At 42.5% G+C, this 72,089-nt stretch overlaps 2 protein-coding genes across 2 annotated transcripts; both read left to right on the forward strand.

Annotated features, from left to right (window-relative positions):
- The first annotated feature begins 34,627 nt into the window (after positions 1-34,627).
- On the forward strand, positions 34,628-48,299 carry LOC140718552 (guanylin-like). The gene is made up of 3 exons (XM_073032510.1): positions 34,628-34,741; positions 38,448-38,634; positions 44,898-48,299. Exons 1-3 carry the CDS (start codon positions 34,670-34,672, stop codon positions 44,990-44,992), a joined length of 354 nt encoding a protein of 117 aa, XP_072888611.1. The 5' UTR covers positions 34,628-34,669; the 3' UTR covers positions 44,993-48,299.
- Positions 48,300-56,656: 8,357 nt separating this feature from the next.
- LOC140718553 (guanylin-like) lies at positions 56,657-64,935 on the forward strand. The gene is made up of 3 exons (XM_073032511.1): positions 56,657-56,786; positions 57,913-58,099; positions 64,203-64,935. The coding sequence occupies exons 1-3, from the start codon at positions 56,715-56,717 to the stop codon at positions 64,292-64,294; spliced, it is 351 nt and encodes a 116-aa protein (XP_072888612.1). The 5' UTR covers positions 56,657-56,714; the 3' UTR covers positions 64,295-64,935.
- Positions 64,936-72,089: the final 7,154 nt, after the last annotated feature.

The following is a 72,089-nucleotide window of genomic DNA, read 5'->3' on the forward strand; positions in this document are numbered from 1 at the left end:
AAACTAGATTTATCTCATTATCAATAAACCCTTAACATTCAATAACAGAAAGTAATTGTGTAATGTCTCCAAAACACAATAGAGTTGGTGTATAGTAACAGGGTAATTCCTCTGTAAAAGTTTAAACATTTAAGTAAAGATTGCTTCAGAATCTCGTCAGCAAGACTCAATGATGTAAGTAATGTTCCTTATGTAAAGAACAAAATATTTACTCATAACAAAAATCCTGCAGGTCGTGAGAGCGGTGATCAGTTGGTTTTAAATTTCCAAAAGTCCCCAGTTTTGGAAAAGATGCCATTAAATTGAAAAATAGTAAATCTATCTCCTTTATTCAAAACAGAAGGGAAAGAGAAAACAGGAGACTGCGAGCCTATTAGCTTTACACTGTCCATAGGGAAAATGTTAGGAACCATTCTAAAATACATTGCAGGAAGGTACTCAGAAAAAATTAAACATACCAGGAAGTGTTGAGGAAATCAATTCATTGAAGATTTCTGAAGAAGTAACATGTGGATAAAGAAAAGCTCAAGGTCCCTCATGATAGGCTCGTCCAGAAGATTCACTTACATTGAATCTTCAGTGAGATGGTAAATCACAGCCAAAATTGGCTTGGTCGTGGAAGGCAGAGGGTGTAGATTACTATTCTGACTGTAGGTCTATGATCAGTGCTGGGATCTCTGTTATGTTATCAGATGTAACTTTTTTACGCAGAGATTGGTGAGTACGTGGAATGGACTGCCAGTGACAGTGGTGGAGGCGGATGTGATAGGGTCTTTTAAGAGACTCCTGGACAGGTATATGGATCTGAGAAAAATAGAGGGTTATGGGTAACCCTAGGTGATTTCTCAGGTAAGGATATGTTTGGCATAGCTTTGTGGGCCGTAGGGCCTATATCATGCTGTAGAGTAATGGAAGATGGAGCTAAATCTGGACAAGTATGAGGTAAATCATTTTTGGAAGATCAAAGCCAAGAGGAAAGTATAAATGGGAACATTGGTATATAGGGGGAATCATTGGACACAAGCTCATAGATCCCTGAATGTGATGATATATGTAGTTAGAGAAACCTTATGGCATGCTTGCCTTTATCAGTTGAAGAATTGTATAAAAGTCAGGGTGTGATGTTCCATCTGTATAACAATTTGGTTAGGCTGTACTTGGTTAGGTTGTGTGCTGTCCTGGTGCCTGTTTGATAGGAAAAAGGTGGAGGTTTTGGACAGGGTGCAGAAGAGTTGCACAAATCCAAACATTAATTAGAAAGGAAAGATGGACAAAACTTGGATTGTTTCCTCTAGAAGCTGAGCTGAAAGAGGTTTATAAAATTATGAGGGACATAAATAGGGTAGAAAGTCACAGTTATCCTCCTAGGGCAGAAATGACAAAAGCAGGAGGACATAACTTTAAGGAGAAAGATCAAAGGACATTCCTGAGGCAAGTCTTTTGCACACAGAGAATGGTAAGTGCCTGGAACATGCTGCATGGTAGAGGCAGGTACAATAGTGTCATGTGAAAGATATTTTACACAGATAGATGAACTGGCAGAATATTGTTGGGAGTGGGGGAATGACCGAGCAGAGAAACACCATAACAGTCACATCTCTGGCACTGAGTCTGGCTCTGTGGCTCAGAAGGAAAGGAGGATAATAGGAGAATGGTAGCTATAGGGGATTAGTTGGTTATGGGAACAGACAGGAGGTTCTATTTATGAAAACAAGATAGCTGGATGGTATATTACCTCCCAGGTGCAGGGCCATCTCGGATCCAGTTCATAACATTCTCAAGTGGGAGCTTGAGCAACCAGAGGTTATGGTCCATGTTGGTACCCAATGACGCCGGTATGAAGGGCGATGAGGTCTTGCAAAGTACGTTCAGGGAGTTTGGTGTTAAGGACAAGACCTCCAGGGTTGTGATCTTAGGACTGCTAACCATACTATGCACAAATGAGGTCAGAATAGGAAAATAATAGTTTAACAAGTAGCTAAACTTAACATGCAGGAGTGAGGGCTTCCAATTTTCCAATTTTTGGATCATTGGGTTCTCTCCAGGAGAAGCTGGGACCTGTACAGGTGGGACAGTTTGTATCTGAATTGAAGGGGGATAAATATCCTTGCAGGAACGTTTGCTAGTGCTGCTCCAGGTGGTTTAAACTAGAGTTGCAGGGGATGGGAACCAGAGCACCAGGGTAGATAGTGGAGTGGTTGTGGGGAACCATTATCACCCCTTCAAAACTAATACTTAGTTCCTACACCTAGATGTCAATACTTCCCTGTGCACCTGGATTCTTGATTTCCTCACTTACAGACCCCAGTTGGTATGAATTGGCAACAACATCTCCTTCACAATCACCACAAGGCTGCGTGCAGTACTTACTACTCGCTTTATACCTTTGATTGTAAGGTTAAGTACAAGCCTAATGCCATACTTAAGTTTGTTGATGATACCATGGTTAATGGATGAATCAAAAGTGATGACAAATTGGCTTATAGGAGGGAGGTTGAAAATCTGGCTGAATGGTGCCACAACAACAACCTCTCACTCAACATCAGCAAAGCCAAAGCGCTGGTTATTGAGTACAGGAAGGGGAAGCCGGAGGTCTATGAGCCAGTCCTCACTGGAGGATCAGAGGTGGAAAGGGCCCGTAATTTAAATTCCTCTGTGTTGTGATATTAGAGGATTTGCCCTGGGACCAGCACATAAGTGCTATTACAAAGAAGGCACAGCAGTGCCTCTACTTTCTTATAATTTAGCATAGAATCTGCATGTCATCTAAAACTTTGACAGACTTCTATAAATGCACAGTGGTAAGTATCCTAACCGCTTCAAAGGAAGTTCATGAGATAATTCAGAGATTGAATAGCTTATCATATGAAGAGTGTTCGATGGCTCTGAGCCTGTATTCACTGGAATTTAGAAGAATGAAGGGTGGCCTAATTGAAACCTATTGAATGGTGAAGGTCCATGATATAGTGGATGTGGAGAGGATGTTTCCTATGGTGTAAATGTTTAAGACCAGAAGACACAGCCTCAAAATAGAGGGGCATCCTTTTAAAATGGAAATGAGGAGGAATTTCTTTAGCCAAAGAGTGGTGAATCTGTGGAATTCTTCACCACCAGCAGCTGTGGAGGTCACGTCTTTATGTATATGTAAGGCAGAGGTTGATAGATCCTTGATTCGTCAGGGCATGAAGGTATACAGGCAGAAGATGAGATTGGAGCAGAGAGGAAAATTGGATCAACCATGATGAAATGGAAGAGCAGACTGATGGACCAAATGGCCTAATCCTGCTCTCATAGCTTATGGTCTGATGGTCCCTTGGTTGCATCGAGGTCTGGTATGGAAACATGTCTGACAAAGAAGGGAAAGGTCTACTAAACTTGTGGATGTAGCCCAGTTGTCACAACCACAGATCTGGCAGCACAGCAGATATGGCAACTGCGCCTGTGAATATGCTCATGTCAACTAATTATTATTTCATTGTGATAGTACTTAACTCCATTCTTTTTGTTGTAGTGCTTGTCAAGACTTGGTCACAGCACAGCAACACCTCACTACCTGTTTGCATTCAGTCTTGCCTGAGAAATTTGGACTGTCGAGTCAACTGACTCTGAAGACTAGTGATATTCATTTTATATTTAGCTATTCCTTTCAGCCGCAGTGTAGGCTTCATTTTCCATTTGAGAGCTTTAGTTAATGGCCCTGTTTGGCCTAGTGTTTATTGCTTTCTGTTCCCTCTAACTCTGTTTGCATTAAAGTCTGTGAACTATCGACCTGCTTCAGTGTCTCTTGCTCCACACTTGGGCCATATCCAAAACTGGTGACACCAGCCCACCAGCAAAACTCTCCCCATCACCTGGCATGTTTAAAAGGAGAGCTCCCATGAGAAAGCAGCATCCATCATCAAGGAGCACCTCCACCCAGGCCAGGCACAGTTTTCACTATCACTATTGAGTAGGAGGTACAGGAGCCTTAGGTTCCCCCACCACCAGGTACAGGAACAGTTATTATCCTACAACTATCATGCTTCTGAACCAAAGTAGATAACTTCACTCACCTCAACGCTGATCAGGCTCCACAACTTATAAGTTCAATTTCTAGTTTAAATCCCATGTTCTCTGTGCAATTTCAGGTAGGCAGAGGGGGTGGGTGGCTTTGTTGGTAAAAGTTACATCAAATCCTTAGAAATAGAACATGCTTGGATTGGAAGATGTACAATCCTTGTGGGTGGAGTTAAGAAATTTCAAGGATAAAAAGACCCTGATGGGAGTAATACACAGGCCACTGAACAGTAGCCAGAATATGGGATACACATTACAGCAGGAGTTAGAAAAAACAGCATGTAAAAAGGGTGATGTTATGATAGTCATGGGGGATTTCAATATGCAGGTAAATTGGGAAAATCAGGTTGGTGCCAAGAGAAAGACTTTGTGGAATGCCTATGAGATGGCTTTTTAGAGCAGGTCATGGTTAAGCCCACTAAAGGAAAAAGGAATTCTGGATTGAATATCGTGTAAAGAACCAGATTTGATTAAGGAGATTAAGATCAAGGAAACCTTAAGAGACAGTGATCATAATTTTTATTTAGTTATTATCAATGTGGCGCATTGTGCTAACTGCTCTGCTGACAAATGATAGCATTCACCCTGCAGCTTGAGAGCTCAAATCAGTTTCATCAGTAATACAGTGGAGGAAAGTGGGGTGAGATAGTTGCTGGCCAAACTTCAATGGAAGGGGACACTTGCAGGGATGACAGCAGAACAGAGATAGCTAGAGCTTCTGGAAGTACTTTGGAAGGTGCAGAACAGATTCATTCCACAGCAGAAGAAGTATTTTAAGGGAGGATAAAGCAACTGTGCCTGACAAGGGAAGTCAAAAACAGCACCAAAGCAAAAGAGAGCAAGATATAGCAAAAACTAATGGGAATCTAGAGCATTGGAAACCTATAAAAAAACAACGGAAGCCAATTAAAAAGACAGAACTCAGCAGGTCAGGCAGCATCAATGGAAAGCAATAAAAAGTGATATTTTAGGCTAAGACCCTTCATCAGGACTGGAAAGAAAGGAAGAAGAAGCCAAACTAAGAAGGTGGGGGAAGGGAAGGAGTACAAGCTAGAAGGTGATAGTGAAGCCAGGTGAAGGGCAAGGTAGGTGGGTCGGTCGGGGAGAAGGATAAAGTGAAAAGTTAGGCGGTGGTAGGTGGAAAAGGTAACAGGCTGAAGAAGGAATCCAATGAGAGGAGGGTGGACCATGGGAGAAATGGAAGGGGGATGGGTGCCAGGGGGGGGGTGATGGACAAGAGGTAGGGGAGGAGCCAGAGTGGGGAATGGAAGAAGAGGGAAGGGGAAAATAATGGAAGTTAGAGAAATTAATATTCATGCCATCAGGCCGGAGGCTATCCAGATGGAATATGAGGTGTTGTTCCTTCAAGCAAAGAGTGGCCTCAATGTGGCAGTAGAAGAGACCATAGACTGACACATCAGGATGGGAATGGGGACTGGAATTAAAATGATTGGCCATGGGGAAATCCTGTTTGTTGCAGATGGAGCAAAGGTGTTCGTCAAAGCAGTTCCCCAATCCTCTCTGATGTGGAGCAGGCCATGTCGGGAACACTAGGTACAGTAGATGACTTTGTGAGACTTGCAAGTGAAGTGTTGCTTTGCCTGGAAGGACTCTGAGAAACAATGAGAGAAAAGATGAATAGGAAGGTAAGCTAGCCAGTAATGTTAAAGAGGATACCAAGTTTTTTTCAGATACGTAAAGAGTAAAAAGGAGCCAAGAGTGGATAGCAGACTAATGGAAAATGATGCTAGAGAGACAAATGGGGGACAAAGAAATGGCAGATGATATTTTGTGTTTGTCTGCACTGTGGTAGACACCAGCAGTATGCCAAAAATTCAGGTGTGTTGGGGTCTGAATGAGTGTAGTTGCTATTACTAAGGGAAAGTTGCATTGGGAAACTGAAAGGTCTGGAGGTAGATAAGTCATCTGGACTAGATGGACTACACCCTAGGCTTCTGACAGAGGTAGCTGAAGACATTGTGCAGGCATTGGTAGTGATCATTCAGGAATCACTAGATTCTGGAATTGTTCCAGAGGACCTAAAGATGGCAAATGTTAGAAAGACAGGAGCCTGTAGGCTTTTTATTCTGACTTAAGTGGTTGGTAAAATGTTGGAGTCCATTATTTAGGATGAAGTTTCGGGAAATTTGGAGGACACAACAAAATAGGCCAAAGTCGGCATGGTAATGCAGGGGAAATCTTACCTGACAAATCTATTAGAATTCATTATGGAAATCACGGGCATGGTAGACAAAGGAGAGTCAATGGATGTTCTTTACTTGAATTTTCAGAAGGTCTTTAACAATGTGCCACCAGTGAGAGTCCATTGTACTACAGGAAAGGTAATAGCATGGATGGAAGATTGGCTGACTGGCAGGAGGCAAAGAAGGGGAACAAAAGAAGGGCTTTACTGGTTAGTTAGTGATGTTCCACAGGGATTAGCACTGGGACCACTTCTTTTCATGTTATATAAGGCAAATATAATGTTACTATTCATTTCGAGAGGTCTAGAATATAAAATTGAGGATGTAATACTGAAGCTTTATAAAGTGTTGGTCAGTTTGCATGGAATATTGTGAGCAGTTTTGGGCCCGTTATGGAAAAAAAGGATGTGCTGCTATTCAAGAGGGTCCAAAGGAGGTTCACGAGAATGATGCTGTGAATGAAAGGATTAATGTATGATGAGAATTTGATGGCTCAGGAACTGTATTCACTGGAGTTTAGAAGAATGAAAGGGATCTTCATTGAAATTTATTGAATATTGAAAATCGAGGACAAGAGGGCACAGCCTCATAATACAAGGATGTCCCTTTAGAACAAGGATAAGAAAAAATTTCTTTAGCCAGAGGGTAGTGAATCTGTGGAATTCATTGCCACAGATGGCTGCGGAGGTCAATTTACTGAGAGGTTAATAGGTTCTTAGTTAGTAAGGGCATCGAAGGTTATGGGGAGAAGACAGGAGAGTGATGTTGAGAGGGATAATCAGCCATGACAAGATTGTGGAAAAGACTCAATGGGCCAAGTAGCCTAAATCTGAATATTTGTCTTATGGTCTTATTAGTTAGTTATTTATTTGCTATTTTTACTTGCTCATCATTTAATGTGAGGTTATCCACTTTGGGAGTAAGAACAGGAAGGCAGATTATTATCTGAACGGTATAGAGTTGGGTAAGGAAGTAATACAAAGAGATCTCGGAGTCCTTGTTCATCAGTCACTGAAGCTGAATGAGCAGGCAGTGAAGAAGGCTAATGGAATGTTGGCCTTTATTACAAAGGGAATTGAGTACAAGAGCAAGGAAATCCTCTTGCATTTGTACAGAGCCCTGGTGAGTGCACACCTGGAGTATTGTGTACAGTTTTGGTCTCCAGGGTTAAGGAAGGACATCCTGGCTATACAGGAAGTGCAGCGTAGATTCACGAGGTTAATTCCTGGGATGTCTGGACTGTCTTACGCAGAGAGGTTAGAGAGACTGGGCTTGTACACGCTGGAATTAAGGAGATTGAGAGGGGATCTGATTGAAACATATAAGATTATTAAGGGATCGGACAAGATAGAGGCAGGAAATATGTTCCAGATGCTGGGAGAGTCCAGTACCAGAGGGCATGGTTTGAGAATAAGGGGTAGGTCATTTAGGACAGAGTTAAGGAAAAACTTCTTCTCCCCGAGAGTTGTGGGGGTCTGGAATGCACTGCCTCGGAAGGTAATGGAGGCCAATTCTCTGGATGCTTTCAAGAAGGAGCTAGATAGGTATCTTATGGATAGGGGAATCAAGGGATATGGGGACAAGGCAGGAACTGGGTAATGAAAGGAATTGATCAACCATGATCTCAAAATGGTGGTGCAGGCTCGAAGGGCCAAATGGTCTACTTCTGCACCTAGTGTCTATTGTCTATCAGTTGTTTGTCAGGTGCACAGGGAAGTATTGACATCTAGGTGTAGGAACTAAGTACTAGTTTTGAAGGGGTGATAATGGTTCCCCACAACCACTCCACTATCTACCCTGGTCAGTATTTGTTTTTTGTAATTTCTTACAAATTCTATGGCATTTCTTTATTTTCCTGTAAAAATGGATCTCAAGGTGACATATACAGTAGGTAACTTGTTAATAAATTTACTTTGAACTTTGAAATGTTGTTAAGCCCATGTACAGAGACAGGAATCAAAAGGTTGAGCTAGTTGGGAATAATGCTCTTGAGTTGCATCTATTTTAATGAAAGCAGTATTGTAAGTAAGGTGGTAGAGCTCATGGAATATTGAATTTAGAGCTATTAGTGAGACTTGACTGCAGGAGTGCCAGGATTGGCAGTTCAATGTTCCAGGATTCTGTTGTTTTAGACATGTTAGAGCAGGAGTGATCAAGTGGCAGGGGTGGTATTACTAGTCTGGGAAAATGTCATGGCAGTTCTCAGACAGAACATGATTAGGCTAGGATTAAATCGAGGTTGATGGGCAGTGTTTCTTGAAGGATTGAAAGTACCTAATTCACACTAAGTCTCTACGAGGGATGATTGATAAGTTCATGGCCTAAGGCAGAAGGAGTCAATTTTAGAAAACCTAGCACATTTATTTTTCAACATAGTACCCTCCTTCATGAGAAGAGGGCATGCTGTGGGACGACGGGGGTCCTTAATAATGGACATCGCCTTTCTAAGGCACCGCTCCTTGAAGATGACTTGGATACTATGGAGGCTAGTAGCTTCTTTCAGTTCCCTTCGCCCCCCATACCAGACAGTGATGCAGCCTGTCAGAATGCTCTCCGCTGTACATCTATAGAAGTTTTTGAGTGTTTTAGTTTCAAATCAAATCTCTTCAAACTCCTAATAAAATACAACCACTGTCTTGCCTTCTTTGTAGCTGCATTGATATTTTGGGACCATGTTAGATCTTCAGAGATCTTGACACCCAGGAACTTGAAATTGCTCACTCTCCCCACTTCTGACTCCTCTGTGAGGATTGGTTCATGTTCCCTCATCTTCCCCTTCCTAAAGGCCACAATCACCTTTTTCATCATTATGACATTGAGTGCCAGGTTGTTGCTACAGCACCACTCCACTAGTTGGCATATCTCACTCCTGTACGCCCTCTCATCTCCATCTGAGATTCTACCATCAATGGTTGTATCATCAGCAAATTTATAGATTGTATTTGAGCTTTGCCTAGCCACATAGTCATGTGTATATAGAAAGAGTAGAGCAGTGGGCTAAGCACGCACACCTGAGGTGCATCGTGTTGATTGTCAGCGAGGAGGAGAAATTATCCCCAATCCACACAGATTGTGGTTTTCCGGATAGGAAGTCAAGGATCCAATGGCTAACTGAACTAATCCCTTCTGCCTACACAATGTCCTTTTCCATCTATTTACCTCACATTCATGTGCCTATGTAAATATGTCTTCAAAGTCCCTAATATATTTGCCTCTACCAGCCCACCCCAGGTAGTGCATTCCAGGCACCCACCACTCTGTGTGTAAAAATCTTGCCCCTCACATCTCCTTTGAACTTACCCCCCTCATCTTCAATGCATGCCCTCTGCTATGAGACATTTCAGCCCTGAGGGTATGTATGTCTATTCTGTCTTTGCCAAAGAAGATGCAACAAATCCCAGGGAAGTTTGCAAATTATCAATAAATTCCAGAGGCATTGCATAAAGAACCCTTGAAAAGCTCACACACACAGCTTGTTTGATCTCTTCCTGTTAACTGGGTGTGAGTCTGGAAATGCTGGAATGGATTTTGTTACAAGATAAGAAGCACCAGAGCACACACATACCTCACCTGTTGTTATACCTTTTCACAAGGTCTGTCCATTTCAGAATGAGCTCAGCACACAGTAGTGATGATAATGGGGTGGATTAGAGTAAGTACTGGCCTACAAAATTGATTTGATTATATTGACACTATCTTAACCAGGATCATTAAAATTAGTGGAGTACACCTTAGTCACAGAAAGAGTCAACATAATCTTGTGTGTATTTACTAAACAAATATTTCTCATCACCTTGTCACCAAGAAACAATTCAAAACAGTTTCATACTCACACTTTTGTTGTGCCATTTTTATCAATGCACAGGTAAAACAATTACATTTCCAGTGTGGATTTGCCACCGTATAGCTGATGAAAAGCTATCTCTACCAGTGTCAGGAATCAGAAATGAATTAGTCACATCAGAACATCCAGGTTATCACACTGAAGAACACCAAACTCTACAAAATCAAGGTTCAATATAAAGTATTGACCGTGTTACACAAAGCCAGAAACACCTGGGCAGACTGGGCTACAGCAATGCTTGCTTTAACCTTGTTTACTGCGGTTAAGCACAGAGCAGACCACATAGTACTACTTCATTTTCTTCTTACTCCTCCTGCACCTCCACCCCTTAGTCCTCTTCCTTTTCATTGTCTAGTATTTTTGCCACATGAGGCCATATGGGACCTGCCAAGTCTGCTGCAGATGGAGCAGATAGTATTTGACAGAGCAAGTGTGTGATGCATTGCTACGTAGAGCCATGGTACCCTCCTGGTGTATGGCCTTCATTGCTAGCTTAGCAGCAGCAGTTCAATGCAACACATAACATAAGGTTCTCAACACTACTTACTATTCCCAGCTACTACTTCTGCAGTCGTAAGATCACATAACATTGAGGTAGAGGACTGCCATAAAAGCCTCTATCAACCTGCTCATCACTGCACCGGGTTGTATATGTACAGGTTATATGTACACCTCCCCCAAATCTCTGTAAAACTCTTGCACTGGATATCTCCTTTGAAACTTTCCCCTCCCACCTTAAATGCATTCTTCTGTTATTGGACGTTTCAACCTTGGGACAAAGACACTGGCTGTCTGCTATATAAATGCCACTCATGTTATAAATCTCTATCAGGCCCCCTCACTCCTCTGTTTGTCCAACCTCTTCTTTCAGTACAACATCCTGATAAACCTCTTGTTCAACCTCTCCAAAGACTACAGACCTTCCCTATATTGGACGAGCTGAACTGAATGCAATTCTCCAGATGCAAATTAACCAGAGTTTTATAAATCTGCAACATCAATTCCTGACACAAGCTCAATGCCTCCACTTACAAAGTGGCCATGTCATACACGTTTACCAGTATATCAACATGTGCAGCTGCTTTCAGGGAACTGTGGACTTGGACCCCAGGATCCCTTTGTCCATCATCACCTTTAAGGATTCTGCTATTTCTCCACCCATATCTGTAGTTGATCTATATCCTGCTGTATCCTTTAGCAACCTTTTACACTATCTGCAACGACACCAGTCTTTACATAGAACATACTGTAGAGTACAGAACAAAGGAACAGGCCCTTCAGCCCGCAATGTTGTGGCAGCCAATTAAATCAGTAATCAAATGGCCAACTAAACTAATCCCTTCTGCCAACAAAATGTCCATATCCTTCCATTTGCCTCATATTCATGTCCCTATCTAATTGATTCTTAGAAGTCCCTAATATAGCTGCCTCTGTCACCACTCCATCTGCAAACTTCTATGTTTTCATCCAGTCATTATATCACCAACAGCAAAGGTATCAGTGCAGATCCCTAAGAAATCATACTAGTCACAGATCTCCAGCCAGAGTAAGGCCTATCAACCACTGTCTTGTGTAGTCTACAAGCAAGCCAGTTCAGGAAGGAGGGAGAGACAGAGCAAGGCAGACAGACAGAGACAGAGAGAGAATGTAGAAAATGGAAACCAAGGTAACTATTCTGTATCATAAGCAACTGTACAAAGTCATTACTAAGAGGGGAGAGAGAGGAAGAGGGGAGGGAGAGAGGAAGGGGGAGGGAGAGAGGAAGGGGGAGAGAGAGGAAGAGGGGAGGGAGAGAAGAAGAGGGGAGAGAGTGGAAGAGGGGAGGGAGAGAGGAAGGGGGGAGGGAGAGAGGAAGGGGGAGGGAGAGAGGAAGGGGGAGAGAGAGGAAGAGGGGAGGGAGAGAGGAAGAGGGGAGGGAGAGAGGAAGAAAGGAGAGAGAGGAAGAAAGGAGAGAGAGGAAGAGGGGAGAGAGAGGAAGAGGGGAGAGGGGGAGATTATTGATCCTTTGTTAACAACACATTTTGAAGTTTAATCAAGGAAAAGAAGAGAGTGCGTGTCAGGTATAGGAAAATGATATCATATGAATCCTCTGAAGTTTATAGAAATTTGGGACAGAACCTAAGAAAGTTAGAAGGTCATAAAACCATCTGGAAATAGCCCTAGTCGGCAGGATTATGCAGAATCTCAAAATGCTTACATAAGTGTAACAGAAACAAAGGGGTAGCTGAGGAAGGAGTAGATGCCCTCAGGACCCAGATAAATAATCTATCTGTGGATCCAGGGAACGTGAGTTCAATAGGTTTCAACAGGTACAGTCAATCTCAGAGAAATGTATAAAATATACATCTGAAATTCTTTTTCTTCGCAATCATCCATGAAAACTGAGGAGTGTCCCAAAGAATGAATAGCAGTTAAATGTTAGAACCCCAAAGCCCCCCAGCAACCCCCCCCCCCACACATAAACAGCAGCAAAGCAACAATCCCCCACCCCACCAGCAAAAAAAGATTTGGCACCCACCACCGAGTACTCAAGCATGCAGCAAAGCATCAATAAAGACACAGACGTGCAGTACTCGTTCACCCGGTAATTCAACATAACTATATCTCCCTAATAAGACTACTCGTTCACCCGGTAATTCAACATAATTATATCTCCCTAATAAGACTACTCGTTCACCCGGTAATTCAACATAATTATATCTCCCTAATAAGGGAAAAAGACGTGTCTCCATTTCACAGTGAGAGGGGAGACATAACAAAACAACTCGCTGATTTATGGCGTTAAAAGTCTGTTGCGTCGCTTTTTCTGAGCTCTGTGCCCAAAGAACTTGGGTCTCTGGACAAACACCCAGCAGCCAGTTTGCTGCTTTCGACCTTCCGTCTCCCACAACGCACCAGATGCTGGCGGCACTGACCTTGAATCCGTCCACCTCCAGAGCCACGAAAATCCAGCACCCTGAAGGTGCACTAGTCTTCCAGGCTGTGACCTTGGCATATCGAAAAGCGGCTGGTCGTGAGGCCCCGAGAGCGGGTCCCATTTCCACAAAGAACCAAAGTCAGCATGTAACTCCAGGTGAGGGTCTTCAAAAGAACCCTGAAAAAGGAAAAAAGAAATGTGGTATTTAAAAAAAGGGAGTGTGGTATTTAATGAACAACTTTCATTGTCATTTACCAGAGAGATGGCTGTTGAGACTGGAAAGTTAAAGGAGGAGTACTCTGATATTCAGGAAGGAGGAAGTGTTAAAGATACTTGCACACAACAAGGTGGATAAATCCCTAAATCCTGACAGGTTTTATCCCAGGATGCTATTGGATATAAAGGAGGAATTTGCTGGAACTCTGATAGAGATTTTTCAGGCTTCATGGGTGGGTTACAAGAAGACCAGAGGATAGCTAATGTTTTCCCTTTGCTCAGATAGGGCAGTAGGGTTAAGTATGGAAACTATGGACTACTGAGCCTTACTACAATGGTCGGGAAGATGTTGGTGACGGTTCAGAGGGACAGAGTTAATGTTCACTTGGAAAGGCACTGATGAGGAGGAGTCTGTATGGTTTTGTGCAGGGAACATCATGTCCTACAAATCAGACTGAGCTTTTTGAGGTAATAAATACAATTATTAATCCAAATACTAGGCATGGTTTACCTGGACTTTAGAAAGGCATTTAACAAGTTCCTTCACCATACTCTAGTCCAGTAGGTTCACATGAGGTCCCCAGTGATTTGGTAAACTGGATCCAAAACTGGCTGGATGATAGAAGGCAGAGGGAGGTGATGGAGGGTTCCTTTCCTGACTGGAAATCTGTAACCAGTGATACGCTGCAGAGTTCAGTGCTGGGGTTTTTATATAATATAGACAAATGAATTACATTTGAATGTAGGAGGTCTTATTAGTATGTTTGCAGAAGTCACAAAAATGATGGCTTGGTAGTTAGCAATAAAGTTTGTCTAAGAATACAGAGGGACTTGGATCCGCTGAAAATTTGGGCAGATGGAACTTATTCCAGGCAAGTCTGAGGTAATGCATCTGGGGATATGAAGTATTGACACAACATATAAAGCAAATGGCAGGGGCCTCAGGAGTGTTGATATACAGGTGGTCATTGGGGTGCAAGCTCATAATACCATGCAAATGGATAAGAGAGTGAAGAAGCATCTGGTGTGCTTTTCTTCATAGACTGAAATGCTGAGTAAGAGTCAGCAAATCATGCTGCAACTGTACAAAACATTGGTGATTTAGGCCTGTCACTCTCCTGTGTGCAGTGTCAGCTTTATGAGCTGCTGTAATCATGATTGGCATAGAAAAGGGCCATTCACATTCCTTAATCAGATCTGGCTTGTGGTTCAAGGCTGCAGAGTGCAATGTATTCACCCATAGGCTTCTGATTAAATCTTCTGCTGCATTAAATAGCAGTATTGAATTTTAACTATGCTAATAATTAATATCACCAAAAGTTTCCACCTATACTTAATCATGCCATATGTGCCTTGATGTAGACTTTATTGCCTGACTCTTAACTGAAACCTCTACAGAGGACACAGAGGAGTTTCCATCTGGGATCACTTATGAGGCAGACCTTGTAGAACCAGTGGGGTTCCCTCTTGCCCTAAATCCATTTTTTAAACTGCAGATTTTGAAAATCTGAAGTGAAATGAAAGACCATTAACTGGACTATTTACACCATTTTCTCTCTCCACAGATGCTGCCCTGCCCAACTGGCTGTATTTTGAGCATTTTTCTATTTAGGATTTCTTAGATAGATAGATAGATAGATAGATAGATAGATAGATAGATAGATAGATAGATAGATAGATAGATAGATAGATAGATACTTTATTCATCCCCATGGGGAAATTCAACATTTTTTCCAATGTCCCATACACTTATTGTAGCAAAACTAATTACATACAATACTTAACTCAGTAAAAGTATGATATGCATCTAAAATCACCCTCTCAAAAAGCATTAATAATAGCTTTTAAAAAGTTCTTAAGTAGTTTACTTAAATACATTGAGTCCTAACCCCGGCACTTTAACATATCTTACTCCTGGCGGTTGAATTGTAAAGCCGAATGGCATTGGGGAGTATTGATCTCTTCATCCTGTCTGAGGAGCATTGCATCGATAGCAACCTGTCGCTGAAACTGCTTCTCTGTCTCTGGGTGGTGCTATGTAGAGATGTTCAGGGTTTTCCATAATTGACCGTAGCCTACTCAGCGCCCTTCGCTCTGCTACCGATGTTATACTCTCCAGTACTTTGCCCACGACAGAGCCCGCCTTCCTTACCAGCTTATTAAGACGTGAGGCGTCCCTCTTCTTAATGCTGCCTCCCCAACACGCCACCACAAAGAAGAGGGCGCTCTCCACAACTGACCTATAGAACATCTTCTTTCCCAAGTTAAGTAAAAATCTAGAAAATATTTAATTAACTGCATTTAAATCCCCTAGTAATGGCTTCTAAGTCATTAATCCAGACTTGCAGTTTGCTAAACCAGTAACATTACCATAACCTATCATTATTCACAAGACACAACAGAATTGATTACAAACTATTGGGAAGTTGTGAAAATGGAGAGGAGAGACCTCAGTGCAATTGTACAGCTGTTTAAGGAAGGAGCAGAACACTTCCACAGTATGCACAAGTAGTGAATACATTTTAAGATTAATGTTGATCATAAATGCTTGTTATCATTACTAAAATATCAATTCGGAAGAAGCAACAAGGTCACAAAGAAATAAATACTCAGTCTTCATTGGCAGTATACAGTATGTCTTCACTTACACCTTGCAGAAAGATTTATTATTATTTTCCTGCCATCTCTTTATTGATTCAGTGTTTGTTGAATTGAATTTCCTTTGGTCTCACTGTGACTGTTACAGAGGGAGGAAAAAGGGAATACAGTGAGGAAATGATGATTTTCTACTTTGCCAGAAATCATAAATCCAATCCCTATCAAGGAATTGTGCCATATAGATTTTACAAAGACAGTTTTACCATTACTGGTTTCATATATCAGGTTAAAGTTTGTTCATTCTTTGCTAAGCATTTGCAAAGGTTTGAAGTATTTGGAGTCTAACTCCCTGGAAGTCTCTGAACAGTTGAAAGGGTGGTAAAGAAAGCATATAGTATTTTTGCTTTTATTAGTTGAGTCACTGAGTTCAAGAGTCAGAAGTTATGTTGCAGCTTTATAAAGGTCTGGTTAGTTCATATAGAGTAATAGAATCATAGAGGGGTAGTAATAGTGCGATCATTCAACTCGAGTATGATGTTCTCCTAAGGAGCTATCTATTGGTGAGTTGTCAGGTGCTGTAGATGCCAATCTGGAATCCACATATTTTGGTGCAATGTGGGCACCTCTTCAAACTGTTGACATCTTTCCTATAAGCAGGTGATCAGAATTGTGCATAATACTCTAAATTGTGCCCCAACAATAACTAATACAATTTCACCATAACATCCCAACTCCTGTACCCAATACTCTGATTTATGAAAGCCAATGTCCCAAACACTATCTTTATAACTCTGTAATATCTGTAATGCTACTTTCAAGGAATTATGGATCTATATTCCCAGGTCCCTTTATTCTATTGCAGCTGGGGTGCTCTGTAAGACCATATGATATAGGACCCAAATTAGGCCATTGGGCTCATAGAGTCTGCTTTGCCATTTCATCATGGCAGATCCAATTTTCCTCTCAGCCCCAGCCTTTTCCCTATATCCCTTCATGCCGTGATCAATCAAGAATCGATTGACCTACATAAAGACTTGGCCTCCACAGCTGCCTTTGGCAAAAAATTCCACAGATTCACCACTCTTTGGCTAAAGAAATTCCTCCTCTCCCACCGCATCCAGTCTATCAACTGCATCATTCGATAGGTTTCAATGAGGTCAACCCTTATTTTTCTGAATTATAATGAATACAGGCCCAGCGCCATCAAACGCTCTTCATATGATAAGCCATTCAATCCTGCAATCATTTTCGTGAATTACCTTTGAACCCCTCCAATATCAGCATATCCTTAAGGGGCCCAAACTGCTCACAATACTCCAAGTGATGTCTCATCAGTGCTTTATAAAGTCTCAACATTACATCCTTGCTTTTATATTCTAGTCGTCTTAAAATGAATACTAATCTTACATTTGCCTCCCTCACCACAGACTCAACCTGCAAATTGACCTTCAGAGAATCCTGCACAAGGACTTTGCACCTCAGTTTTTTGTATTTTCTCTCCATTTTGAAAATAGTCTACCCTTTTATTTCTCTACCAAAGTGCATGACCATACACTGTACTACATCTGTACCATTTCTTTGCCCATTCTTCTAATCTGTCTAAGTCCTTCTGTAGCTTTTCTACTTCCTCAAGCCTACCTGCCCCTCCATCTACCTTCATATTGTCTGCAAACTTTGCAACAAAGCCATCAATTCCATTATCCAAATCATTGACATATAACATAAAAGGAATCAGCCCCAACACAGGCCTCTGTGGAACACAACTAGTTATCAGGTGGCTCCCTTTATTCCCACTCTTTGCCTCCTGGTTTATTGATATTAGAATCTTTCCTGTAATACCATGGCCTTGTAGCTTGTGTGGCATCTTGTCAAAAGCCTTCTGAAAATCCAAGCAAAATCCCCTATTATTCACTATGAAAGTCTTACCCTGGTTTATCCTCTCAAAGAGCCAAACCTCACACTTGACTGTATTTAATTCCATCTGCCATGTTTCAGACCATTTTCCCAGCTGGTTCACATCCCACTGTAAACTTTAATACCCTTCCTCAGTGTCCACTATGCAACTAATCTTAATGTGATCCACAAATTTGATGATCCAGTTTATCACATTATCACTGAAATCATTAATGAAGATGATAAACAACAATAGACACTGCCCGGAACCCTGTGGCATGCCTCCAATTAGAGAGGCAACTGCGTACTACCACAACACACAATGATGGAGGAAAACTGTGGGCCAGGCAACATCTATGAAAATGAATAAACAGTTGACACTTTGGGCTGAAGCCATTCTTCAAGAAAAGAATGGGGAAGACACCAGAGTAAAAAGGTGGGAATAAGAGAAGGAGGATTAGCTGAAAAGTGATAGGTGAGGTCAAGTGGGTGGGAAAGGTAAAGGACTAGAGGAAAAGGAATCTGATACGAGAGGTAAGTGGATCATGGGAGAAAGGGAAGAATGAGAGGCATCAGGGGAGGTGATAGGCAGGTGGGAAGAGGTAAGAGGCCAGAGTGGGTGATAGAAGAAGAGGGATGGGGAGGAGAAAATAAAATAATTACCAGAAAGTGGAATCAATGTTCATAGATTGGAGGCTACCTAGATGGAATAGTTCCAGCATCTGCAGAATTTCTTGTGTTTATCTACTACCATTCTGTCTTGTCCTGTTGAGTGAATGCTGAATCCATTTGACTATTACATCCTGAAAACCAAGTGCTTAACCTTCTGGACCAGTCTGTTGTGTGGGTTTTGTCAAAGCCCCTACTAAAGTCCATGTAGTCAACGTTCATCACCTTCCCTTCATCAACTTCCTTGCTAACTTCCTTGAAAAACTCTGTAGATAGCCCTGCCTATCTAAATACTTATATATCCTGTCCCTTAGAAAACCTTCCCATAACTTACCTACAACCAACATAAAGCCCTTTTTGGCTACCTTTAGTCATTTAGTCAACTTGAAAAAATTGGATGATCTTTGGCTCATAAGGGAAAATGAGAAGGTGATAGGTAGGTTTTTGAATATTTGTTTTATGTGTTTTCAAATTGTATTTAATAATAATGATTCTCTGAAGCATCCTGAACAATTTCCCTAGGTTCAGCATACAGACAAGTAATTCTTATTATTGTTTTCATGTCTTATTATTGTTTGCAATGGGACAAAGATAGAATGCAGAGCAGGGCTGAGAAATAACAGATGAAGTTCGATCCAGAAAAGTATGAAATGATACACTTTGGAAGGGCAAACAAAGACAAAGTACAAGGTGAACAGCAGAATTCTTAGCAGTGTGGTGGAACAGAGGGATTTTAGGGTCCTCAAAGTTTCAGCACAAGTTGATAGGGTGGTTTAGAAGGTTTATGGTGTGTTGGCATTCTTTATTCAGGGGACTGAGTTCAAGAGCTGTGAAGGAATGTTGCAGCTCTATAAAACCCTGGTTAGACACACTTGTAGTATTGTGGTAGTCTGGTTGCTTCATTTATGGGGAAAGATATGAATGTGAGGAGGAGATTTACTGGGAAACTGTCTGGATTAGAGAGAATAATTTATGCAAAAAGGTTGAGAAAGCTGGGGCTTTTCCCTTTGAAGCAAAAGACAATGGAAAACAACTTGATGGAGAGGAATAAGATTATAAAAGGCATAGATCGAGTAGACAGCCAGAGTTTACTCCCAGGGTGGCAATGACTGATACCAGAGGACATCCTTTTAAGGTGATTAGAGGAAAATTTAGGGGAGGGGTCAGTAGTAGATTTTTTTGCACAGAATAGTAAGTGTTTGGAAAGCATAGCCAGTGACAGTGGTGGAGATAGATTCATTAAGAACATTTGTGACTCTTAGATGACACACGGGTGAAAGAAAAATGAAGGGTTATGCGTATGTAGGAGGGAAGGGTTAAAATGAGCATAGAGTAGTTTAAAACAACATTGTGTGCTGAAAGACTCTATCTTGTTCTACCTTGTCTGTACTTGATGAGCAAACTCGTGTTTATTTAGTCAATTCACAAGGTGGGTTGGGTAAGGAAGAGCATATGGTAGATCTGGATTACTAGCCAGACTCCTGTTGAGAGTAATGTAGAGATAGATATACAGAGTAGAGATGAAAGTTTGAGATAATAAGGAGATAGAACAGGAAATAAAATGAAAGTGAAACACTGCAAAAACCTGGCATATAAATGCAACATGCACTCACGCTTGAGGAACTCAGTGGGCCAGGCAGCATCGAAGAGTGAACAGTCAACGTTTTGGGCCAAGACCCTTCAAACAGGATGCTTTGATAAAATGAAGGGTCTCGGCCCAAAACATCGACTCTTTACTCTTTTCCATAGATGCTGCCTGGCCTGCTGAGCTCCTCCAGCATTTTGTGTGTGTTGCTTGGATTTCCAGCATCTGCAGATTTTCTCCTGTTTGTAATACAAATGGAAAATACTAGGAACGCCTGGTCAGCCCGTGGATGTGGAAGGGGAAATAGGGTTAATATTTCATATTAACGTCATTTCACAGGTTTTTAACAAGTGGAGAAGCTGGGAAAGTAGAGGGAGGGAGAAAACAAAAAGGAGTATCTCGGGCAGGGACATGTGCAAAGTGACAAGCAGCCCAAACATCATGGAGCACCTTCGGCACATGGACATTTACAAGGGGTGTGTAACATATGTACAGTAGTGACAGTCCAATACTGGGCTAATTTCAGGTCCTGTGTATGTCTGAGGTGAGGGATAAAAGGCAGGACTGCTTAAAGACAGAAGGATGATCATGTGAAGCAAACAAAGTGGTAAAAAGTCGGGATAAGAAATAAAGAATAGGCAGAGAAGATGTGGTAAGTTTCTGGGGTGGCCTGCAGCCACAGTGCAGCAGAATCAGAGGGAGCAGATGCTTTAATTAACTGAGATATAAACAGAAAGTGCTGGGAACAGTGAGTTAAAGAATAGCACTAAATTCCAAGGAAGTGCAGGGCTGTGGGACATGGCTAGCAGACAAGGCTGTGATATGGAGAAAGAGGCAATATTACTAGGTGGATGATCAGAAGTAGAAATGGCCAGGTCCAATACAGAAAGAAGTGAGCGGAAGTTGTGGAATTTGATCCAGTTCTGGAAGGTCCAACACAAAGAGAAAGAAAGTGAGTGAAAGTTGTAGAATTTGACCCAGCTCTGGAAGGCTGCAGTGAGCCCAAGTGGAGGATGAAGTGCTGTTTCTCTAATGTACATTAGGCATCGTTCTAACTTCGCAAGAAGCTACTGTCAGGTAGGTGACTTTGTGAGAAAGATGATTTTAAAAAAAACAAGATGGTTTGACCAAGAATGGGATTAATGTCCTTGAATATTGTTGAAGCTGCAATCAGTCCTTGAGCCTTTTAGGTGGAGGGAAAGCTTAGAGGTGGATGACATCTGGCGTCCTGCCGTCCTCCTGTTTGTCCCATCTGTGTATGGTGGATCCAGCACAGTTTCTGCCCAAAATGTCCTGTCAGTTGTTATGGGGAGGATTACTTCTGCAGCACCAACTTACATTGCCAGGCATGCAGATACTCCATCAGAACCCCTCAGGGGCTGTAGTGCAATAGCTGCTTTATCAGCCGCACCCATAAAAATTGTTCAAACTTTATACTTCAGCATGCCATGAGATGGTGGTGGTGGGTGGTGTAAGTAAACTGAAGGCAACATTGGAAGATCTATACAAAGATACACAGGGATGGAATTTCACAGGAACTCAAGCAGAGTTAAAATGGCTGGGCACAAGACACACAAGATTCCAGAAACCTGAATCAACCAATGAACTGATGCACAGTACCTCTAACTGTCTCTACATCTTCACTGAACCTCTACGGTCTGGCTGCCGAAATATTTAAATCCACAGAGAAATAAGTATAGTTGCACCACATCTGAATTCATCTGCAAAACCACTAGAAGTGCTAATGTGAAATCCTACAATAAAATCCATTAATCGAACATCTGGATTACTGATGGATACAGAACTGCTCAGATATCAAATTAGATGACTTTCCCTTGAAAGAATGGTGGGCAACTTCACTGACACAAGGGTGGAAGGAACAATTTCACAGGTTTGAGGTTGTGCAAACAGCACAGAGCATAAAACAGTACAGACCCTCCAGCCCATGATGTTGTGCCGACCCTATACTTTCTCCACGATAAATCTAACTCTTCTCTCCCACATAGACCTCCAATGTTCTTTCATTTATGTGTCTATCTAAGAGTTTCTTAAATGTCTCTAACGTGTCTGCCTTGACCACACATCTAGCTGTAAATTTTACATATTTCTCAGCCCATGAACTCAACTCCCTGAATAATGAAGGCCAACACACCAAATACCTTCTATCAATTCCACTGCCATATTGAGGGATCTGTGAACATGAACCCCAAGATCCCTCTGTTCCTCCACACTGTTAAGAAATCTGCCATTAACCTTGCATTGTGCCTTCAAGTTCAACCTTCTAAAGTGATTCACTTCACAATTTTCTAGAATGATCTCCATCTCCCAGTTTTCAACCCAGCCCTGCATCCTAACAATGTTCCATTGTAACTTACGACAAACATCTACACTATCCTCAACTCCACCATCCTTTTACTAATCCACCCTTCCACTTTCTCGTTCAAATGATTTATAAAAATCATAAACAGCAGGGGTTGCAGAACAGATCCCCGCAGAACTCCACTGGTCATTGACCTCCAGGCAGAATAAGCTCCATATGCTTTCTCTCTGCCCTTCTGTGAACAAACCAGTTTGACTCCCCACACCCTGGATCCCATGTTTGCTGACATTCTGCTTGAAGAAACCTTACTAAAATCCATGTACACCACATCCAAACTGTACTCCACCAAATGTTTGTAAATCCTGTCTCTAAGAATCCTCTCCAATAGTTTACCCACCAATGATTAGAGACTCACTGGTCTCTAATCCCAGGTTTATCCTTATTACCTTTTTTTGAACAAAGGAATAACATTTGCCACCCTCAAGGTTGAGATGCAGATCATGGAAAAATTGCTTCAGTCAAATAGTTATGGGTGAGATTTTTTCCTATATGAAAGGATCAGGGTATATATTGGCAACTGCCAAAGGAAACACTCAAGACTGATCTTCTTTACGAAGGGGAACAGATACCCAAAATCTATTAATATTATAAAGGATCATACATGTAGATACTTATTTGTATGGGACATAAGCAGAAGGGAAAAGAGTTAGTAGGCTAGCTCCTTGAGCCTAATCCATCATTCAATTAGATTAAGGCTGATCCCCATTAGCCTCAACACCTGTTCCCCAATCTCCGAACCCAACTCTTGGATTCCTTTGTAATTCAAACATCAGCTAATTTCAGCCTTTAATCTATTTGTCTGCAACATCTACAAGCTCCAAGACCTGGAATTCAGTACTGCAATTTGCAACTTGACTTCCTGACCAGCTGACTGCAATGAGTAAGACTAGGCAGCAACATCTCTGCCACAATTATTCTCAACCCTGCTGCGCACAAGGCTTGTCAACCCTTTACTTTACTCCCATACGCTCATGGCCATGTGGCCAGATTTTGCTCTAACCAGATCTACAAAATTCCACTGTAGGGGTTTGGGTCTCAAGTAACAAGAAGTTACAAGAAGGAGTACAAGAAGGAGATCAGAATCAGAATCAGAATCAGGTTTATTATCACCAGCATGTGACGTGAGATTTGTTAACTTAGCAGCAGCAGTTCAATTCAATACATAATTTAGCAGGGAGAGAAAAAAATAAAAATAAAATAAAACATAATAAACAAGTAAATCAATTATGTATATTGAACATATTATTAAAAAATGTGCAAAAACAGAAATACTGTATATTAAAAAAGTGAGGTAGTGTCCAAAGCTTCAAAGTCCATTTAGGAATCGGAAGCTGTTCCTGAATCACTGAGTGTGTGCCTTCAGGCTTCTGTATCTCCTACCTGATGGTAATAGTGAGAAAAGGGCATGCCCTGGGTGCTAGAGGTCTTTAATAATGGACACTGCCTTTCTGAGACACTGCTCCCTAAAGATGTCCAGGGTACTTTGTAGTCTAGAGAAACTTATGCCATGCTGTCAAGGCAACAACCTCTCCCTCAATGCCAACAAAAAGAAAAATCTGATCATTGATTTCAGAAGCAAGGCAGAGAACTCACACTTGTGATGCTGATGTGAAGATGGCTGAGAACTTCAAGCGCATAGATTTAAATAACAGCAAAAGCATGTCTTGGTTCAAACACCAAGATGTTATGGCCAAGAAAGACCACTGCCTGTGATTGCTCAGGAGCTAATAAATTTGACATGTCCCCATTAACACTCACTTAATTTCATTGACACAACATAGAAAGCATCCTATCTGATACATAAGACCATAAGAAGTAGGAGCAGAATTAGGCCATTCGGCCCATCAATTCTATTCTGCTCTTTGATAATGGCTGATTTATTTTTGCTTTCAACACCATTCTCCTCCCTTCTCCCCATAATCTTTGCTACCCTTACTAATCAAGAAACTATCAATCTCTGCTTTAAATATACCCAATAACTTGGCTTCCACAGCTACCTGTGACAATGAGTTCCACAGATTCACTACACTCTGGCTAAAGAGTTCCATCTTTGTCTCTGTTCTAAATGGACATCCTTGTATTCTGAGCCTGTGTTGCCTTATCCTGGACTCTTCCACTAATAGAAACATCCTTTTTACATCCACTCTCTCTAGGCCTTCCAATACTCGAAAAGTTTCAAAGAGATGACTCCTCATTCTTCTAAACTCCATGAGTACAGGCCCAGAGCTATCAAATGCTCCTCATGAGTTAACCCCTTCATTCCCAGGGTAACTCTCATGAACCTCCTCTGGACCCTCTCTAATGTCAGCACGTCTTTAATTTGATGTGGGACCCAGAACTATTCACAATACTCTGTGCAAGACTATAAGAAACTACAAAGAGTTGTAGACACAGCTCAGCACATCATAGAAAACAACCTCCCTGCCATGGGTTCTGTCTATACATCTCACTGGCGAGGGAAAGCAGCCAACCTTATTAAAGACCACACCTGCACTCAAAATCAATCTCATCATGTTCCTTGCACCCTATGGTCTTCCAGCACTACACTTTCACTCTAACTGTAATTGTAACTGCATGTATCTCTTATTGATTTTCTGAGAGTGCAACCTCAACGTACATGGCTTTGAAATGATCAGACTGGATGGCATGCATAACTGAGCTTTTCACTGTATCTTGTTACATATGATATTCATAAACCAATTGCCACAGTGGCCCCTCAGTAGGTTTCCTGGGCTGCAAAGGCAGGTATCTCCAGTATAAGTTACAGCATCTCTCGGTGTCGGCTCCTGTTATACCACTGGGTCATAAATGTGAACCGGCTCACCACAAAAACAGACACATGCTGGTACATATTGGTACCGATGACATAGGTAGGAAAAGGGAAGAGGTCCTGAAAAAAGACTACAGGGAGTTAGGAAGGAAGTTGAGAAGCAGGACCACAAAGGTAGTAATCTCGGGATTACTGCCTGTGCCACGCAACAGTGAGAATAGGAATAGAATGAGGTGGAGGATAAATGTGTGGCTGAAGGATTGGAGCAGGGGCAGGAATTCAGATTTCTGGATCACTGGGACATCTTTTGAGGCAGGTGTGACCTCTACAAAAAGGATGGGCTGCACTTGAATCCCAGGGGGACCAGTATCCTGGTGGGGAGGTTTGCTAAGGCCAATGGGGAGAGTTTAAACTAGAATTGTTGGGGGGTGGGAACCAAACTAAAGAGACTGGGGAAGAAGCAGCTGGCTCACAAATAGAGAAACCTTGCAGACAGTGCAAGAGGGAGGATATGCGGGTGATAGAGAAGGGACGCGCTCAGACCGAAGGTTTGAGATGTGTCTATTTTAACGCAAGGAGTATTGTGAAAAAAGCGGATGAGCTTAGAGCGTGGATCAGTACTTGGAGATATGATGTGGTGACCATTACAGAGACTTGGATGGCTCAGGGAGAGGAATGGTTACTTCAAGTGCTGGGTTTTAGATGTTTCAGAAAGGACGGGGGGGAGGCAAAAGAGGTGGGGGCATGGCACTGTTGATCAGAGATAGTGTCATGGCTACAGAAAAGGTGGACGCCATGGAGGGATTGTTTATGGAGTCTCTGTGCGTGAAGGTTAGGAACAGGAAAGGATCAATAACTTTACTGGGTGTTTATATGCTGCCCAATAGTAACAGGGATATTGAGGAGCAGATAGGGAAACAGATCCTGGAAAGGTGTATTAATAATAGGGTTGTCGTGATGGGAGATTTTAATTTCCCAAATATCGATTGGCATCTCCCTAGAGCAAGGGGTTTGGATGGGGTGGAGTTTGTTAGGTGTGTTCAGGAAGGTTTCTTGACACAATATGTAGATAAGCATACAAGAGGAGATGCTGTACTTGATTTGGTATTAGGAAATGAACCTGGTCAGGTGTCAGATCTCTCAGCGGAGATAGTAATCATTATTTTATCTCTTTTATAATAGAATTGGAGAGAGATAGGAACAGAAAAGTTAGAGAAGCATTTGATAGCAGTAAGGGGAATTATGAGGCTATCAAATTGGAAGCTTAAATTGAAAAGAGATGTTCCCAGAGAAAAGTACGGAAGAAATGTGGCAAATGTTCACGAGATATTTGTGTAGAGTTCTGCATAGGTATGTTCCAATGAGACAGGGAACTTATGGTAGGGTACAGGAGCCGTGGTGTACAAAGGCTGTAATAACTCTAGTCAAGAAGAAAAGAAAAGCTTACAAAAGGTTCAGAGAGCTAGATAACGCTAGAGATCTAGAAGATTATAAGGCTAATAGGAAGGAGCTTAAAAAGGAAATTAGGAGAGCCAGAAGGGGCCATGAGAAGGCCTTGGCAGGCAGGATTAAGGAAAACCCCAAGGCATTCTACAAATATGTGAAGAGCAAGAGGATAAGACATGAAAGAATAGGACCTATCAAGTGTGACTGTGGGAAAGTGTGTATGGAACCGGAGGAAATAGCAGAGGTACTTAATGAATACTTTACTTCAGTATTCACTATGGAAAAGGATCTTGGTGATTGTAGTGATGACGCAGCAGACTGAAAAGCTTGAGCATGTCGATATTAAGAAAGTGGATGTGCTGGAGCTTTTGGAAAGCATCAAGTTGGATAAGTTGCCAGGACTGGATGGGATGTACCCCCAGGCTACTGTGGGAGGTGAGGGAGGAGATTGCAGAGACTCTGGCGATGATCTTTGCATCATCAGTGGGGATGGGGGAGATTCCGGAGGATTGGAGGGTTGCGGATGTTGTTCCTTTATTCAAGAAAGGGAGTAGAGATAGCCTAGGAAATTATAGGCTAGTGAGTCTTACTTCAGTGGTTGGTAAGTTGATGGAGAAGATCCTGAGAGGCAGGATTTATAAACATTTAGAGAGGTATAATATGATTAGGAATAGTCAGCATGGCTTTGTCAAGGGCAGGTCATGGTTTAACGAGCCTGATTGAATTTTTTGAGGATGTGACTAAACACATTGATGAAGGAAGAGCAGTAGATGTAGTGTATATGGATTTCAGCAAGGCATTTGATAAGGTACCCCATGCAAGGCTTATTGGGAAAGTAAGGAGGCATGAGATCCAAGGGAACGTTGCTTTGTGGATCCAGATATGGCTTGCCCACAGAAGGCAGAGAGTGGTTGTAGACGGGTCATATTCTGCATGGAGGCCAGTGACAGTGGAGTGCCTCAGGGATCTGTTCTGGGACCCTTACTCTTTGTGATTTTTATAAATGACCTGGATGAGGAATTGGCGGGATGGGTTAGTAAGTTTGCTGATGACACAAAGGTTGGAGGAGTTGTTGGGGCCCTGGCAAAAATATTTAAAATGTCGATATCCATGGGTCAGGTGCCGGAGGATTGGAGGATACCTCATGTAGTTCCATTGTTTAAAAAAGGCTCAAAAAGTAAGCCGGGAAATTATAGGCTGGTAAGTTTGACATCGGTAGTAGGTAAATTATTGGAAGGAATACTAAGAGATAGGATCTACAAGTATTTGGATAGACAGGGACTTATTAGAAAAAGTCAGCATGGCTCTGTGCATGGTAGGTCATGTTTAACCAATCTATTAGAGTTTTTCAAGGAAGTTACCATGAAAGTGGATGAAGGGAAGGCAGTGGATGTTGTATACATAGACTTCAGTAAGGCCTTTCACAAGGTCCCGCATGGGAGGTTAGTTAGGAAGATTCAGTCGCTAGGTATACATGGAGAGGTAGTAAATTGGATTAGACATTGGCTCAATGGAAGAAGCCAGAGAGTTGTAGTGGAGGATTGCTACTCTGAATGGAGGCCTGTGACTAGTGGTGTGCCACAGGGATCAGTGCTGGGTCCATTGGAAGTTAGTGAACAGTGAGGAAGGTTTTCAAAGCTTGCAGAGGAATGGGCTGAACAATGGCAGATGGAGTTTAATGTGGACAAGTGTGAGGTATTGCACTTCGGAAGATCAAACCAAGGTAGAACATACAAGGTAAAAGGTAGGACACTGAGGAGTGCGGTAGAACAGAGGGATCTGGGAGTACAGATACATAATTCCCTAAAAGTGGCATCACAGGTGGATAGGGTCATAAAGAGAGCTTTTGGTACATTGGCCTTTATAAATCAAAGTATTGAGTATAAGAGTTGGAATGTAATGGTGAGGTTGTATAAGACTTTGGTGAGACCGAATTTGGAGTATTGTGTGCAGTTTTGGTCACCTAATTACAGGAAGGATATTAATAAGGTTGAAAGAGTGCAGAGAAGGTTTACAAGGACATTGCCAGGACTTGAGAAACTGAGTTACAGAGAAAGGTTGATTAGGTTAGGACTTTATTCCCTGGAGCGTAGGAGAATGAGGGGTGATTTGATAGAGGTGTATAAAATTATGATGGGGATAGATAGAGTGAATGCAAGCAGGCTTTTTCCACTGAGGCTAGGGGAGAAAAAACCCCAGAGGACATGGGTTAAGGGTTAAGGGAGGAAAAGTTTAAAGGGAACATTGGGGGGGCTTCTTCATGCAGAGAGTAGTGGGAGTGTGGAATGAGCTGTCAGATGAAGTGGTGAATGCGGGCTCACTTTTGACATTTAAGAAAAATTTGGGCAGGTATATGGATGAGAGGGATTTGGAGGGCTATGGCCCAGGTGCAGGTCAGTGGGACTAGGCAGAAAGATGGTTCAGCACAGTCAAGAAGGGCCAAAAGGTCTGTTTCTGTGCTGTAATGTTCTATGGCTGAAATTGTTGCCACAAGATGACACAGGTTTAAGGTGCTAGGGAGTAGGTACAGAGGAGATGTCAGGGGTAAGTTTTTTACTCAGAGTGGTGAGTGCGTGGAATGGGCTGCTGGCAACGGTGGTGGAGGCGGATACGATAGGGTCTTTTAAGAGACTTTTGGATAGGTACATGGAGCTTAGAAAAATAGAGGGCTATAGGTAAGCCTAGTAATTTCTAAGGTAGGGACATGTTCGGCACAACTTTGTGGGCTGAAGGGCCTGTATTGTCCTGTAGGTTTTCTATGTTTCTATGTTTCTTCAAACTGCAAACAAATACAGACCAGCTGTATTACAAACTATTAAACATCCTCTAAATATTTACAAATTATTGTATTCAGAATTGGCTTGCCTGCAGAAAGCAGAGGGTCGTGGTGGGGGGAGTACATTCAGATTGGAGGGTTGTGACTAGTGGTGTCCCACAAGGATGGGTTCTGGGACCTCTACTTTTTGTGATATTTATTAACGACCTCGATGTGTGAGTAGAAGGGTGGGTTGACAAGTTTTCAGAAGACACAAAGCTTGATGGTGTTGTGGATAGTGTTGAGGATTGTTGAAGATTGCAGAGAGACATTTATAGGATGCAGAAGTGGGCTGAGAAGTGGCAGACAGAGTCCAACCTGGAGAAGTGTGAGGTGGTACACTTTGGAAGGACAAACTCGAAGGCAGAATACAAAGTAAATGGCAGGATACTTGGGAGTGTGGAGGAGCAGAGGGATCTAGGGATACATGTCCACAGATCTCTGAAAGTTGCTTCACAGATAGATAGGGTAGTTAAGAAAGCTTATGGAGTGTTAGCTTTCATAAGTCAAGGGATAGAGTTTAAGAGTCGCAGGGTAATGACGCAGTTCTATAAAACTCTGGTTAGGCTACACTTGGAGTATTGTGTCCAGTTCTGGTCACCTCACTATAAGAAGGATGTGGAAGCATTGGAAAGGGTACAGAGGAGATTTACCAGGATGCTGCCTGGTTTAGAGAGTATGCATTATGATCAGAGATTAAGGGAGCTAGGGCTTTACTCTCTGGAGAGAAGGAGGATGAAAGGAGACATGATAGAGGTATACAAGATATTAAGAGGAATAGATAGAGTGGACAGCAGCGTCTCTTCCCCAGGGCACCACTGCTCAACACAAGAAGACATGGCTTTAATGTAAGGGGAGGAAAGTTCAAGGGGGATATTAGAGGAAGGTTTTTCACTCAGAGAGTGGCTGGTGTGTGGAATGCACTGCCTGAGTCAGTGGTGGAGGCAGATACATTAGTGAAATTTAAGAGACCACTAGACAGGTATATGGAGGAATTTAAGGTGGAAGGCAGGGTTTAAGGGTCGGCATAACATTGTTGGCTGAATGGCCTGTACTGTGCTGTATTTTTCTATATTTTCTATGTTTTTCTAAACAAGTGATTATACAATATATAAGCAAGCATAAAGAAAATTATACTCAAATAACATAACATTTAGACCCTAACCTGATATATCACTGTACCATCCAGAGTTCAACAGTCCTGCAAAGGCTGCTGAGAGACAGAAACTGTGGAAAGTGTGCATCATGTGTGGTGGGACTTATCCAGCAAAAGGCACACCCTCCATCCTGCATAACATTCACATTGATCCTCAGTTTGAATCTTCATTCAAATGCTTATATTCTAATCAAAGACAATAAACTGTTCTGTTGTGTCACTGCTATCACTTATTTTCTCCTTGGCATATAATATTTCTTTATGACATAGAAGGAGACAATTTGGCTTAGACTTTGCACTGGCTCACAAATCTAATCCATTCCCCCTACTACAATCAACTTGTGTATATTTATGTATTGATATTTATTGTGGCTTGTATTATTATTGTGTTCTTTATCTTACTGTGTTTTTTATTGGTGCTGCATCAGATCCAGAAAAACAATTATTTTGTTCTCCTTTACACTTGAGGACTGGAAATTACATTAAGCAATTTTGAATCTTGAATCTGCTAATTTACCTTGTAAACTATTCTTAAGTTCTAATCAGTTTCTGACACATTCCTGAATACTCCAGACAATTCACAATTGCCAATTAACTTACTAACATGCATATGTTCGAGATGCACAAAGAAACAAGAGCGTTTGGAGGAAGCCTGAATAGTCAAGGGCAGAATATCTAAACCCCATCCAGGTAGCAGCAGAGTTTAGGACTGAACCCCGTTCACTGGTGCTACTCCCAAATGCTTGTTCATTACAAATTTGCTCAGTTATTTTACAACTACTGTCAGAAGAGTCTCACTTTGTCTTATTAAAGTAAACATTGCCCCCATGTCCCTTCTGTTGGTGGGGATCCCTGACCACAGTAAGATTTGTCATTAGCCCTTGACACACTATTTACCAAGGTTTATGAGAGAACCCTGCTCAACTAATCCAAAAAACATTTCTTAAACAAATCAGTGTTATCACATCCCTTCTTCTGGAAAGGACCCCTGTTGAGATGAATGGAAGAGTATTTTTTTCTATTTATAGAGTATGGAGCTCATGATTTGGCCCAAGATTTGGTGAGCGAGCAGGTAAGTGGACATGAGGCTAGGTTTAGATCAGCCATGTTATCTCCTGGACCAGTTTTCGATAGCCTGGATGGGTCGGAGAGGAATTTTCCAGATTTTTTCTCCTCAATTGGCAACTCGGTTTTTTTTCCCCGGGTGATCACATGGGTTTGGGCAGGATGAATAATAAAATAAAATGGGTGGCATGGTGCCCTGTTGGTTGGCACTGTTGCCTTGTGGGATTCGGTGAAAACAAGAGTTAAGATTGGATCAGCCATGATCTTGTTGAATGGCGGAGCAGGCTAGAGGGGCCGATTGGCCTACTCCTGCTCCTATCTCTTATGTTCTTATGTTCTTATGTAAGATGTTGTGCCAACCTTGTAACCTACTCTGAGATCAATCCAACCCTTTTCTCTGACATAACCGTTGATTTTTCTTTCATCAATGTGCCTATCTAAATGTTTCTTAAATATGCTGAATTTATCTGCCTCTACCACTACTGCTAGTAAGGTTCTCATGCACCCACCACTTACCTCTGACATCAACTCTCCATTTTCCTCCAATCACCTTAAAATTATGCCCCCTTGCATTATCCATTTCCAGCTTGGGAAAAAGTTCAAAGCTCAAAATGAATTTAAGATTTATTATCAAAGGAGTCTCTGTCTCCCAACTCTGTCTATGCCTCTTATCAACTTGTACACCTCCATCAAGTTGTACCTCATCCCCCTTCACTCCATAAAGAAAAGCTCTAACTCATTCAACCTATCTTCATAAGATGTCCTTTCTAATCCAAGCATCATTCTGGACCTTCTGTACTCTTCATATCCTTAAAGCTTCCATAGCCTTCCTTTAAAGGGTGACCAGAATAAAATACATAGATGCTGCCTGACCTGCTGAGCTGATCCAGCATTTTGTGTATGTCCTAGGAGATCAACATTTTCTAAGATACTCAAACCACACCATTTGGCAGCAGCAACTACTTCACTCTCAAAGTCATTTAGGTCACCTTTCTTCCCAATTCCGATGTTTGGTCTTGACCATGTCTGCATGATTGGCTTAATGAGCAGGAGTACAGAGATAACTAATAAAGTGGCCACTGAGTGTATCCTCACACAATATTGCAGATTTCCTGCAAAAACCATTGTTTTGATTAAATGGTCGCTAAACTGAAGGGATAACTCTATTTCTCTCCCCTCAGATGCTGAATGTGTTCTGTTGAACATACCCAGCGTTTTCTGATTTTATTCCAATTTCCCTGCACCAGCAGTATTTTGGCTTTTGACTGAAGGATTTTGTAGAGAGATCATAAGTCAAAGTATTCGTTTACAAGAGATGGGATGTGATGTTGAAGTTGTACATGACATTGGTGAGGCCTAACTTGAAGTATTGTGTACAGTTTTGGTCACCTACCTACAGGATAGATGTAAATAAGGTTGAAAGAGCACAATCTTGATGGAGTAGTTGTGAAAAGGATGTTTCTTATAGTAGGGAGTCTCGGACCAGAAGACACAGCCTCAGAACAGAGGAGCATTCATTTAGAACTGAGATGAATAAAATGTTCTTTACCCAGAGGGTGGTGAATCTGTGGAATTCATTGCCAGATGCCTGAGCAGGCCAAGTCAACTTGTATATTTTAGACTGAGTTTGATAGGATCTTGATTAATCAGGGTGTCAAAGGTTACGGGGAGAAAGCACCACATTCCAGGAACCAACCACTTTCTGTGTAAAAACATGACCCGAACTTAACCTTTAAACTTATCCCCCTCACCTTAAAATGCATGCCCTCTTGTGCTTGACATTTCTACCCTAGGAAAACTATTTAGTCTATTTACCCTATCTATGCCTCTTGAAATCATGTAAACTTCTATCAAGTCTCCCCTCAACTTCAGAGACTCCAGAAAAAACAATCCAAGTTTGTCCAACTTCTCCTTATAGCTAATACTCTCTAATTCAGGCAACATCTTGGTACTCTCTCCAAAGCCTCCACATCCTTCCTGTAATGGGGTGACCAGAACTGTAAACAATACTCCTGGTGCAGCCTAACCAGCTGTGGCATGACTCTTGTACTCAGTACCCCAACCATTGAAGACAAGCATTCTGTATGCCTTCTTCATCACCTGATCTACTAGTGTGGCCATTCTCACTTTCACTTATAGACTAGCACCCATACATTTCTCTGTGCATCAAAGCTGTTAAGAGTCCTGTATACTTTTCACTTACATTTGACCTCCCAAAGCCAAGTACCTTACACTTACCCAGATTAGCCTTCACTGCTATTTCTTGCCGATATCTGTAATTGATCTATATTTCACTGTATCCTTTGACAGCCCTCAACACCATCTACCATTTTACTGATCCTTGTACCAAACTTACTAACTCACCCATCTACATTTTCATCCAGGTCATTTATATATTGCATATCACAAACTGCAGAAGTCCCAGTGCAGAACATCTGTAGCCACAGACCTCCAGGTAGAATATGTCCCAATGAACACCACCATCTCTTCTATGGGCAAGGCAGTTCTGATTCCAAACTACCAGGTTACTGTGGATCCCATGAATCCACCTTTTGGATGAGCTTACCATGAGGGAGCTTGTCAAATGACTAACTAAAATCTATGTAGACAACATCCATAGCACTATCAACAATCTTCCAACCACTTTCAAGGCTTCCTGCAATCAAAGTATCTCAAAAAATAAGTATCTCAAGTTATAAATGAAGGAAACTTAATTGAAGGATCCTTAGATGGTGTTGTTACTGGATTCTTGTAGCAGTGTTACTTATTCACTCTATAGTCTCCGAGTATGATGTTATTCATGGAAGTTCACTCCCCTTTTGGAAAATCTACCTTGTTATCCATTAACTGCAGGGAGAGAAAACAGTTTGTCTGAGAGCAATAACATTTTATGTGTGGGTGTTATTGAGTAAGGGTTGTACTGCGATGTATTGTGTTTACTCCAATTATCTTCTATCAGGTGATTAACAACCATAAAATTAGGCTTTAAAAATCTGCCTTTTCATGACCAGACTTTTGCAAAGAACTTCAGCCAGAGCTCAGATCAAAATTCAACATGAAAATTCTTTTTGCTTTTGTTTTAGTTGCCAGTTCCTTGCCATCTATTTTGACAAAAGTTATAGTTCAGGTAAGTTCATGAAGTTCGTAACAGGATTGTCAAGCAATTAACATATCTAATTACAATTATTCACAATTAAAATAAATCAAGTTAATTGCATTACTTAGAACAATGAATAAAATGTTATTTTTGAGCATTGCGAAGTAAAGCATGATGAGGATGGAGGAGAGTGGGGCAGAGAGAGCAGAGGAGAATGATGCTGATAATGTATATTAATGGTATTCATATGACAGACCTGTTCTCAGTAGTTTCTGATTTTTTTGTGATGTAGCTAAATCAGAGTTACTGGTGCATTTGTGTGTGTGACAGGTGATGGCACAGTGCTGAGGGGTGAGTTTTAATCTTGGTACATAGAGTTACTGATGTAAAATGGGCCATTTTCATGGAGGGTGAAGCAGGCCTGGGGACTGAGTTGCCAAACCTGCTTCTTTTCCTGATGGATCCTGTCAACTTCCCCGCTTGCTGCACTTAGATGCAGGGCTGCTGCAGCTCCAGTGACAACAAAGCCACATTTTTTCAGTTTACTCGTCAGCTTTCCTTCATCAACGCACAGCCCGGAAACAGGCTGATCGGAAGATGCTGGATTGCAAAATGTTTGCTTCGGTTGTTCGCGTGCTTGTTAGTGAAGCCCTTTGGGTACCCGAGGATGTGATAGATGGGTCAGCAAAGTAAGAAATTCTTCCAGTGCACTCCACTGATTTTACTGGGACATTGAAAATGAGATATTGCACCAATCGCGTTAAACCCCGCTCTGTGGACTCTGTCTATACTTCTTGCTGCTACACCACAAGGACAGCTTCTATCCCTCTGTTTTCAGACTCTTGAATAAACCACTTGCACAATATTATCTTGCACTTTATTTACCTGCACTGCATTTTTCAGTGACTTTTACACTTTATTCTGCATTGTTATTGTTTTACCTTATTCTAGCTTAATGTACTGTGTAATGGTTTCATCTGTACAAACAATGCAAAACAAGCTTTTCACTGTATCTTGGTATAATACTAAACCAATAACAAAATCAACAGCAATACCGATACCCCAGTGAAAACACATCCACAATACTGTGCACAGGTCAGGTCTACCTCACTAAGAAACAATATACTTGCAATGAGGTCGTGGAATGAAGCTTCACAAGATTATTTCCTGAGATAGCAGAGCTATTCATTATGAAGTAAGTTTGCTAGTTGGAGATGTAGTTTCTTGAGATTAGAACAAGGCTAGGTGATTTCAATGAAAGGTACAACATCATTCAGTTACTTGACAGGGGAGATGTAGATTGATGTTTACCCTCGCTAGATTGTCTAAAATCAAGAGAAAATCCTCAAAATAAAAGCAAGGAGAAGCAGAACTGTTGTCACCCAGAGGATATTCAATACTTGCCACACAATACCAAAGTCGGAAGCTTCTGAAAGTCCAAAGTCAATGAAAATACCTAAGATGGAAGCCAATAATGTTTTGGATGTTAAGGGAATCAAGAGGTGCAATCATTTGTGGAGAACGGTGCAGAGGTAAGGAAGGCAGCATGATCATATTGAACAGTGGGGCAAGCACGAGCACTCGAGTTATAAGAAAGTGAGCATATTTTGAGAGATGAGGTACAATCACAGGGGTACATTTCCAGTTTAGGGACACTGCAAACCACATCAATATGGAATTACTTATCTGAGGGTAAGTGCGTCTTTACTTTTTAACTATAAGGTAGAAATATGATTAATTACTTGTTTGAAATTTACCAACTTTCTTTTCATACTGAGCTGGAATCCAAACATGGCTTGAGATTGCAAGGGGCAGTCCCAGTGAAAGGCACTGGCTTAAAACACATTAAGTGAATGAACAGCAGAGTTGCTGACATCCACCAGCACAAATACACCAGACGTGAATGTTCTCTCATTCTTCTACATTTACAGCATCTCTCCCAGTTTAAAATAGGGTTCCCCGTACTAACCCAAACATTTCACAAGTCAGAAATACAGCCATCCCACATGGAAGAAGGTACCACGAGCTCTGGAGTCACACCAAAACCAGGAGAATATAATTAAACTAAAAGGGCGCAGAATGGGTTCATGGGAATATTGATGGGATTGGAGATCTTGACTTATAAGGAGAGATTGGATAGGTTAGGACCGTTTTGCTGGAGTGAAAGAGGCTGATGGTTGATATAAAATTATGAGGAGAATCGATAATGTATTTAGCCAGGTGGTAGGAGCATCTAAAGCAACATGTCAAAGGTTTAAGGTGAGAGTAAGAAAGAGTGAACTGGATCTTAGTGGAAAGTATTTCACACAAACAGTAGTTAGTACCTAGAATGAGCTGCCTGAGGTGGTGGAGGCAGGGAGAGTAACAACATTGAGGATGCATCTGGACAGGTACCTGAATGAACAAAGTGCAGAGGGATATGGAGTTAATGTGAAATGGTGGTCAGCAGGGACATGGACGTGGAGAGCCTGTTTCTAAGCTGCGCTCCATGATGAGAGGAGGAGCAATGCAAGTACAATTTCCAGTAGATGCTGGAAATAGGAAATAAGGCCACAATAGGCTGAAGCAATTTGTTTCAATTTGGAAAGTGAGGGAGGTAGATAGCGTGGATGTGGAGAGGATATTTCCTATGGTGTGGGTATCCAGAACTAGACAGCACAGCCTCAAAATTGAAGGGCCACCTTTTAGAACAGAAGTAAGGAGGAATTTTTTTAGCCAAAGAGTGGTGAATCCGTGGAAAGCTCTGCCACAGACTGCTGTGGAGGCCAGGTCCTCTTTGGGCATGGCATCAAGGGATATGGTGAGGGGGCAAGTGTATGGGGTTGAATGGGATCTGGGACCAGCCATAATAAAATCTTGCAGCGGGCTTGATGGGCCTAATTCTGCTCCTGTGTCTTATGGTCTTATTTCAGATTGATGATGTTTTTATTCTGCACTGATGCTGCATGTCCTGAGAATTTCCAACAGTTTCTGTTTTCAGTTAAGTTGAGAGCGAACTGAGCTGCCCAGCCTTGTGTGGCCGTTGCACAACACAGCCAGGGTGTGGTTGCAGTCACAGTCAGCGAGTGCAAACACTGGCTCTGCACAGTGTGGGAGCATTAAATCCCTTTACAGGCAGTGAAAGTGCTCTGGGGATTCAGCAAGTGTTTGTGCAAACAAACTCAAGAAAATAATCCCAACTGATATTTCCAGCTTTCTGTAACAAGAGTACTGACTTTTGCTGATGTCACCTTTTAGATGTAAAGTTAAACCGAGAGTTCAGCACCTTCTTAGTTGGAGATAGAACAAGCAACTAAGGATGAACATCCTACAGCCTCACCTGGTGCTGTTTACTAATGCCTAAAACATTGGACACTAATTGAATAGTGTCCAATACAATTTATTAGTGATTATCTGCACACTTAATTGAATAGTTCAAACTCACTGTGCAAAAATTAACTGCTGCACTTCCAACACTGAGCATAGAACCTAGAACAATACAGCACAGTGCAGAGCCCTTGAGCCACTCTAAGATCTAGCTAACCCTTCCTTCCCAAGTAGTCTTCTATTTCTCTTTCATCCATGTGCAAGCCATCTGCCTCCTGACTCAACCATAAATTGGCTCACTGGCTGGAAAGAATTCTGTGAAAGTGGAGGTTGTGTGTGGAGCTATCGAAATACGGGTCACTTCTGTCTTTTCAGCTACAGCTTCACGTCTGACTTTTGGATAAACTAACCTTTTTTCTGCTTCTGCAAGGATGGAGACTACACGTTCCCTCTGGAGGATGTGAAGCAGCTGTGGGCATTGATGGACACTCAGGCTAAAGATAACCCAGCTGTTGCCAGCTCTGCCTCAACCGGCCTCTGCCATTCCTCTGAGCTACCAAAGACATTTCAATCAGTTTGCACCTCGAAAGATGCTGATCAGGTTTTCCTCAGACTGGGTGAGTTTTCAGGAGCATGGTCATTGACTTGAAACTTTAGAGTTTATAGATCCAACGTGACATACAACAGGCCCTTCCAGCCCAATGAGACCACACTGCCCAATTACACTCACATTACATTAAACTTGGATGACATTTTAAGAGCAGCTTCTTCTCCTCTGCTGTCAGATTTCTGAACAGTCCAGGAACCCATGAACACCAAACTGCTATTCCTCTTTCGCACTATTTATTTGTTTGTTTATTATAGCTTATAATGATTTTTTATGCTTTGCACTGTACTGCTGCCACAAAACAACAAACTTCATGAAATATGTCAGAGATAATAAAACTGCTTCTGATTTTGATTCTGCAAAAGCAGAAAATGCTGGAGATACTCAGCAAGTCAGACAGCATAAGTAGGAGGAGAAAAGTTAACATTTCAAGCTGATGAATCTTCATTAGAGCTGAGAAGGGCAGGAAGTAAGGTGATTTTAAATTGTAGAAAGGGTATTTCTGTTTTTAATTCAAAGGGGCAGTTTTGATTTTTAAAGGTAACTAAGGATGTTGATATGAGCCAAGTCCCAATGGCTGTATAAGAAAGGGATGGCTGAGAGTGATAAGGACTTGTGGAAGAGTGAGTATTGTTACGAACCCCGTAACTGGGTGTCTTACCAGCAAAGATAGAAGTGTCCTTTGGAGTCTGGTGATACTATTTTCAACAGTATTTATTAGTAAAAATACACAAAAATAATATCAATGTAAATATACAGATAATATATGTCATCAATACTAAACCGAAAAGTGCGGGTATAATAATAATCAATAAGAAACAAGCTCTACCGTTGTCTAGGGGATAATGAATTGTCAGATGGAAATATAAAGTTCAGTTCAGTTCATGCAGGCTGCGGTAGTTGTTGGTCGCTGTGTTGCAATTGTTGGAGAGAGAGAGAGAGAGAGAGAGAGAAAGAACAGTGACAGCTATTGACTTGCCAACTTTCCTTTACGATCTTGATCCATCGATGCGTTGTTGTTGTGGCCATTCACTTATGACCCCTCCGTCTTTTAGCTAGACCGTTCTTCCGTGGAGGACTCATCACCCAGGCAAGGGTGGACACACACACAAGCCCCCACCGGTCTCGTAGCGTTTCTCCTGGTGCGTCTGAGGGGTGTTCCCCAGACCTCACTTTTATCCCCACTCATGGGGTCTCAGGTGTCAATCAGGTTGAGATGATGTAACCCATCAAACCAGCCCACTCTGGTTGCCCCCTGAGGGGTTTCAATAAATAGAACAGTACCAAGTACACAAACCTTCTCCAAAAGACAATAGCAGTAATCAAAGGTTCTGTTCTCTTTTGTTAGCTGGAGACATTCCACCTTAGCTGTGCCTCTCTCTCATTAATTTGTATGAGCTTGTTATCAATAACAACTGCCCTGGCAGCTCCTGTGTCTCTCTCCCTTCCTTGATAACAGCATCGGAATAGTAGCGATTTGCGATTCTCCAAAGGGGGGGGCATTGGCGATTCTGTACCCTTCTGCCCATCAGAGTTGTTCATCATTCATAACACCCCCATCCTTCTAAGAATTTTCACCAAAAAGGAAAATTAACTAATACCGAGTCTTACAGAATTTCAGAATCTAACACAATACAAAAGAGTTTTTTCACTACAGATTAATACAGATATACATTCAACTTAGCATCTAAACCATTAGCGATTACATTGTCACTTCCTTTAATATCTTAATATCTTAATAAATTCCTGTAGCATCAGACTCCAATTTAATAACCACCTATTTTTATTCCTTTTCTTCAGCAAAACAAAACTAGTTGTGATCTTAGCTTAAGTGTATATTACAAAATGTGAACCAATACATGTGTGATTATTCTGTAGTACATTACAAAAGTTTATGCAAATACTAATCTTTATTTCACTTTTAAACTTAACAGTCAATCTTCAATGGTGTTGTCTTTATTATTTACATGCTTTGTCGAAATCCCTCAAAACCAGATCCTGTTATTTAAAGTGGCATTTTGTCAACCTTCACCTCTTTTCCATTTAACTCTCACGTGGTTAGCTTGCTCACCAGTGTGGAATAGGCTTTCGCATACTCCTCTCATAGGAGTTATTTTATCAACAACGTTTTCCAAACTTAGCCCATCTTCTGAACTTCCATACAATTCTTTATTTTTAAGCAAGTCATTAGTTTTATCTTCAGGACCCTTCCTTCTATTAGTTTTCAGTTTAATATCTGCAAGGTGTTTACCTTTAAATTCCAGAACAAACTGTAATTGATTCACAGGCACCTCGTTAACAAACCATTGTTCCTTCAGCCTGGTTACTGCTTCTGAAACCAATCCAGACTTTAAATTTTCTTCATTCAATTTAGGAACTACACTTTTCCCTTCTACTTCCATAATAATATTCACATCACCAGCCTTCTCCTCACTAACTTTTAACACACCTTCTAACACAAACAACTGGGAATTCTCACTTCCCACTGGTACCAAGGTTAACCCTTTCTTCACTGAACCAAGTCCATCTGACCCAAAAGGACTGCATTCCTTTTCAACCAAATCAGATACCTCAGACTTTTCCTGAGTTTCATTACTAGGTTCAGTACCATGTGCATCCACATCTTGAACACACTCAAACGGGACATCTGCCTCTTCCAGGCTTTCAATACCCGTCCCCTTTTCAAATTCTAAGTTCCCCTGATCCTCCCAGTTACTCTCTGGGCAACTCCCTTCCGGAGTAAACTCAACCCTGCAGGTTAAAACAACCTCATCTACTAACCCAGCAGACTCCTTCAAGGTAATGGCATCCTTTTCATCTAGGACTGCCCTTATTTCATTATCGGGAACACATTTAAAATTTTCAACTTCTTCAAACAGTTCTGTCAAGCCAGACAGATCATCCATGTCCAACCCTGGACCTTCTAACTGCCTCATCTGTTTCTCATCTTTACTCCGTGCCTCTATACATTCCCTCCTGGCTAAGGGTAGGTCTACCTCCTCTCCTTTACTCTCTTTCACCTCCCTATTCTCCGTTTTACCATCCCCTAACCCCTCCTGGTACAGGGTCAGTAAAAACGTCTCAACCAGATCGACACTGGACTGATTTAAACTGGTCTCTTTCTCAGCCGCCTTTCTTGACATGCTGCGAGTGGTCGCGCATGCGCGATAGATCTTGGAATCTAGGGGCGGGTCCTCAGCACTTACAGGCTGGCTCGTCAGCTTCATTGCTGACCACACCTCACCACCTGCTAAATCGTTACCAAGAAGGACGTCCACGCCGTCTCTCGGTAATTCTGACCGTACCCCCATTTCAACTGGTCCAGATACCAGATCACAATTTATTCTGATCCCATGCAAAGGTACAGCTTCTGTCCCTTTTCCTATGCCTCTCAAAACTACCTCTCCAGTCTCAGGACCAAAATCTAGTACCGTACTGAGAATCAATGACTGCTCGGCTCCAGTATCTCTCCAGATCCGCACTGGAACTGGGGTTTCTCCCTCTTTCACAGACATGGTCCCTTCTGAAATAAATTTCTCACACCCCTCTCATACTTTATCTACCTGGGGCTTTCTCGTTGATTTGCTGATCAACACAATACACCCTGTAGGGACTGCTGCGTTCCCTTTTCCTGTCTCCTTCCTCGGAGCAAAGCACTTAGATGCAATATGACCAACCTTTCCACAATTAAAACAGGTCAAGCCAGGACCTCTCCTGCCAGCCTGCCTTTCTTCCTCCTTACTTTTACCACTAGCTCCCGGCTTAATTTCTACCTCAGCCAGCGGTCTTTCTCTACCGTTCCTATGGTCTTTCTGGTAACTCTTATTCAAGGAAAACTTTGTCTTGTGGGTTAGGGCATATTCATCTGTGAACCTGGCAAATTCTGATATAGACTTATTCGGCTTCTCATTCAAATACATCCAGATATCATCCGAAACACAACCTTTAAATTCCTCAATCAGAATTAACTCCCTGAAACGATCGAAATCCTCCTCCACCCTTTCTGCCGCACACCAGCGATCCAAGAGCACACCCTTCTCATAGGCAAACTCTGCATACGTCTGATTCCACACTTTCTTTAAATCTCTGAACTTCTGTCTATATGCCTCAGGTACCAACTCGTAGATTCAAAGGATAGCCTGTTTTACTTCCTCATAATTCTCAGACTCCTCCACAGACAACGCCGCATATGCCCGTTGTGCCTTCCCTTTTAACACACTTTGTAACAACGCCACCCACTGATCTCTGGGCCACTTCTGATTCACTGCCACCTTTTCAAAATGCAAGAAATAACTATCAACATCTGTCTCCTCAAACGAAGGTTCTAACCTAAACTCCCTACTAACATTAAACCTCTCCTCTCGGTCTGCCCCTTGGACCCTTCTCTCTTGCTTTAACTTCTCCATGTCCAGCTCATGCTGCCTCTGTTTCTCCTTCTCCTTTTCTGCTCTTTCCTTCTCCCTTTCCTCTGCTTCCAGCTGTTGTAACCTACGTTCATGCTCCCTCTGCTTTTCAGCTCTTTCCTTCTCCCTTTCAGCTGCTTCCAGCTGTTTTAACCTAAGCTCATGCTCCTTCTGTTTTTCTTTCTCCTGTACCTGGAGCTCATACTCCCTTTTCCTCTGTTCCGTGTCCAGCCTCAATTTTTCCAACTCTAACTGAGCCGTCCCAATAGCTGGTACCTTTTCAGGGATATTTTCCAATACCTCAGCTGAAAACACATTCTTCTCAATATAATACTGAGTTATGGCCCTCTGCATCTCCCACTTTTTCATTGACCACTTCACCTCTGCGAGATTTAATCCTTTCGCAATATTTACTAAGTCCGTCTTTGTGGCCTCCTCTAGCGCCTTCAAAGTTGGGTTTTGTGTAAATTCGTCTACGTCCATCTTTGCTGGTTTCCTGTCTGGTTACCCACACAACCAGATCAAAGTCTGGACTTAAAAGCCTGATTCACTGGCCCTCCAATTTGGTATCAAATCCCAGACGAGCCCCCAAGTTGTTACAAACCCCGTAACTGGGTGTCTTACCAGCAAAGATAAAAGTGTCCTTTGGAGTCTGGTGATACTATTTTCAACAGTATTTATTAGTAAAAATACACAAAAATAATATCAATGTAAATATACAGATAATATATGTCATCAATACTAAACTGAAAAGTGCGGGTATAATAATAATCAATAAGAAACAAGCTCTATCGTTGTCTAGGGGATAATGAATTGTCAGATGGAAATATAAAGTTCAGTTCAGTTCATGCAGGCTGTGGTAGTTGTTGGTCGCTGTGTTGCAATTGTTGGAGAGAGAGAGAGAGAGAGAGAGAGAGAGAGAGAACAGTAACAGCTATTGACTTGCCAACTTTCCTTTACAATCCTGATCCGTTGATGCGTTGTTGTTGTGGTCATTCATGTATGACCCCTCCATCCTTTAGCTAGACCGTTCTTCCATGGAGGACTCATCACTCAGGCAAGGGTGAACACACACACAAGCCCCCACCGGTCTCGTAGCGTTTCTCCTGGTGCGTCTGAGGGGTGTTCCCCAGACCTCACTTTTATCCCCACTCATGGGGTCTCAGGTGTCAATCAGGTTGAGATGATGTAACCCATCAAACCAGCCCACTCTGGTTGCCCCCTGAGGGGTTTCAATAAATAGAACAGTACCAAGTACACAAACCTTCTCCAAAAGACAATAGCAGTAATCAAAGGTTCTGTTCTCTTTTGTTAGCTGGAGACATTCCACCTTAGCTGTGCCTCTCTCTCATTAATTTGTATGAGCTTGTTATCAATAACAACTGCCCTGGCAGCTCCTGTGTCTCTCTCCCTTCCTTGATAACAGCATCGGAATAGTAGCGATTTGCGATTCTCCAAAGGGGGGGCATTGGCGATTCTGTACCCTTCTGCCCATCAGAGTTGTTCATCATTCGTAACAGTATGATTAGAAAGGGAAGATTGTGGACAAGAAGGGAGTACTGAGGAATCAAGAGACTGGTGACTAAACCATGAAAATGTGCAAGAGAGGGAGAATGCTTTGGCAATCCAAAGAAATGAGGTTTATAAAGGAAATAATTTAAACTCATTTAAAATACCCAGACTGAATTACTCAGTTGTTGTACTGATTTGTTTTTCCATGAGGGAACTTGAACTCATGAATGTTATCATCGACCATAGTTTGATTGTTCCATACATCTGTGTATCGATAACAGTCCAGTTAAAATTCTGTACCCTGGAAGGTGCTACTTGTCAGAAAGTGACAGTTTATTTCCTTCTTTTTCTCTTACAGGGAGACTAGCACAACAAGCTGACAGTTGTGAAATCTGTTCACAACCTGCCTGCAGTGGCTGTGAAATTGGAGGGATCAAGCAACTGGGGGGATAAAGCTGCAGAAAAGAAGGAATCCATCGCTTGATTTTGAGGACCATTTGATTAGTAATCTAACCCAGATAGTCTTCTGCTAATATTTCTGGACTCTGACATTCAGATCCACTTGGACCTATTTCTGCCACTGACATTGTGACCACATTTCCGTTTCACATCAAAATACAATTTAAAATCAACTAAATTCCTGTTCTTCTGTTTACATACCTTTGAATTCTATTTGATAGCTTGCTGCTTTATGCCAATAAAATCAGGAGGTACTACAGCACAGCGATAGGCCCTTCAGCCCATCTAGTTTATGGTGACCTGATATTCTTCCTAGTCCCAGCCATGTACCCATCCAAGGTTCTCTTAAATATTACAATTGAAACTGCATTTACCACTTCTGCAGGCAGTTTATTCCACACTCACACCACCCCCGAGTGAAAAAGTTTTCCCCTCAGGTTCCCCTTAGATATTTCACTTTTTGCCCTCAACTTTTAGCCTCTAATTTTAGTCTCACCCAACAATGTTGAAAAACCAAACTTTCTAAACTCCAAGGAAAGCCCAGAATTACAAAATGAATTATCATGTTCATTAACACACTATTCAGTAAAATACTTCCCAAAAGGCTGCACCTTAAAGCAAAGGTCTCTGTGATTTGGGGGTAATGCACTAAGATGGAGAAGTGAAGACAGAAGTGATGGAAGAGCTCACACTGGCAACAACATTGTCAAAAGAGAAACTAATCCTTGTATCGGGTCAGGGATGCTCCCTCAGAACTGGGCAAGTGTGGAAGGGTTTCAGTTTTCCAAAGCAGAACTGGCGGGGGATGTATTTGTCAACCTTCCACTCTCCCATCAGTTATGAGGAAGGCTCCCCGATTCCAAATATTGGCTCCTCCCCCTACAGGTGCTGCCAGACCGACTGAGTTGTTCCAGCATTTGCTTTTGTTTCAGGTCTCAGCATCTGACCTTAAACTGACTTTTGAGGGTGGAGAAATTATTGGACAATGTTCTGCTCAGGCTGCCTGATTGGCACCACCAGCATGAACGAGGGTCTTCAGCTCTGCACAGCACACACAGAGGGTCTCAGTAGGCAGAGAGGTGATGATACAAGAGCCAGGGTCAGCATAGTGGCATGGACAAATATTGGTATTGGTTTTTGATTGGTACATGTACCAAGATACAGTGAAAAGCTTGTCTTGCATTCTGTTTATACAGATCAGATCATTACACAGTGCATTGAGCTAGAATAAGGTAAAACAATCAAGGTCTGTAGAGGTAATAAAATCATTTAAGATAACAGCCATGTTTGTTAGGGATCTCACATTTAGAAGATCAGGCTAAAGCCAAATGAATTCTCGGTTATCTGAACTGAATCCCCCAGCCATGACAGTTCCAGCATACCAAGGCTTCATGAGGAGGTGATGTGTTGCCATGGTGCTCAAAAAGCATTTTGAGTGCTATCTACTACCTGTCAGCAATTTGTCAAGTGTCAATGTATATGTTTAAAATTCATGGTTCGGATCCTGTCCTCTGCAGTATCATCTATCACCCTCCTAAATCCAACGCCTGCTTTCTCCAGGAATTGTTATCCTCTGTTATATAGGATTGTCATCACTAGTGATTTCAATATTCATATTAAAGATCTCTCAAATGCAAACTCTGTGGAAGCTGAATTCATGAGCTTACTAGACAGCCTAGACATTAGCCAGCATGTCACTGAGCCCACCCATCGACTTGGAAAGGCACTTGAATTAGTAATGACAAAAGGATTAAAGATTATTAACGTCTCTAATTAATACCACTATCTCTGAAAATGCTTGTCACTTTTTGATGCCTCCCTGCCTGTAACCAAGACCAGAAAGAAATTACAGTTAAAAATGATTTCTTGATGCTGTAACACGACTTAAATTCTCTGAGCCTGCTAGTTTATCTGATCCATGTGACCTAGCCTGCTCAGTAAATGAAATAGTTCATTCTTTCAGCAATAACTTTCAGCAATTTTAAACACAGTGGCCCCTCAATCACCTTCAGAACTGGATTGGCCTCTCTGGCAGTGCCTTAAACGAGTTTTGTTCAAATGTCTTAGAGAGAAAATGTTTTGCCTGTCCTGATGACTAATTTTCTGGGAGATACAATGAACCTTTTGCCATTGCTCAGGTGTCTTGGTCCCCTGCTCTTCTCCTAATACGTGCTCCTGTTAGGGGACATCCTTAGAGAGCATAAACTTGATTTGCACAGTTATGCAGACGACACACAATTGCATATCTCGGTTGAGCCTGATGATGATAACATCCTACACTTCTCTCCCCTTTCTCGATCTCTCGGTCTCCATCTCTGGAGACAGACTGTCCACTGACATCTTCTATAAACCCACTGACTCATAACTACCTCGACTATACCTCTTCCCACCCTGCCAAATGCAAAAATGCTATTCCCTATTCCCAGTTCCTCCATCTCTGCCGCATATGCTCCCAGGATGAGGCTTTCCATTCCAGGACATCTTAAATGTCCTCTTTCTTTAAAGATCATGATTTCCCTTCTGCTGTCATCAGTGATGCCCTCACCCGCATCTCCTCCATTTCCCGCACTTCGGCCCTCACCCCGTCCTTCCATCACCACAACAGGGACCGTGTTCCCCTTGTCCTCACCTATCACCCCACCAGCCTCCGGATCCAGCATATTATTCTCCTCAACTTCCGCCAACTTTAACAGGACCCCACCACTAAGCACATCTTTCCCTCTCTACCCCTCTCTGCTTTTCGCAGGGATCGTTCCCTCTGCGACTCCCTGGTCCACACGTCCCTCCCCACAGATCTCTCACCTCGCACTTATCCCTGCAAGCATAATTGCTACACCTGTCCCTACACCTCCTCTCTTACCACCACTCAGGGCCCCAAACAGTCTTTCCAGGTGAGGCAACACTTCACTTGTGATTCTGTTGGGGTCATCTATTGCATCCGGTGCTCCCGGTGCAACCTCCTCTACATCGGTGTGACCCGACGCAGATTGGGGGACCGCTTCGTCGAGCACCTCTGCTCCATCCGCCACAACAGACAGGATCTCCCACTTCAACTCTGCTTCACATTCCCATTTGCATATGTCCATACATGGCCTCCTCTACTGCTATGATGAGGCCAAACTCAGGTTGGAGGAGCAACACCTCATATATCGTCTGGGTAGCCTCCAGCCGCTTGGTATGAACATCGAATTCTCCAACTTTTGGTAATTCCCTCCCTCTCCCTTCCTCCATCCCACTTTCACTCTGCCTCCTCCTCCAGCTGCCTGTCACCTCTCTCATGATTCTGCCTTCTTCAACTACACAGTGCTTTCCCCTTACATTCCTTCTTCACCTTTCCTGCCTATCTCCTCCCTGCTTCCCCTCCCACCCACCCCTTGATCTTTCCTCTTACTGGTTTTTCACCTGGCACCTACCAGCCTTCTCCTTCCCACCCTCCCCCCACTTTCTTTATAGGGCCCCTGTCCCCTCCCTCTTCAGTCCTGATGAAGGGTTTTGGCCCGAAGCGTTGACTGTTCATTTCCACGGATGCTGTCTGACCTGCTGGGTTCCTCCAGCTTGTTGTACGTGTTGCTTTGACCACAGCATCTGCAGTGCATTTTGTGTTGATGAAAACACCCTGTCTTCTTTGACTTCTCGTCTGGCTGCACTAAACCAATCGATGAGCAAGAATCAAATTAAATAAAATTTAAATTGTTTTGGTTAGTCCCAGAGTGAAAAGAGATAAACTTCTTGATAAACTTGGGAAAATGGTTGCCCTTGTAAAATCAGAAGTAACGAGCCTGGATGTTATCCTTGATTCAGATTTGAATTTTAACACCACATAAAGACAGTGACCAGAGTAGCATTTCCACATTGAAGAAATATTGTAAAGGTACATCTATTCCTGTCCGTAATGATGCTGAAAAACTAATTCACACCTTTGTATCAAATAGACTAGATTACTGCAATGCAGTTTTTTATTGGCCTTCCAAAGCAATCTTTTGACAAACTTCAACTCATTCAGAATACCACTGCCATATTAGCTACACTGCATTAGCTTCCTGTATTTTTTAGAATTGATGTTAAAGTTTTCTTACTTGTTTTTAAAACTATTAATGGTCTGGGATCAGAAACATCACAGAATTATTTTTGTTTTATAATCCTGTTCGAACTGTCAGATCTTCTTAAGTTTAAACAATCTCCCTCAAAAGATAATTGGCAGGTCATCTTTTTTGAACTATGCTCCTAAACTGTGGAATTCAGTACCTAAAACTATAATGGATGTAGACTCCGTTTACGCTTTTAAACACCAACTCCATGCTCATTTATTTAGAAACATAGAAAACCTACAGCACAGTACAGGCCCTTTGGCCCACAAAGTTGTGCTGAACATGTCCCTACCTTAGAAATTACTAGGGTTACCCATAGCCCTCTTTTTTTCTAGGATCCATGTACCTATCCAAAAGTCTCTTAAAAACCCTACTGTATCCGCCTCCACCACCGTTGCTGGCAGCCCATTCCACCCACTCACCACTTAACCTTGCTTTTAGCTGACATCTTTTTGTCTTTTATTTCTGTTGTTATTTTTATTCATTTTTATTTTCATATTTGTACTATATCCCATTGTAAAGCACTTTTAACTACATCACGTGTATGAAAAGTGCATGATAAATAAAGTTATTGTTTTTATTATTATTTTGTATCTTCTGCCCAATGAGGGAGGGGAGAAGATAGAAACCATGGGATTCTTCAAGCAAAGGAGCTCAGATACTGAGGATGATCAACACTGTAACTTGGGCTGACTTGGGGAGACACTTGGAGGCAATCCTACTACAGGGAGGAAGACGTTTGAGGCCTGAATGGCCGGCTCGGATTGGGAAGACAACCAGAGTACAATTCTCACTGCAGAGTCTACACCTTAATTCTCTTTTCTGACTATGTTTGTAAGCAAGCTTTCATCTGTTCTATTTGTTAATCATTTTAATAAAGGTTATCAAACACACCAGCTTGTCATTGTCAAATAGGGGTGTACCATCTGAGACTTGTCCAGTGGGGTATAGATCAACTAAAAGTTGGAGTAAACAGTGGCAATGGACTCTAATGCAGAGATGAGTGAGGTAATGAGGTTTGGGAAGTCTATCACTGACAGTAAACGGTGGGTCCTAAGGAATGTTGAAGTACAGAGGGGCGCAAGTCCATAGCTCACTGCACGTTGTGACAGAGGTCAATAGGGTAGTGAGGAAACATTTAGAACATGGGGCATTGAGTTGGGACATCATGTTGTAGTGTACAGAATATTGGTTAGAGCACATTTGGAGTATGGTGTATTGTTCTGGTCATCATTCTAGAGGGATGTGTTAGCACAGCGTGCAGAACTGTATATTGCCTGGAATGGAGGGCTGTACTTATGAGGAGAAATTGTATAGGCTGGCTTTGTTCTCCCTGAAATGTAGGAGGTTGAGAAGTGAGCTTACGGAGGTTCATAAAAACATGAGGGTCATCAATTGTAGACAGACTTTGTCCCATGGCTAGGGCTTTTAAAACACAGATTTAAGATGAGTGGAGAGAAACTTGAAAAGGAAGTATGAAGGGTAAGATTTTCACACAGAGAGTGGAGATCAGGTGCCAGAAGAAATGTAATATCAGATATACTTCTAAGGTTGAAAGTAATTTGTACAGATACATACAAGGGGTGATTGATAAGTTTGTGGCCTAAGATAGAAGGAGTCAATTTTAGAAAACCTAGCACATTTATTTTTCAACATGGTCCCCTCCTACATTTACACACTTAGCCCAGCGGTTGTGGAGCTTATGGATCTTGGACCTCCAGAAAGTGTCCACAGCATGGGTGTTTGATAAGTTCATGGCCTAAGGTTGAAGGAGATGAGTTATACAACTCTCATTACATGCACATGCAGGTCAACTCTTGGAGTGATTACTCAGAAAGTTTGAAGTTCATAACTCACCTCCTTCTACCTTAGGCCACAAACTTATCAATCACCCCCCCCCCACCCCCGTAGGTAGGAAAGGTGAAGAGACATAAGGGCCTAACATGGGTGAATGGGATTCACGTATTATGGTTGGCACATTCTCTTTCTTGTGGCACTCCAGAGGCCGTGGAAAGTGTTGGCTAGCCAGCATTCAATACATACAAAGAGTCAAAATCTTTCTCCCAGTGGAGACGTTCCTGCAGGTAGTCTCCATGTAATGTTGTAGATACATTTTAGATTAAGCATTCTTTGTTTAAAGAATTAATTACGGGTTATATGTAAAATTATGTGACTGGCATACAATATGTCATCATGCCACCATGTCACAAGTCCACACCTTGCTAAGAAACAAAACTAGACACAAGTTATCCCCAGCTCTCCCATGTTTTCTTTCGATTAGTTTTATGTTCTGGAACTACAAAACAGTCTGTTACTGCCACAAACTACAGTCAAACTTCATAGGACATAAAAACCTACAGAAAGCAAACAAAAGAATCATTAGGAAAGAAGAGATGAAATATAAAAACAAGCTAGCAAACAATGTCAAAGTGGATAGTAAAAGAGAGATGAGAGTGGATATAGGATCGCTAGAAAATGAGGCAGAGAAATAATAACGGGGACAAGGTGATGGAAGATGAACTAATTGAGTATTTTTCACTATGGAAGATAATAGCAGTGTGCCAGATGTTGAAGGGTGTGAGAGAAGAGAAATGGGTGCAGTTACTATTACAAGGGTGAAGGTGCTCAAAAAGCTGAACCTAAAAGTACGTAAGTCACCTGGACCAGATGAACTGCACCATAGAGATCTGAAAGAGATAGTGGTAGAGATTGTGCAGGCATTAGTAATGATCTTTCAAAAATCATTGAACTCTGGCATGGTTTTGGAGGAGTGGAAAATTGCAAATGTCACTTCACTCTTTAAGAAAGGAGGAAGGCAGCAGAAAGGAAATTATAGACCAGTTAGCCTGACCTCAGCAGTTGGGTAGATGTTGAAATCAATTGTTAAGGATAAGGAGACACAAGCCAAGATAGGACAAGTCAGCATGGTTTCCTTAAGGGAAAATCCTGCCTGACGAACCTGTTGGAATTCTTTGAGGAGATTACAAGTAGGATAGATAAAGGGGATGCAGTGGAACGGTGTTGGGACCACTTCTTTTTATGCTGTATATCAATGATTTGGATGATGGATTACATGGCTTTGTTACTAAGTTTGCAGATGATGCAAAGAGGATGGAGGGACAGATAGTATTGAGGAAACAGTTAAGCTACAGAAGGACTTAGACAGATCTCGAGAATGGGCAAGAAAATGGCAAATGAAATACAATGTTGGAAAATGCACGATCATGCACTTTAGCAGACTAAGTCGGAGGGAAATCCAAAAATCTGAGATGCAAAAGGACTTGGGAGTCCTTGTACAGAACAGCCTAAAGGTTAATATGCAGGTAGAGTCGGTGGTGAAGAAGGCAAATGTGATGTTAGCATTCATTTCATGAAGTCTAGAATACAAGAGCAGGGATGTGATGCTGAGGCTTTATAAGGCACTGGTGAGGCCTCACCTGGAGTATTGTGAACAGTTTTGGGCTCTTCATCTAAGAAAAGATGTGCTGGCATTGGAGAGGGTTCAGAGGAGGTTCACAAGGATGATTACTGGAATGAAAGGGTTATCATTTGAGGAATGTTTGATGGCTCTGGGTCTGTACTCACTGGAACTTAAAAGGATGAGGGGAGATTTCATTGAAACCTTTAGAATGTTGAAAGGCCTGGACAGAGTAGATGTGAAAAGGATGTTTCCCATGGTGGGGAGTCTAGGACAAGAGGGCACAACCTCAGGATAGAGGGGCATCTATTTAAAACAGAGATGCAGAGAAATTTCTTTAACCAGAGCATGCTTAACTCACATGTCCCCAAACAGATGAAGGGGGATCAGTAAGCCCTAATGGGCAAAGGAAATGATTCAAAGATAACATCACAATCAGCCTGAAGAAATTCAATATTATATCTAAAAACTTCAGAGAAAATTTACAAGGATGTTGCCAAGATTTGAGGACCGGAGATACAGTGAAGATATTATTTGCACTAATCGATACACCTGAAAGAAATCTTTTGCTTCATGAAATTGACCACAGAGAACAAGCAGCAGCTGCAAAAGGAGAGACTATAAAACCAGAAGATGCAACCAGTAATCACAACCACCACTCACGCATGTTCCACTGCACCAGGTTGGCTTCAGCTGCCACCTGAGGACCCACCAATAGACAACCCCTAGGAGAGCATCATGCTCGATTCGGGTGATCATACTACACTACTCTGCAAAGAAGGCATCTGCCTGTCTTCATTGGTTGGTGTATTGAGTAGAAAAATCCAGGTGTCCTATTGCAGCTGGAAGATGGCGGTTTCCAGTAAGATGGCAGTACATTCAGACACTGTGGCCTCTCTGGGTCTAAACAAAGGTGTAATTGTTCATCTTTTATGTCTTTTCTGCAATCACAAGAAACTGCTGGATATTAAGAAGAACAAGCACTGCCGTCTACCCAATGAGCAAGTTGCTCAATGGCGGTGGAGCAAGGCCAGTTGCACACCGGGTTACAGCCTGGCTCAGCCACCAGGGAAGAAGGAAGGCATCAGACGTGGTGCACATAGGTGTTGCGTGGTCAAACGAATGGCGCGGCTGATTGTCTTGGACATTTTTGTTGTGATCGCAAGACCTTGTTGGACATTGGTAGTGTAGAATACTGCGAGTCTGATTCACTGATTCAGTGGTGAGACTGATGGTGGGGGAGCAGCGTGGCCTCGTTGGTTGTGCAGACTAGGCGCTCTTGTCTTGAGTCAACTATTGCAGCCTCCAGGGAAGAATACGTTGGAGCTAGTTAGGTGCTGCTGGATTTCATATTTGGCTAAGGTCTGGCCCCTCCTGTCTGTACTGTCCACCAGTGTTAGCTCAGTGAAAGACAAGCTGGATTAAGTTTGGCTGTGGCTACACTTGTGTGAGATAAGGAACCGCTGCATACTTGTTTTTCCAGAAACATGGCTCCAACACAACATCCCTGTACCATCAATCTACAGGCCATGACACTCAGGGACTTGGGCTATGTGTTTTTTTGTAACTGCATATTTTACTCCTGTTATGTACCAGCAAAGATAGAGAGGTCTGTTGAAGTCTGATGGTACTATTTTTAAAAGTTTTTATTTATAAAGGGGCACAAAAGTAAGGTTAATACAAACATTCAGATAATATAAGTCGTCACTACTCAATCTAAAGTGCGGGTATAGTAATAATCATCAATAAGAAGTAGCTCTATCGTTTTGTCTGGGGTAAAAATATTGTCCGATGGAAATATAAAAGTCTCTCAAGTTCATGCAGGCTTTAGCCTTTTGGGACTGTTGGGTTTTTACTTGTTGGAGAGAGAGAGAGAGAGGTTTTGTGAGAAAAGAAACTTGCCCAGTCTTTTAGGACGCAAAACCGTTGAATCGGGAACATTGGTTCCCCATTGTTAGTTCAAAGTCCTTTTCGGTGTTATCAGCCACCCACTCCCCAGGCCAGGGGAACGGAACGCACGTGGCTTCGGAATAGCTTCCCGTTATCACGGGAGCGATGAGCGATGGTGTCTCCTTCTGGTGCGTCACTAGGGGACTGCCCCCTGCAGCCCCTCTTTTATCTTGACTTGCAGGGTTGTAGATGTCAATCAGGGTGGGATGATGCCATCTCCAGCCCACATTGCCTGAGGGTGTGCACGTAGCCCAGTCCCCAATCCACAAAGGTGTCTCCAAGAAACAATGGCCAATGTCGCGTTATTTTGCATCTCCGGGGGGAACGAGGCATCCAGCACGTCGCTCTCCCATTTTCTGGGTCTACTGACCCCCCCCCCCTCCACTAGGGCTCTTGTGATTCTCACAAAGGAGGGGGCTGAGGTCATAACACTCCTATCGTGTGCCGTGTGCCGTGTGCTGTGTGCAACTGTTGGTATTGTTTTCCACCTTGGCCCCAGAGGAACACTGTTTCCTTTGGCTATATCTGTGTGAATAGTTGAATGACAATTATACTTGAACATGAACTCGAACTGTACTGTGTAAAACTAATTCAGTCATTGTTTAAGCATCGTATGTGATTCTGGTTGCTGCATTACAGAAAGGATGTGGAGGCTACAGAATATGTTCATCAGGATGTTGCATGGAGTATTAGATAAAACGAGAGGTTGAGAAAACTTGGAAAGTTTTCTCTGAAGCATTGGGGGCTGAGGGGAAACCTCATGGAATTATGTAGGTAGGGAAGATAGTCAGGATAGAAATGTCAAAAAATAGAAGGCATAGCTTTGATGTGCAAGGGGAAAGATTAAAGCAGATTTGAGATTTTACACGGAGATTGGTGGATACCTGGAACCCACTGCAAAGGGAGGTAGTAGAAGCAGGTATGATGGCAACTTTTCAGAGGCCAGTAGACAGTCAGGGAATAAAGTGATTTAGATTATGTGCAGTCAGATGGATTAGTTATAAATTGGCAACATGTTTGGTACAGACATTGTAAGCCAAATGATCTGTTCCTGCGCTGCGCAGTTCCATGTTCTACACTTGATTAAAGGAACTTTCTTTATACAGTTTACTGTGCTATTATGTCCCAATGTGAGAATTGAAACTTTGCACAGTATTCTATGTGTAACCTCACCAACACCCTGTAAACAGTAACTTGGCATTCAAAAGTAGTTCAAGTTTTGGGATGTTCAAGTGTTGGGAAGTTAGATTGGTATCAATGGTTCTGGATGGCTGATATGGAAGTAATACCATTAAACCACAAGATATAGGAGCAGAATTAGACTACTTAACCTAACGAGTCGACTCTGCTATTCAGTCATAGCTGATTTTTTTCAACCACTTTGCCCCACCTTCTACCTGCAATGCTTAACATCCTCACCATTAAAGACATGGTGGGTCTGTTTCTGTGCTGTATGACTCTGTAACACTAACATACAGGTATAGCTGGCAATTACAAAGGAAACAGTGTGCTGGATTTAAAAGCAGAGGATTTCAGTGCAGGAATAGAATATTCTGATTCCACTTGTTGGGTTTGCAACTGGATAATTGTTTACACGTCTGGTCTCCTTACCCAGGGAAGAATTTACTTATGATAGGTTCTCCACATTAATTCTGAATTTTGTCACTTGAAAAGAGCTCAAGGTCTTATTGAGTGATGAAATAGGAGAGAAAGTAGGAATGAGCAACCGCTACTTCTACTTCTAAAGGTCCAATGTTGGCTGACAATCATGTTGGAACTGTTCAGTGTGCTGGGACGGAGGGCTAACATGGGTTCTTGTGGGAAAAGAGATTCTACGACCATGTGGGCCTGCTGAAAAATTCAAGTCCTTATTTAGAACAAAAAGGGGAAACAAACAAAAAGTACAGAACAGCATGCATCAGTAGATCCTGGTGGTGTTACAGTACTGTACCTTTTCCAAGGACCTTGTCATTCTCCCTGCAGTCATCAAGAGCCAAGTTCTTCACAGACATCTGTTCTCATTTTGAAACTGAGACAAATCTTGTTATTGCTTAATGGCACCAAGATGACACAAGTTATCCGGTGGCAATTAAATTTTATGTGTGGGTGTCACAGTGTAAGGAGTGTAATATCATATATTATGTTTACACTAATTGTCTTACATCAGGTGACTTTTCACCATGAACCAGAGCTTTAAAAGCTGCCAGATTGCACTTTTCATGAATAAACCTTTCAGCGAAGCTTTGGGTTGCAGCTCACCATGAAAACTACTTTCTCTCTTGTTTTGGCTCTCAGTTGCTTGACAAGTATTTTGGCAAGTGTTACGGTTCAAGTAAGTACACATTATTTCTTAATTCAGCTTCATGCATTTAGCAAGTGTGATTACAATTATACAGCAAATAAGTATAATTACAAATTACTTGGGACTTTAATTGCATTGCTATGGAAAAAAAATTAAATTATCTTTTATGTAATCCAAAGAAAAATATATATTACCTTTAATGATGGAGATGGGAAGAGAGAGTATGTGGGAAGGAGAGAGAGTGTGTATAAATTCCGTTCATTTGGCAGCCCATTTCCAACACTTTCTAACTGATTATGATACAGCTACAACACAAACTAACTGCAGTATTTCAATGGGAGTGTATGTCATGAGTATTTCTGACAATGATGTGGGATTTCACTGCTTTGGGGCAGTTATGAAGGACCACTGCCCTGGCAAAGGCATTGACTTCCCATCTGCCAGATGTAAAGGTGCTTTGACCTCAAGAACAATGAAACCATGTTTTCTTAGTGTACTCATCAGCTTTCCAAATCAACTCACAGCCCAGAGGCAGACTGATGATGGACAAAATATTTGTTTCAATTCTTCACACATCCCCTGAATGCCTGAGGATGTGATGGGTGGGTCATGAATGCAACTTTTAATCGAATTGGCAAAGTAGCTCCCAAGTGTGGGCACCTATGGCAAGCTTCTCTTTGCAGATCCACTCATTACTTCTGTTATGATCATTCCACACTTAATCCTAAATTCTGTGTCTCTAAGAATATCTGTACATCCAGAAACAGGCTGAACATGAAGCTGCTGTATGCAATCCTTCCGTAGTCCTGGGTCTCCAGTACTCTTCCACTAGTGTCCCTGACCTGGCATTAACTGGTTTCTCTCTCCAGAGATGCTAAATGACCAGCTAAATTCTTCTGTTTTTGTTTCAGGCACCAGAATCTGCAGTTTTATTAGGTTTCAATTAATTACTGGATCATAGCGTAAGCAAATTTACTGCAGTATTTCCCACTCTGTGACATTAACTACACCCCAGATTGCCTCATTGGCTGTGTAGTGTTATGGAAATGCTGGCATCTTGTGTCTTTTCAGCTACGGTTGCATGTCAGACTGCAACCGTACAATTAATACTTTAATTGTACAATTAATACTTGCCATGTTTCCCTGTTTCTGCAAGGATGGAAACTACACGTTCCCTCTGGAGGATGTGAAGCAGCTGTGGGCATTGATGGGCACTCTGGATGAAAATAACGCAGCTGCTGCCGGCTCTGCCTCAACCAAGCTCTGCCCTTCCTCTGCACTACCAAAGACATTTCAATCAGTTTGCGCCTCAAAAGATGCTGATCAAGTTTTTCTCAGGCTGGGTGAGTGGAATTTGGAATGGGTTGGTCATGTGTACTGAGATACAGTGAAAAGCTTGCCTTGCACTCTGATACACTAATCATTAGACAGAGCATTGAGATAGAACAAGGTAAAACAATAACAATGCAGAATAGAGACCATAAGACATGGGAGCAGAATTAGACCATTCAGTCCATTGAGTCTGCTCCACAATTTCATTATGGCTGATTTATTATCCCTCTCAACCCTATTCTCCTGCCTTCTCCCATAACATTTAACTAATCAAGAAACATAACATACTCTGCTTTAAATATACACAGTGGTCTGGCCTCCAAAGCCATATGTAGCAATAAATTCCACAGCTTCACCACCCTCTGGCTGAAGAAATTCCTACTCACCTCTGTCTGAGGCTGGTCCCAAACTATAGGAAGCATCCTCTCCAAATCCACTCTATCTAAGCTGTTCAATATTTGATAGGTTTCAATAAGAATCCTCTTCATTCTTCTAATCTCCAGTGAGTACTGGCCCAGATTCATCCAACACTCCTTATACATTAATCCTTTCATTACCGGAATCACTCTTGTGAACCTCCTCTGGAACCTATCCAATACCAGCACATCTTTTCTGTGATAAAAGATCCAAAGCTGCTCACAATACTCCAAGTGCAGTCTGACCAATGCCTTATAAAGCCTCAGCATCACACCCTTGCTCTTATACTCTAGTCCTTTCGAAATTAATGCTATCATTGCACTCACCTTCTTTGCCACCAACTCAACCTTCAAGTTAACTTTAGGGACTCCTGCACGCCAAATCCTAAGTCCCTTTGCAGTTCTCATTTCTAAATTTTTCCCCATTTAGAAAATACTCTACACCTTTATTCCTTCTACAGAAGTGCATGACCACACATTGTATTCCATCTGCCACTTCCTTGTCCATTCTCCTAATCCATCCAAGTCCATTTTCAGACTCCATGCTTCCTCAGTACTATCCTCTACCTATGTTTATATCATCTGCCTGTCCTGGCCAGTCCTGGCCACAAAACCATCCAGATCATCAGATCATTGACATATAATGTGAAAAGAAGTGGTCCCAACATTGACCACTGTGGAACACCACTAGTCACTGGCAGCCAATCAGGAAACAATAACCTTCATTCCCATCCTTGCTTCCTGCCTGTCAGCAAGTCTTCTATTCTACTCAATCTTCTAAGAGAAAATGCAGTACAGCTAAACAATAAGTTGCAAGATCGTAGTGAGGTAGATTGTGAGGTCAAGAGTCCAACTTATCATACTAGGGAACTACTTGTTACGGTGGGTGGAACTGAAAAATAAGAATGGTATGACCACATTAATGGGGCTACAGACCACCTAACAATTCTAGGGATTTAGAGGAACAAGTTTGTAGAAAGATCACAGAATGTTGCAAAAAACACAAGGTTATTATAGTAGGTGGTTTCAATTTCCCACATTTTGACTGGGACTCCCATACTGAATAAAGGACTATATTTATCAAATGCATTCAGGAAAGTTTCTTTAATCAGTACATAAAAGTGCCAGAATGAGAGAGTGTGTGATACTGGATCTGCTATTAGGGAGTGCAATAGGGCAGATGACAGAAGTTTGTGACCACTATGCAATTTGTTTCAAAGTAAATATGCAACAAAGATAGGTCTGTTCCATGGGTTGAGATTCTAAATTGGAGAAAGGTCAATCTTGATAGTATCAGAAAGGATTTGGCAAGTGTGGATTGGAACAGGCTGTTTTCTAGCAAAGGTGTACTTGGTAAGTGAGAGGCCTTCAAAAGTGAAATTTTGGGAGTACAGAGCTTTCATTTGCCTGTCAGGATAAAAGGTAAAGGGGTGTAGGGAACCTTGATTTTCAAGAGATATTGAGGCTCCGGTTAAGAAGAAAAAGGAGGCACTTTGCAGGTAGGAACAAATGAGGTTCTTCTAGAGTATAAGAAATTCAAGAGAACACTTAAGAAAGAAATCAGGAGAGCCAAAAGAAGGCATGAAATTGCCTTAGCAGACAAGGTAAATGTGAATCCTAAGTGATTCTACAGATATGTTAAGAGAAAGGGGATTGCAAGGGACAAAATTAGTCTTCTGGAAGATCAGAATGGTAATCCATTTTTAGACCCAAAACAGATTTTTTTTTACATCTGTATTTACTCAGGAGATGGACACAGAGCTTACAGAAATTAAGAAAAGCAGCATTAACTTCAAGGACCTTGTACAGTTTCCAGAGGAGGAGGTGCTTGCTATCCTGAGGCAAATCAGGGTGGATAAAGCCCTAGGGCTTGACAAGGTGTTACCTCGGACCCTACAGGAAGCAATTGCAGAAATATTTAGATCATTCTTAGTGACAGGAGAGATACCAATGGATTAGAGGATAGCCAATGTTGTTCTGCTATTTAAGAAAGGCTCTAAACATAAACCAGGAAACTATAGGCAGGTGAGACTGACATCAGTTATTAGAAAGCATTCTAAGGGACTGGATTTATGAGTATTTGGGTGGACAAGGATAGTTAGCATGGCTTCGTGTGGGGTCATGTCTAACCAATCTTATAGAGTTTTTCCAGGAAGTTACCAGGAAAGTAGATGAAGACAAGGTAGTGGATATTGTCTACATGGGCTTCAGCAAAGGCATTTGACAAGGTCCTGCATGGGAGGTTGGTCAGGAAGATTCAGTCACTCAGCATTCAAGATGAGGTAGTAAAATGGATTAGATGTTGTCTTTGTGTGAGAAGCCAGAGAGTGGTATTAGATGGTTGCCTCTCTGACTGGAGGCCTGTTACTAGTGGTGTGCCGTAGGGATCAGTGCTGGGTCGATTGTTGTTTATCATCTATATCAATGATCTGGATGATAATATGGTTAACTGGATTGGCAAATTTGTGGATGACACCAAAAGTGGGGATATAGTGGACAGCAAAGAAGGTTATCATGGCTTGCAGAGGGATCTGGATCAGCTTGAAAAATGGGCAGAGAAATGACAGATGGAATGCAGACAAGTGTGGGTGTTGAACTTCACTAGGACCAAGCAAGGTAGGTCTTACACAGTGAATGATAGGGCATTGAGGAATGTGGTAGAACAAAGGAATCTAGGAATACAGGAGCATCATTCATTGAAAGTAAACATCACAGGTAGATAAACTTTTGACACATTGGCCTTCATAAATCAGTGTATTGAGTATAGGTGTTGGGATGTTATGCTGAAGTATAAGACATTGATAAGGATTAATTTGGAATATTGTGCACAGCTTTGATCACCTACCTACAGAACAGATATAAATAAGATTGAAAGAGTACAGAGAAAATTTACGGGGATGTTGTTGGGTCTGGAGGACCTTAGTTATAAGGAAAGATTGAATAGATTAGGACTTTTTCTCAGAATGTAGAAGATTGAGATTTAATAGAGGTATACAAAATTATGAGTGATATAGATAGTGTAACTGCAAGCAAGCTGTTTCCACTGAAGTTGGATGGGACTACAACTAGACATCATTTGTTAAGAGTGAAAGATGAAAAGTTTTGAGGGATCATGAGGGGAAACTTCTTCACTCAGAGGGTCATGAGAGTGTAGAATGAGCTGCCAGCACAATTGGTCCATGCAAGCTTGATTTCAACATTTAAGAGAAATTTTTGATAGGTACATGGATAGTAGGGGTATGAAGAGCTATTGTCCAGTGCAGATCAATGGAAGTAGGCAGTTTAAATAGCTTTGACATGGACTAGATGGGCCAATGGGCCTGTTTCTGTGCTGTACTTCTCTATGACTCTAAAGGTTATCCTTGAGCCAGGTTTTTCTATCTTCTGCCCAATGGCGGAGAGGAAAGATGACGGATGGGGTCTTTGATTATGCTAGCTGTTTTACTGAGGTAGTGAGATGTATAGGCAGAGTCCTTGGAAGGGAGTTCAGCTGATTCTTCAGCTTCTTGCAGTCTTGTGCAGATATATTAGTTGCTGTACCAAACTAGGAGTCTTTCCATAGCATATTGATAAAAATTGGTAAGGATCAAAGGGGACTTGTAGGATTACTTTAGCTTCCTGAGGATATAGAGACACTGGTCAGCTTTCTTGGCCATGACATCTATGTGGTTGGACCTGGGGAGGTTCTTGATATTGTTCAGTGTATGATTAAAAGGCTGCTGAAGTGCAAAATGATTGAGCTAGAACTTTAACTCTGTTATTTTCTGGATTCAATTTATGATTTGAGTTATAGCTTATAAAGTATTTGGTGATTAACTGGTAAGTTAGCTGGAGAAAGAAAATCCTCACCAGTTAGTATCTGTATTTTGCAACTCATATGGCCAAGTCTGTTTATTTGACACAAAAGCTCCCCTTCTACAAGATACTAAAGAATAGAACATTTAAGGGAACAGGATGAACAACACCATTACTATATTGTTAGCAATGAAGTGAGTAGCTTGTGAGCCACAGACAGCACAGGGGTGTCACAAGTCAGGTGTTGAATCAGGACCCAACTGCAGGACACCAACATTGGAGTCCCGGAAACAGGACTAGACAGAACCCAAGGACGGGACGGGATACAGTCGAGGCAAGGGAAGCAGGACCAGGACGAAGGACTGGGAACAAGGAGCCTGGGGTGGACTCCGAGCCCAAGACTGGACAAGGACCCCTAACCTGGGTCTTGCCTCGGGCTCAGACTCCCAAACCCAGGCGAGGACGTGATGAGGCTTAGCTGGAGACTTGGAGGCTTGAGGCTTGGGTCAAGGCTGCAGACTTGGGTCAAGGCTTGAGGCTTGGCTGGAGGCTGCAGTCCTGGAGCTAAGGGCAGACTAGGAACATCAACATGGAGCCAGGACTTATCCTCCAACAAGCCAGGACTCATCTTTGACAGGACATTGACTTGAGACAGGACAGTACACAGACATAGAGCCAGGACTTATCCTCCAACAAGCCAGGACTCATCTATAACTCCACACCAAGGTGGGGCAGGACCATCCATCAGGTAACAGCAGAACAGCCTGACCTATCCGACAGAGGCAAAGACAAGACAAGACAGATTCCCTCCCCACAGGGCAACAGCAGAATGGCCTGACTTACCCCACAGAGGCAAGGACAGGAAGACACAAACACCAAAGAATGACAGACAGTTCCATCTCTGCACCAGGGTAGCTCCAAGTAGCCATTACAGCCAGCAGCCTTGGCTGGCTACAGAAACAACCAGATCCCTACCTAGCTCAGAGTGGCTGACAGCCACCCAGCTGGCCCAGGAAACATCTGAATCCATACCACAATGACCACTCCAACTACTACCAGCAAGGCTCCCAGAAGCCATGGTTTTCCAACACAGCCCCAAGGATGGCAATAGCCCATTCTAGCCTTCCACCAGCCATCTGTGCCATGAGTCTCAAAACAAGACACCAATACCCCAGCCACACTCAATGCCAGGGCCACTTATATTCCCAGTTCCAATATGAGCCTCAGGTGTTTCTGGTTAAGTCCAAGGGACCGTTGGAAAACCCGGAGTCTGTGGACCGGACCATGGACTAAACCACCACAAGGGGAGTAGATTGTGACCCACAGACAGCACAAGGGAGTAGACTGTGGCCCACAGACAGCACAAGGGAGGGAAGAGTGAGCGTCCTGAGATCTTGTATGGTAAGTAAGGTGAGAGAGGGAGAATTGTGAACAACGGAGACCTAGAGAGGAACTCAGAGGTAGTAAGTGCACCAGGAAAATGTACAAGAGGGGGAGTTTTTCAATGAGCAAGGGAAGAGAAGTGATCAAAGGGTTCTGAAAATATAAAAACACACAAAGAAAAGTCAATGTAATGGTCAAAATTGTTGGACTATTTACTTTGATAGTCCTTTCTAACTCAGTTCAGCAAGAACAACTGGCAGACTTCATTATTTTTTGATTTAAACCCAGTTTAAGTTTCCATCCAGAATTCCTCATAAGCAGCTTGGCGTGGGGAGGCTCAGCTTTATGAAACTGTGTGATTGTCTTTATGGTTTCAACTTGCTGTTCACTGACAATGGGTTTCTTGTCTCAAATTAATGGAACTATGATGTGACTTTCTGTGACTTTCCTACAGTAAACTCATGGAAGTCATTTATTGCTGGATTGTGATGAAGCTTATTTCCCTCTCTCCCTTTTACAGAGGAAATAGCACAGAAGGTTGATGTCTGTGAAATCTGCGCCTACGCTGCCTGCACTGGCTGTGAATCTGTGAACCTTGAAGAAGTACCGTAAAGCTGCGTAACTGAGTGAATGTAGCTGACAAGACCATTTGATGAATAGCTACATCCACGTACAGTATACTCTTCTGTTTATAGTTCTAGAGTCTGTCAGTATGCAGAGTGATCGCTGCAATATGACTTGCAATATCACATGGCAATACCTCCAGCCAAAGAGGTAAGGTAGAGCTGTGACAATGCTAATCCTGTGACCATCCCCTTGATTAGACAGCCACCAAGTGATGGCCTTCACTACCACACTCACCTCTATGATTTGTCCTGCGAGTTTACACCTGCCTTAATGGGGACATTTCTAATGATTTTTTGGAATCAGATAAAGCTCCACAAAGCAGTGCAGTGATGTAGTGCATAGTGCATCTGGCTGGTGGCCCCAGAGACCCAGGTTGAATCCTGACCTGTGTGGAGTTTACAACTGCTCTGTGGGTCCTCCGGCTTTATCCCTATCTGTTTAAAGTGATTTGATTGAGTTAATTGGCTGCTGTAAATTGCCCATTAGCTGCTAGGAATTGATGGGAATGTGTTTTGGGGAAAATTTCAGCATAAGTGGGCTTCCTCTGTAAGCTAGCATAGACGTGATGAGCAGAATGCCTTCTTTCTATGTTGTATGGAATTATTAAAATGAAAGATTGTAATAAAGGTCTCTGGGTTTTATGTTTCTGGATGAAGAAATGATTGATCAATAGAGAGAAAGCATGTCTTCCTCAGACTGACTGACTGCTACCCCGGACATGCCCAGCTCTGCACAACATATACAGATGGCTTCAATAAAGGGGATAACCATGAGGTGTCCATGTTTAACTTTGATAGAAGAGTCAGGGGACAGCACAGCAACATAGGCAAATAAAGTAACTGGGCAAGAAGAAAAGAAGATATGGTAAAATGGCAGTTCATAAACCTCTGGAATTCTCTAATCTCAAGAGCTGTGGGAGCTCAGATTCTGAGGATGATCAATGTTGAGACTGAGAACTTTTCTCCAATGAAGGGATCAGGGAGAATATGCAGGCAGGCTTGGGACAAGGATTTGGCTGTGATCCTACCAAAGGATAGAATAGGCTTGATAGCCGACTGGCCAATTCCTGCTCCTAGTCAGCACTGTGTGATGGAAGCTAGATTAGAAAGACACCACGATTCTCACTTCAGTCAATACCCAAGGTGTGACTATAATCAAAATTCTCTTTTCTCTATGTTTATAAACCAGTATTTTTTCTATTATACTCACTAATCAGTTCAATGTAATAAAGCTCATCAAACACACCAGTTTATAATTGAGAAATCAACATGGGCTGCACCCACAATTGAACCAGTCCAGTTCCTCCACAGATGTTGCCTGATCTGCGGAGCTCCTCCAGTCATTTGTGTGTGTTGCTGCAGTAGATGTCCGTCCCTTCACACAACCCAGTTCACAATTCTTAATTCATATCAAATCAGCACCATTTGAAATCTGATACCTAGGCAAATTCTGGTGTCACCAGGATACCTGCTGGCTATCCTGTTCCTATTCCTTCTCCAGGGGCCACCATTCCTAGAGAATGCTGCGTTGAGCAGAAGTGATGGAGTAACGGCGCCAGAAATAAGTAGGCGGTAAACTGAACAAGCTGCAACAAATGTTCCGTGCAAGCCCCTGTCAGGCAGAGAGCCCTTGGTGCTGTGGGTACAGGAATGGGATGGGGGCAGAGGATGGATTCTGTTCAAAGGGGAAAAGAAGAAAGCATGGCCAGCATCAACAGTATTGGCTGCAGTTTCTTCTGTGACCGACGGCTGACCAAGCAGGACTGACAGTCATTTCATGACCAGAGGACGATAAGACATGGAAACAGAATTTGGGCAAACAGCTCAGCATGGCTGATTTATTTTTCCTCTCAAGCACATTTTCCTGCCACCTCTTTGTAATCATTGGCAGTCCTTACTAATCAAGAACCTATGAACCTCCGTTTTAGATCGACCTCCACAGCTATCTGGGCAATAAATTCCATAGATTCACTACACTCTGCAAATGAAGTTTTTCCTCATTTCTTTTCTAAAGGGACACCGTTCTGTTCTGAGGCTGTGCTCACTGGTAACCTGTTCCCACTACTGGAGAAATCCATTGTATGTCCATCCTATCATGGACTCTCAATGCTCAGTAGGTTTCAATGAGATCCCCTGTCATTCTTCCAAAATCTAGTGAATACAGCCCAGGTCCAAATGTGATCTCATCAATTGCTTATAAAGCCTCAGCATTACATCCATGCTTTAATATTCTAGTCACCTTGAAATAATACCTTCTGTACTAACTGATTCAACATAGAATACAGAACATAAACACTACAGAACAGTACAAGCCCTTCGGTCCACAATGTTGTACCAATCAGTTAACGTATCAGTCCAACCCTTCCCTCATACACAGCGCTCCATTTTTCTATGTGCCTATATGGGCTGTCTCCATGTGCTGATCATCCATGTCCCTACCCAAGAGTTTTTTCAATGCCCCTAATGTATCTGCCATTATTACCACCCTGATAGCATGTTCCATAAACATGATGGTGTAAAAAAACTAACCTCTGATATCCCATGATACTTTCCTCCATTCACCTTAAAATGATACCTCTGAAAAAGTTTCCAGCATTCCACTTTATCTATGCCTCTAATCTTCTTGTACAACTCTACCATTGTCCATTGCTCCAAAAAACAAAGATGTAGCTCGATCAACTATCCTCATAAGACACGCTTACAAGTTCAGTCAGAATCATGGTCAACATTCTCTGCAGCCCCATCTCTAAAGCTTCCACACCTTTCCTATAATGAGGTGACCAGGAATGAACACAATACTCCAAATATGTTCCAACAAGGTTTTTATAAAACTGGATGTTACAAGGAAGCAGGTTCACGGGTTTTGTAAATGAGACAGAATACACTGATTGCAAATAATCAGTAACTATTACTTTACAAACTGTAAAACATTTGACCAAACATCTCAATCACCTGAATTAGAAAAGCTATGATACTAAACATTCAGTAACACTTCAAAAGGTACTTCATTAAGTCTCCCCAAGTTACACAACTACAAAACTAAGCATTCAACAGGTTAATACAAAGTACACTGCAGATGCTGTGGTCAAATCAACATGTACAAAAGTTGGATGAACTCAGCAGGTTGGGCTGCATCCGTTGAAATGAACAGTCAACATTTCGAGCCGAGACCCTTTGTCAGGACTGAAGGAGGAGGGAGCAGGAGCCCTATAAAGAAGGTGAGGGGAGGGTGGAAGGTGCCAGGTGAAAAACCAATCAGAGGAAAGATCAAGGGGTGGGGGAGGGGAAGCGGGGAGGGGATAGGCAGGAGAGGTGAAGGAGGAATGTAAGGGGAAAGCACTATGGGTAGTAGAAGAAGGCAGAATCATGAGAGAGGTGATAGGCAGCTGGAAGAGGAGGCAGAGTGAAAGTGGGATGGGGGAAGGGAGAGGGAGGGAATTAACTCTACTCTACTGCCATTATGAGGCCAAACTCAGGTTGGAGGAGCAACACCTCATATACCAACTGGGTAGTCCCCAGCCCCTTGTTATGAACATCGAATTCTCCAACTTCCGGTAATTCTCTCCCTCTCCGTCTCAGCCCGAAACGTTGACTGTTCATTTCAACGGATGCTGCCCGACCTGCTGAGTTCCTCCAGCTTTTGTACGTGCATTCAACAGGTTCTTAGTTAAGTGTGTATGTGGGCCCTCCGATATCTGCAGCATACTTTCCCAGTGATTCTTCAGCACTGACCACCACCTCAGTGTAAAGGTGAGCCCCTGCAGAAAAGGAAAGCCAACCTGTCTCTTGCAATTGCTATTCTTATACCACTGAATCACCTGGAACCAGACATCGGTGCAAGACAACCAATGGGAAAGAGCTACTGCTCTTGAAAGGGCCAATCAACAGCTGGCACAGTGAAAGCAGCTTTCAAACAGCACATAAACTAGCCCTTCACATTATATTCCACTCCTCAAAAGATGCAAAATGGGGGCAATCCAGCCATCAGACTGGTATGACTCCTACAAACACCCCACTAAACTACATATAAAACACAAAAGTACAATACCTAGTATGACAAACCAAATAGTCACCCCTCAGTGTACCAGCCTCCTAGCTCCCCAAAAGGCTATCAGCCTTCCCTCAGAGTGTAATCGATATGGAGCTGGTCCCCCACTTAATCTTATACACCAGTTTGTCAAATGTGAGTGATGTTTCCCGACTCATTATAAATGTAGGTGTAGCGTTCTTGACCAATAACAGCACAAATGCCACCTTTCTTTGCAAGCCCGTAACCTAAGAAATTCCATATCAGTTCCCGGGACAGTCTGACCCTACCATATTGGGAAAGGCTATCATCCAAAACCTTCTGCCTCCTGATAGCCCTCTGGCAAGCTGCTCATCCAGGTCACGGAGATGAATATGTACATATTCCAGACAACAGGAGCCATACCACCCCGTGAGGAGCTACAGGAACTGGGAGCCAGTTAGTGTCCCAGGAATGCCCACCTTCACAGCAACATTCAGCATAGACAGTCATCCCAGGGTACTGTTACCGTTCACACTTGCTGTATCCTAATGCCTGGTTGAAACTGTGCTTATCATATCACCTAAACCGACATTCCTTTCCATAGAACCGCAGAACCATAGAACATTCCAGCACAGAAACAGGCCTTTTGACCCTACTTGGCTGTGCCAAACCATTTTTCTGCCTAGTCCTACTGACCTGCACCTGGACCATATCCCTCCAAACCCCTCTCGTCCATGTACCTGTCCTAGTTTTTCTTAAATGTCAAAAGTGAGCCCACATTCACCACTTCATCTGGCAGCTCATTCCACACTCCCACCACTCTCTGTGTGAAGAAGCTCCCCCTAATGTTCCCTTTAAACTTTTCCCCCTTCACCTTCAACCCATGTCCTCTGGTTTTTTTTTCTCTCCTAGCCTCAGTGGAAAAAGCCTACTCTATCTATACCCATCATAATTTTATATACCTCTATCAAATCTCCCCTCATTCTTCTACGGTCCAGAGAATAATGTCCTAACCTATTCAACCTTTCTCTGTAACTCAGTTTCTCAAGTCCCGGCAACATCCTTCTCTGCACTCTTTCAAACTTATTAATATCCTTCCTGTAATTTGGTGACCAAAACTACACACAATACTCGGATTTGTCCTCAACAATGCCTTATACAACCTCACCATAACGTTCCAACTCTTATGCTCACTACTTTGAATTATAAATGCCAATGTACCAAAAGCTCTCTTTACAACCCTATCTACCTGTGACGCCACTTTTAGGGAATTTTGTATCTGTATTCCCAGATCCCTCTGTTATACTGCACTCCTCAGTAGCAAAGTATTTCAATGGGTCTCTTCCTCTGAAATTAGAATTCATTCAAAAACTCTTCCAATACAGATTTAGCAGCACAGACTGACTTTGTACTCACACTTATAAACTCACATGTGACAACACCTCACCCAAATTTCTCTGAACTCCAATTATTCATGCTTAATTGTAAGGAGAAGGGGTGCAAGCCAAAATTACACTCTCCCAACAGGTATGAGGTAGGAAGGCAACACCCAACCACTGACACTGAAGGCCCACCTTTTGAAGACTCTCCAGCAAGAGATATAGGGAATCCTGAACAGAATGCAAAGAATCCAGCAGACAAAAGGAGCCTTTATCCGGCTTGAAGATTTACCCTTTCCCCTTAATACCCCCTTAACCTCTCTTCCCCTGCTGGTGCTCCCTCCACAATGCATAGAGGGTGAGAGTGGGAACCTGCTCCTTCCAGACTCCAGCTCTAAGCAATGCCAAAAGCATTTCCTTATGAATCATGCAGGATCCCTCCCCTTCCCATTCCCTGTCTGCTTATCCAACTTCCATACCCGGCTGCGTGTACCTACTTCTATATACCCCAATCCCTACAATGACTGAATAGCTGCATTTAGAGGATGTTTGACCCCTGGTCCCATTAAAGACAGCACTACTCCCTTCAAGTGGAGAGCTGCTGCCATAACCAAATGCCCCATCATGACAAGTGTTAGTTCAGAATCCTCTGGCGAGCTATCTCTATTGCTGGAAAAGCCAGTAATTAGAGCCCGCTGGTCCCTTCCTCGACTGTGCTCATCCCACCCAGTGCTTTAAATCCCACTCAAGGGGGGAAGGGTACCTAACTGCTGCTGCCACCTGATCCTGTAAGGATACAATATCCTTGGGGGGAGTGAGTACCATCCTCAGGGTGTAATTGATCATGTTTGGGACAATAGGCCCCTAAAACACCCATCACTCTATTAGATAGAGTCACTCCAGGACCCCCTCATCCCATATCCTCAACAACCACTTAGCCGGAGACACTCCAGGCTTCCCTTAATCTTAATCTTAATCTTGTAGTGGCCCGCAAAGCACTATGAAAGGAACACACGGAGGCAGAGAGAGCTGAACTCGGAATGATTTTACTGATTTAAACTCGCGCGCTTAAATCCCCCCTCCCAAGGGTCCCTGCGACCAGCGGGGCGGACGTGACATCAGACCGTCCCCAGAAGGTCTGTCCTGAGTGGGCCGCATGTCTGCCTGAGGCACCCGATGGCGGTTCAAGTCTCGTGTGCGCGGACGGCTGCACCACCCCCCCCCCCCCAGAAATGTCCATCGGGGGAGTGGAGCCCCCAGTCTGCGTGGCTTGCCTGGGTGACCGGCCTCGCCGGCGCGGTGCGGGTACCCTCACTGGTTGCTCAATGTCCAATGTGCCGGTTTGAGGTGGTCCACTGTAAAAGTCTCTTCCCGGCCACCTACCTCCACAACACACATGGATCCGTTGTGCCGGATCACCTTGAAGGGTCCCTCGTATGGCCGCTGTAGAGGTTACCTGTGCATGCCCCTGTGAATAAAAACATACTCACAGTCTCAGAGGTCTTTAGGACACTAAGGTTGGGCTTGGGTTTTTTTTTTGTTTGAGCGGAGATGAATAGAGAAGATGCTGGGGGGAAGCAGTTGTAGCTTACGATCCGGTGAGAGAACCACTGTGAGCGACGTTTGGAAGGAGGTGTGTGCTTTCACGTTGACCGAGGGCCCAGCATATGAGTGACAGGGAAGTTCAAGATGAGCTCCAACTTGTGCACATTTGACTGTTTAATTAGAATGGGCCCTTTCCTTTTTGCTATTCTTTACTAACTTTTTAGTTAAGATTCATAAATATAATTCTTTTAATCATACGCAGTTACTGTCTGTTTTCTCATGGCATTAACTTGTAACAGGGCAGCAAATGCCACAGCATCCATACAAACCAGGCTTTGGGGTGGGATCAAGTGCGCCTCAATCTCACGAGTTTAGAGGTTGTCTTCCCTAGACTTACACAGCCAAGGAAACCAGGGTGTTTCATTGTGGAGGCTCACCCGGGATCAATTTAGCTGGATACTGTGTGATTGTCCTGAGCACTGATCCAGTGGGTTGTGTGTTAAAGTCTGGGTTAAACTATTGTTTTGTAAAGTGATTACGATACGTGCCAATGAATGCTGCAGGGATGGAGTGGAGGTTTGATAAAATGGCGAGCAAAGACTTTCTTCTAATTCAGACTAGCGCTGACGTAATGGCAGTGGAACTGGGAGAGGGGGGGGCCATGTCCATACTTTCCGAAAAGAGGGGAGTGTAGACAAGGGTGCCGAATCGGAAGTCAACTTTCCCGTAGCTGGGGGTAGAGACTTTAAAGACAAGTTACTCTCGTTTCTGCGGAGCGAGGGGAAGGAGTGGTCTGATGTAGAATGTCTAATAAGTCCTCAGCGAGGGCTGAGCATTCTGAGTTGGTA

Source organism: Hemitrygon akajei, chromosome 29 (assembly GCF_048418815.1).
Source record: "Hemitrygon akajei chromosome 29, sHemAka1.3, whole genome shotgun sequence".
Taxonomy (NCBI): Eukaryota; Metazoa; Chordata; class Chondrichthyes; order Myliobatiformes; family Dasyatidae; genus Hemitrygon; species Hemitrygon akajei.

Coding starts and splice junctions, on each gene's coding strand:
- LOC140718552 (XM_073032510.1), top strand. CDS start 34,670: ATGAAAATTCTTTTTGCTTTTGTTTTAGTTGCCAGTTCCTTGCCATCT. Junction 34,742..38,447: donor TGACAAAAGTTATAGTTCAG/GTAAGTTCATGA, acceptor TGCTTCTGCAAG/GATGGAGACTACACGTTCCC. Junction 38,635..44,897: donor TCAGGTTTTCCTCAGACTGG/GTGAGTTTTCAG, acceptor TTTCTCTTACAG/GGAGACTAGCACAACAAGCT.
- LOC140718553 (XM_073032511.1), top strand. CDS start 56,715: ATGAAAACTACTTTCTCTCTTGTTTTGGCTCTCAGTTGCTTGACAAGT. Junction 56,787..57,912: donor TGGCAAGTGTTACGGTTCAA/GTAAGTACACAT, acceptor TGTTTCTGCAAG/GATGGAAACTACACGTTCCC. Junction 58,100..64,202: donor TCAAGTTTTTCTCAGGCTGG/GTGAGTGGAATT, acceptor TCCCTTTTACAG/AGGAAATAGCACAGAAGGTT.